Genomic DNA, 72089 nt, shown 5'->3' on the forward strand with positions numbered 1-72089 from the left:
AATGACAAAGGGTGAAGCTGAAGGGCCACCTTTCTAGTCTTCAATAGTGGGCGAAATTGTTATCCATATTCCAACACCTTTGTGACCGACAAAGACACATTCAAGGCCTTACAAAAGGCTTCTGCTATGAATTGTAAAACTTTTCTTATTCTTTCATTACATAACCTTTAGAGAATTTATACTCGTTTACAAGGTTTTTCCACTTCTCGGCTGCCTATGTGGTTGTTTCTTTATTATTTTTTATACATAATATTATAAATAGTTATTATTCTTTATCATATTTATTTTTAATAAAATATTTTGTCTAAATATTTAAAAATAAAATAATTTTTAATATATATGTATATATTAAATCAATAGAATAATTTTATTAGGTTTTAATTAAATTTATTTAAATTATTTCAATTATAGTTAAAAGTTATTTAATTAAATCTAACTTATTTGTCTACAAATAGTTAGGTGAAGAGTTTGACGTATTGTCGAGATTAGGTGTCGCCTAGGTTGTGTGATGCATTCTGATGTGTCCTTGGATTTAGGTGATGTGTTTGGTCTTGTCGCTGGGCTTAGAAGATACGATTGGACTCATCAGGTTCGGGTGATGTGTCTAGGCCCTTTGTTAGGCTTGGGCGATGCGTTCGGGCTCATCACTCGGCTTGGGTGATGCGTCCAAGCTCGCACAACGTGTCTGGACATGTTGTTTGGCCTGTCGTTAAGCTCAGGCAATGCGTCCGAACTCACACATGTTCGGACGCATCACCGGGAGCATCGTCGATCTCGGGCGACGCATCCGGACGAGTCTAAGGGTTCGTTGCTGGGCTCGGGTAACACATCAGAGATGACACGTCCGTGCTTGCGCGACGCGTTCGAATTCGTTGTCGAGCCCGGGCAATGAGTCGCAGTGGCAAAACAATGTCTGTGGTAGCAATTCTAGGCATAGCGATGGCAGATGGAGGTGGGTTATTGGCTAAAGCACTGTCTCAAGCAAAGACAGTGTAGTTGATGTCCGTCTCCCGTTTAGGCTGTCACCTCTGCCACCATTTAAAACACTGCCTAAAGATAACACATTAACAACTAGGATATTTCAACAATAAATTGAAATTATAGTGTAAAATGGTGATTTGAAAGTTTAGAGTGGTCATGCAAAATGGAGCAAAGTAAAAAGGGCTGCCCGATGCACGAAGCTCCCGTCATGCGGGGTCCCGGGGAAGGATCCATTGTACGCAATCTTACTCTACTTTTTGCAAGAGACTGTTTTCAGGATTCGAACTCGCGACCTTTTGGTCACATGACAACAACTTTATCGTTGCACCAAGGCAAAATGGAGCAAAGTACAGTGGTAAAATAAAATTTGCAAATTATCTAACTTCTTTGATAATGGTTGATTGGTCATTTATTAACTTCTTTATTAGAATAGTTGAAGAAAAAGGTGATATTGCTCACTCTAAGTGGTTTAGTATTATTGATCCAATGATAAAATCTGGGCAAGTAAATTACGGAGGACATTTTGTTTTAGCGCAATGGTCTTTATTTAAGGAAGGTAAGGTAGAATAGTGATCCTATATATAGAACTAGCATGAAGCTTCCTTCATTAGCTCCCATAAGCGTAGCTGAGTTTGCATTCGAGTGGTAGATTGTCATAAAAGAACAGAGATCGAATCTTCGGGAGAACAATTTCTTGGAAAATAAAATCCCTCCCATCTAAAGAGATATCATTCGATCACTATGATTTACTTCCCTTTCAAATGCCTTGGGCAGACTTGAAGAGGCACCTTAGTTGAGCCCATCACCACTTCATTCAGGATTGGCGAAGAGTTTCTTCTGTACATTACATGTGTTGTGCTCGAATCTTAAATGAGTTCATGGTTTTTTTTTTTTTTTGTATCTATTGAGTTAAACCTTCAGTTGGTGATTAAGCTGTTTTTAATAGTCTACATAATGGCTCAATTGATAGAGATAGGAGATTGTTTCTCATTCATATCATATGATTTACTTTTCTGCCGGATTTTCAAAATTTAGACCTAAACCTATGATTTTCTGTATTATCTAGAAAATCTCAAGCTAAATTACGACCATTGCCTTTTCCCATAACCTTGCACCATGAATCAACTGCATGTGGTTAGTTCTTGTCACTTCCTGAATGAATGTGGCCTTCTTTGATAGGTATGGGTTTTCCCAAGTATCACTTATAAGAAGAATCTACATATATTTCATCTATTTATATTGAAATGACATGCAAATGATTCTGATTTATACGAATTATGTTGACAGCATTTGTTTGTTTAGTGAATGTTGAACTTCAGTTACTTCAGATTTATTTCCTTAATGGAACGGTGTGGTTCTTCTATCTGTTAAATAGCATGTACTCTTTTTTTCCTTTATCTTTTTAGTTATTCATCATATGTTCTTCGGACTGCAAAGATGAGAATCAAAAGAAGATCCCCGAGAATTCTTCGACATTCCGATCATTTCTCTACTTAAAAAACTAAAGGAGAAATACAGACTGAACAAAGTGACTTGCCATTTTACAAGTTATGACAATGCAGTGCAAACTGTAGTGAGTAGATTTAGATTAGTGAAATATTGAAAAAACAGTTCTCACATTTCCAATAGTTGCTAAATACAAGAAAAAAACATGAGGGCATAACTTATCCTCTCAATCTACTGATCTAGAATGAACTATACCTGACAAATCTGTATCAATCTCATTCTACTGCAAAAAACAACACCCTATCCTCAAGATGGCTACAAACAGAGGATAACAAGCGAATACAACTACAAATTTGAATATAGCATCCTGTAAAGGAAACAAATGAACTCTAGGAAACTCTGCGTTATGAATCATGCTTGTGATCAAAACGTTCACCTTCTGTAACTCTTAACCTATGGGCTTCATTACCAATAGGTATATGCAACAGCCCTCAAAGAATCAAAGACAAGTTGGTCAACAGCTGGAAGAACACCATTTGAACAGGAAGCAAATTGCGGGTGCCTGCCATGGGCGTTATCTAGATTCCCGGACAAATTCGTAGATACAAATGTGCGTCATGACCTCTGTGGGCAAGAGGCTCATGCTTGTATGACTCCCACCTTTTGTCCTCATGATTTCTAGCTGCAGGAAGCCGGCCAATCCTAGGCACTTGCTCTATCAGATTGGTTGCGGTCATGACTGAGATCAAAAGCCCTTGGTCTGTCCCCAGTATCATTACAATCATGGTTCCGGCTCCGTTGATTCCTCGAACTACATTGCCAATCTCTAAAAGAAACTCTGTACAATGACAAAGAAATTCTTTTACATGTCATATAATAGAAGTACAAAATACAGTTTTATTATTTATCAAACTTCCCTTATTTTTGGAACAAAACACAAATATATTTTTCATATCATAGAAGATACCTAACTTTAAGAAAGTATTAATTGGGAAATAGCTGATAAATCAACCAATGCCCACAAAACAAAAGAAAATGCAAAGGAGGCTATGGAGTGCATCAAAAGTCCAAGTGTACATGGTTTTCTGGTGCAAAGAACAAGCATGGTTAACCAGGTATTATCTATCAAAACTTTCTCGAAAATGATAATGCATTAAAATGGCTAAAGGTACATATGGAACTGATGCATATAGAAAGAATAACTTCTATGTAAAGTAAATTAGACTAATAAGTTGCTCTATGCTTATCTTTAGATTCAAGCATCAATAGACTTTCAAACTAAAAATTTGTAGCTAACTAAAAACATCATATTGAGGAAGAGTTAACGGACAAAAATACCGTTCAGCCTAAAGTGCCCCGTTATCTATGATTAGGAAAATGAAATAAAGTGAAGAAATTTTAGAATTCATCCAAAAAGAAAGAAAAAAGTGAAAGACAATTTTACAAACTTATTCTTCATTTAAAGCAAGTTAGAAACTTCTTTTTGAATTAGAAGAGTTAACAAGTAACCAAATATAAATTAGTAGTGGACACGAAGAGTTATAAATCTCCTCCATGGGTATATTAAATTTTTCATGCTTTATAAGATGCAAAATATAAGCAAAAAAAAAAAAACAACTGTTAGCACAAAAATCGGATAAAAAAAAATACAAGATCTAAAACAACTCAAATAAAACATCTATTATAATCTCAGAAAAAATACAAAACTATAAAAGTTTGTAACATAGTTATAGATTTTCTTATAATATCAAAATATTATGAGAATCTTATAAGATTTGGCAGGTAAGTTCTAGTACCAACACGAAGTCTCGGAGCTTCATCTACATTATGCTGGAAGATAACAGAGGCCACATCAAGACCAGACTGGAGTGGCATAACATGCATCAGTTGAGAACTGTATCCCATTGCTTGTACATAGTTCAGATTAGCATAAAGAGATCTTCCCATACCATTCCATGGATAATGACTAGGATGATAAATTTCTAGCCCTACATAAGGTGAAGTGTAGAATACAGTTCCATAACAAGGATTTTGGCAGAACCATCCAAATACTAGATTTTGCTCATGGCCATTCAGATCACTGTTTAGAATGTGAAGTAGATTCCTTGGAGTCAGAACCAAAATTCATAGAAACAGTTGGCCTCACTACAGCCTCAAACTGCTCAAGGTTGTCCAATAAATCGATGTGGTTGGTGTTCAGAACTTTCTTGGAATTGATCCGTCACTTCTTCCCTATCCAATTGCCCTACATGTTCATCTATTTTTCAGAGTTGGAAGTGAAACTACCAAAGGGAAATACCAAGTATGGAACTGGTGGACCGGTAGCAACAAATGTAGGAAAGAACTTGGAATAATCCAAGGCCCTCTGCTGGGAAGTGTCAACAAGAACTGGTGCAAAAGGGATCAATGGATCTGACGAATTTTGCACAGATTCCTGGCCTGGTAGGTTCTAGCTCTTGCATCTGGTGCGACTAAAGATGATGATTCTGTGATTGTTTCATGCATATCATTTCCCACAGTTGAGGGTATCAAATATGAGACATCATTATTTACCTTGACTAAACCAATGTCAGAGGAACCCTCAAACTGCAATCTATTGCTGTCTTTTCTACGAGGAGATGGTGATACTTGATGGAGTCAAAGAAAGAGAGCAACAAGCTAACGATATGGATCATGGTTAACCCACTCTAGATGTTAATGATGATCCATTATGCATCAATGGAGGCCCAATTACAAGGGCTAAGGCTAGAAAGATGAAGGAAGCACTTAATATACTAATTGAAGATGTGAAGGCCAAAGCTACCATTGAAGAAGGTTTGACCAAGAGCAAGTCATTCGCTATAGTCAACCTAATTCAAGCCTTAGATGAGCTTAATTAGCACTTAAGTCTCATGTCTATGTAGTAGGGATATGTAGGCTTAATTTAGACTCAATTTCTACTTTTATTTGGGTTGTAATAAAGCCATAAGCTTAAAATAGCTAAGTAGTCTACATAGGCCTTTACTAAATAAGCTTTCTTTTGGCCTTTTAGGGGTTTTTGGTCACCTTATAGCTATAAATAAAGGGGGTGACGGCCACACATGTATCTTCGATATATTTTGCAATCTAAAGCACGGTGATGCTCTCATTTGTCGGTTCTTCATTGAATTAGAACTTATCAAAGCATTTTCTTATGACGTTCGAAAACTTATCAACCTCCATCCCAAGGTTGTGGCGTCTACCATCTTTTATACCAAGGTTCATGCTTTCCTAAGCATTGGGTCGAGGTTCTTTTCATCAATCTTATCGATTTAGTTCTTCTTTCCTTTATTCTTCCATTTGTTGTGGGTTCTTGAGATATCTTTCTCTTTGGATTCACATCAATACTGATGGAGAACTTGATTTTGTACCCCATTGTTCCCTGGCAAACACTGAGGTTGTTTTGGATTGAAATGAGCCATTGGCTTCTTCTCTAGTCAAACTCCCATCTTCTCTACCTACTCTATCACATTCCCATATATTTGAACCCGAATTGATGCCTCTTGCTGTAGGACTCAAGGTGAAACTGCCTTTAGTTTTTGCTGCTTGTAGTCAGGAGAAACACTGTGACTAGGATTAGACCCTCTGGAGAGTACAACCTTTTCTTCCTGCCAATTACTGTGACCAACTTCATTTGCCTTGAGCTCCACTACTGTAGAACCATCATTAGAAGAATCAACAGTGCCCGCATTTGAACTTAATGTGGCAACATTGATGTAATGAGAAAGGGAAATGGAAGCAAGACCAAGTCTTGTTCTTCCTGCTGCATCTCCAAGGCCTCTAATACAGAAGCAAGTTCAAACCCCATCTTAGAAAATCCACAATCAGCCTGATGGCTATATGAAACATTGTTTGTGTCAGAAACCATTTAAACATTTTTGTGATGGAATCAGCTGCTTTGATGCAGAATCATCAAAAGACTTGGAATTGTAACTGCCTCTCATTTCAGATCCCATGTCTTTCTTTTTGATATTAGAATTGAACTTTGCTTGGCTTTGTATTTTCACTGTTTCCATTGCTCTACCACGTCTTGCACGAGATAAATCCAAAGATGTTTCTGTTAGCTCGGGACTAGATCTAGTCTAGTCCTTGCAAAGTGAAGTTTACCCTGCTCTTTCCATGGATTGGCAGAGTACCTAGATTTCAATTTTTTATTTTTATTTTTGTCACTGTCAAGAGAGACTGCAGATAAAGTGTTAGCTTTGAACATTTCCTGATGATTGGTAACAATTTCATTAATGAAATTATGAGAACTTTGGCTAGTTTTAGTAGAATATGTTGGTGCAGTTTGTATTAACGGTCTAATCCAGATTTTGATGAATGACAAGTAAGTTAAGTTAGATTCTGTCATGATCTAACCACTTGATTGAGTGTGCAGAAAATCCAGCTAGATCGATAGGCCTACCGGATAGCTGGTACGAAGTCCAGCTAGGTCGACGGGCCGACCGGATAGCTGATACGAAATCCAGCTACGTCGACGAGCCGACCAGATAGCTGGTACAAAATCTAGCTAGGTTGATGGGCCGATCAGATAGCTGGTATGAAATCCAGCTAGGTCTACGGACCGACCAGATAGCTGGTACGAAATCCAACTAGGTCAACAGGCCGACCGAATAGTTGGCACGAAGTCCAGATAGGTTGACAGGCTGACCGGATGTTTGGCAAATTGGTAAGTTAAGGTAAGTCACTGCAGGAGAGTGACCAAGTGAGGTCGCGCCCCGGTTCGAAGGACAGTAGGCGTCAGCATAGTTTAGGTCCATTTAGGATCCCTGAGCTGAGACCTTGACTAGTTCCTGGTTCTAGGAGGACAGGAACTAATTAGTATTCTGCATTATTATTAAATTATCCTAATACTTGTTTTGCAGGGTATTTCTAGACTAACATTGTTTTGTAGGGAAGAAAATTACCTTCGGATGAACTGTGTCTGAAGGCGCCTTCAAGCAGTGAAGGCGCCTTCGTACTGTTCATTAAAGGGCCTTCCACAGGATAAAATTTTGGCATCGCAGCGGATAAGTGTCGGATTGTTCGGGATCAAATTTGCCTGATTAGAGGCGCCTTCCATGATTATGGAAGGCACCTTCCACAGCCTATATAAGGCAGATTTGACCAAGCAACCAACAACAACTACCATACAAGCTACTACACGTTCTTTTGAGGTTCCAACTGCTCCGGGCTCCTGCTACTACTTTGCTACGAATCTGCTATGTCTGACAACTTCTCCGAGGAGTTTCGATCGTGGCCGGCACACCGACATCGACATGAGCACTTCAACATCAATCTCTAGGTGTCGCTAACATTTATTTTTGTGTATTTAATTACTGTAAAAGAAAAAGTGCAGGGTCAAAATCCAAGTCTGAACCAGAAGGCGAGTCTGACCCTGACTCAGATGATGAAGAACACTTGGTGAACTTGGTAAGAAAAATGTTCACCAGGAGAATGAAGAATTTAACCAGCAAGAACTTACAAAAGATCAACTCCACCTCCAACTCCAACAACAAGAACTTGACCTGCTTCAGATGTAACAAGAAGGGGCATTACAAGATCGATTGCCCGAATTTGAAAAAGAAGAAGGTTCTCAAGGTGACGTGGGATGAATTATCCGGAGATGAATCAGACGGTAGAGAACCGAAGCACTCCAACTGCCTCGCACTGATGGCGCACGGTCCAGAATCAGAGAGTGAATTGGAAGACGGGTCTGAACCTGAATCGAGCCACGAGCCCGCACTCATTTTTGAAGGTTCCGATGAGGTATATTTTGTTGGTCCCTTTGGAGGCCGGCAAGAGGGAAGGGGTGAATTGTCCTATAAAAACAGATCAACCCTTTCTCGACTTATAGCTTGAAAAAGAACACTTGTAATTAAAAATAAAGAGACTAATTAAAATGAAATAAACACAAGAGAAATTACTTGGTTTGCAATCAGAAGATTGTTAATCCAAGGAATATGAAACACACTTTCTTGAAGATCTCCTTTGGGCGGAGTAGCCTCTTACAGCATTAACAACACACAAAGAAAAGTAGAACAAAAAGAAATGGATTACAAGTTGTTCTAACTGTTGAAATCAGTGCTATATTTATAGCACTGTTCCGGGCGCCTAGAAGGGTTCCGGGCGCATGGAGTGGGATAGAATTCTATCCCCGATAAGTCAGTCAACGACCACGTCACTCTTGATAAACTTTGGGCTCCGGGCGCCAGGACTCCGGGCGCCCGGAATGGCTCCGATCGCCCGGATCACAAAAGTCAACAGGATAGATTTTTTATGGTCTGGTTCCTCTACTCCGATTGTGCTCGTCTCGGTCCGGGTCTTCCGCTCCGGCTCCACTAGCTTGGGTGATTTGTCCATCCGGAATAGGGCTCACTCGAACCTAAGTTCCGGCCTTCTCCTCGAGCAGCCTTCCTCCCCGGTTTCTCGTCCCTCGAACGTCGCATACGTTCTTCTCATCCATCGGTGTACTCTTCCGCGGCATCTCGTCTCTCGGACGCATCGAGCCTATCGGCTCTCCTCCCGTGTCGTCCTTCTTGCTAGCCGCGTCTTCCACACGACTTTCTGTGCTCCTAAGTTCCTGTACACTTAGACACAAGGGTTAAACCAAACAGGATCTAACTTAACTTGTTTGATCACATCAAAACAACCTTGAGGTTCCAACAATCTCCCCCTTTTTGATGTGAACAACCCAAGTTAACCTAAGGTAAACTAATAAAAAAATGCAATGTAAAGATAATTAATTTTACAAATAAGTGCAAAAAGATTTTTCAGTTTAACAATTGGATATACCTCCCCCTAGACTTAATATCCTTCTTCCCCTTTGATTACATAAAAAATGGGGTTCCTTAATAAGTCTAAGGTTAATTTTTTAAAAAAATTTGCAATAAATTAGAAAGTTTTAAGTGTTAATAAAAAATTTCTAAGTGAGAAAATTTTCAAGTAGAAAAATTTCTAAGTTAAAAATCAAATTTTTGTTCAACGGAAAAAATTTAATAGAAATAATTTAAATGAAGTCTGCTATATATAAAAAAATTTGTTGAGTTAAGAAAAAAAGTTTTCTAAGTGAAGATTTTTTTTTTAAATTTTTAGAAGAAATTTTAACAAATGTTATACCATTGACAAAGATTGAAGGCAATTAATTTTTTTGTTTATCAGTTTGTTAATTAAATATTTAATTCAGAAATTGACTTCCAGACTGTGGCGAGGCACTAGGCCTTCTTGGTTATTGGATCATCAACCACTTCTAGGCAAAGTCTTTTAATGAATTCAAATATTCAATTTTCTACCTGAAAGCTCGGCCTAATTTCATTTTTAATTCAAACAAGTTTTTGGAACCCAATACAGGTTTCTTCCTACAGGGTTAATCAGGTATTTTCTAGGTATATAAGCTTTTGATATTTTTCTGATCTGACTTTTGTGAAACCTATAGTACTAGTTTAATGCTCTATAGTTTCTAAAAACAGAAATATTTGAACAAGCAGAATTTTTCAAGTTTTCTATTTCTTCTTTTAATTTATCATTTTCAAGTCTTATTTTATCAAAATCTTCTATCAGACATGATTTTACTAAAAAAAATTTTATTTCTAAATTTTTATTTTTTAATTTATTATATTTACTTTTTAATTTGTATATAGATGTTGCCATAGACTTAATACCATAATAAAGTTGATCAGGAGGTAAGAGGCATACCTCACTTACCATATCAGACTTGAAGCCTGACTCACCCCTTGCTTCGCTGCATTCATCTGAAGTCGCTCTCCCTTCATCGATGCTGGCTTTTGATGTGCTTTGCTCTTCATGGTTCACCATCAGTGCTATACTAGCATATTCTTGTATTTCAGATTCAGATGATGAGCTGTCGTCCCAAGTAGCTTTTAGAGTCTTGTACTTCTTAGGTATCTTGACTTTATCCTATTTGAATTCTGGGCAGTCCTCTTTTAAGTGTCCTTCCTTTTGACATTGGTAGCATCGAACCCTTCTTCTATTTCTTGGATTTTTCTTATTATGCATTTCTTTAAATTTATTAGATTTAAAGAATTTCTGAAATTTCTTACCATATAAGCTTCTTGATCTTCTTCTGAGTCTGACTCGGGTTCATCCTTCTTGGTTGCATTTAGCGCCATAATCTGTCTTGATTCTTTTGTTGTCCCTGCACATCTGGTTTCATATAATTCTAAAGTGGAAAAAAAGTTCCTCTAGGGTACTCACCTCCAGGTCCTTTGAGATGTAGTAGGCATTGATTATTGAGGTCCATTCTGGAGTCCTGGGAAAGGTTGAGTGTGTAGCGTATCGTGTCCCAGTTGGTTACCGTTTCACTGAGGTTTTCAAGTCCGGTGATTAGTTCTTTTACCTTTGCGTGTAGATCGGCTACCTTCTCAACTCTTTCCAGACGAATATTCATCAATTTGTCTCGAAGTATGTCTCTTCTTGCGAGCTTGGCTTCGGATGTGCCTTCATGGAGTTCCAGGAACTTTTCCCAGAGTTCTTTGGCTAATGAGTAACTCCCGATGCGGTTGACTTCTTGAGGCGGCAGTACGCTTAGCAATGATACTCCACTCGGTTATTCATTACAGAATCATTTTGCTCTTTCTTCATCCAAAGACTCTCTTCTTTTTCCTCTCCATTTTGATTCGTAGGAGCTACAAAATCATATTTTATTATTAAATGAATCTTAAAGTCTGTTTTCAGAAATACCTCCATATGACGTTTCCATTGTGCGAAGTCTCTCTCGAATTTTGGTGGAACGATGCTTGGTCCGGCCATTGGTTGCTTTGCTTCGGTTGGCGGTTAGTCCTTCTGAAGCGTCCTTGCTCTGATACCCCTTGTTGGTCCCTTTGGAGGTCGGCAAGAGGGTAGAGGTGAATTGCCCTACAAAAAGAAATCAACCCTTTCTCGACTTATAGCTCGAATAAGAACACTTGTAATTAAAAATAAAGAGTCTAATTAAAACGAAATAGACACAAGAGAAATTACTTGGTTTGCAATCAGAAGATTGCTAATCCAAGGAATATGAAGCGCACTTTCTTGAAGGTCTCCTTCGGGTGAAGTAGCCTCTTACAGCATTAACAGCACACAAAGAAAAGTAGAATAAAAAGAAATGGAATACAAGTTGTTGTTCTAACGGTTGAAATCAGTGCTATATTTACAACACTGTTCCGGGCGCCTAGAAGGGTTTTGGGCGCCTAGAGTGGGATAGAATTATATTCCTGACGTGTCGGTCAACGACCACGTCACTCTTAATAAACTTTGGATTCCGGGCGCCTGGACCACAAAAGTCAACAGGATTGACTTTTTGTGGTCCGATTCCTCTACTCCGATTGTGCTCGTCTCGGTTCGGGTCTTTCACTCCGACTTCACTAGCTTGGGTGATCTCGTCCATCCGGAATAGGGCTCACCCGAACCCAAGTTCCAGTCTTCTCCTCGAGTAACCTTCTTCCCCGATTTTTCATCCCTCGAACGTCGCGTACGTTCTTCTCGTCCACCAGTGTATTCTTCCGCGACACCTCATCTCTCTGACGCACCGAGTCCGTCGGCTCTCTTCCCGTGCCGTCCTTCTCGCTAGCCACGTGTTCCGCTCAACTTCCTATGCTCTTAAGCTCCTGCACACTTAGGCACAAGGGTTAAACCAAACATGACATAACTTAACTTGTTTGATCACATCAAAACAACCTTGGGGTTCCAACATATTTTAGATTAAATAAAAAGTTCTTTAAAATCATTACATACTTAAATAGGAAATTTACTACTTATGAAAAACAAATAAACGAACTAACAAAAGAAAATAATAAACTTAATGAACAATAAAAATTGAACTCAACAACTGAACCAATTTAAACTAAAATCCTAACTCAAGTTGCAAAACTTGAGGAGGATAATCTTAAATTGAAAAATGAAATAGTTAAATTAAAGGAATTACTTGAAAAATTCACAACTAAATTGAAGTATCTTGACATGATACTTGGATCACAAAGATCTCTGTACAACAAGTCTAGACACGGATATAAGCCCAGCTCAACAAACAAATCCTTTATATTTTTAGTTAACCAAAATAAAAATCAGAGTAAAGCTTGGGTTCCGAAAGCATGTCTAACCACGCAAGTAGGACTCAATCAATATTTCATACTTAAAGATAAAATTTATTATATAAACCATAATAAATCATCTCCCTTAAACTCTAAAGTTAAATCTTCAAAAATAAATATAAAACAAAAGTAAAACCTTATGTTATTCAAACCTAATTTAAACAAATACAATATAAACAAAAATTATAATAAAATATACTATAATTATAAAAGTAATCAACATAAACCCAAAACTTAAACTCAAAATGTTCAACAATTCAAGGGAAGCTCTAAATTAGTTGGCACCTCCAAAAATAATAACTTACCCTGCAGGGTAATTAGGACTAGCTAAAATATGGACAACAATTTAACTTGACAAAAATACTGGTGAAGTTTTGAATGATAGTAGGTTAGGAAAATTATGTGTGTGCATGTCTGAGAAGATATGACTTCGACCTGGTGCATTTGGCTTGGTGGAACTAACTGAAACTACCCCTTACAGATTCTAACTAGTTAGACCAAGGTTTTATACTAAGTTCGATGGATAGGACTATTTGGAAAACCTCAAAGTCATGATTACATTAATGATGTCCGGGTGATTCACCATAACCCAGAAGTTTATCTAAAGAATGTCTATTTGTTGAACTCAAAGCTAAACCTGAATCTAACACAAAGTTAAACCCAACCCCTGAAATTGAATCTAACTCATTTCACAAAATTATAGGATTCCCTGATTGAAAACGTAGATCGAGTGAGATGACTAAGGATTTAAATTTAAAATAAAAATAAAAATAAAAAAATAAATTTAAAATTAAACACAAAAAAATTTAAATCAAAATTAAAAATTAAATAAAAAAAATTAAAATTAAAATTAGATTTAAACTTAAATTTTTTTTAAAAAAATTAAAATTAAAATTAAATTTAAACTTAAAAATTTAAAAATTAAAATTAAAATTAAAATTAAAATTAAAATTTAAACTTAAAAATAAAAAAAATAAATCAAAATTAAAAATTAAACTTAAAACTTAAAACTATTTTTTTTAAAAAAATAACTTAAAAGTAAGCTAAAATCAAAACTAATATTAGCTCCTACCTATTATAGGAAACCAAGTGGATATTGGTGTTAGGACCCTCGGCGACCAGCTAGAGAGAGGGGGGGATGAATAACCCTTGGTTACAACCGGGGAGGTTGTTAATCCAAGGCAGATGAAGTCGCACTATTTTCTCCTTTAGGCGGAGAAGCCTCTTTACAGTAATGAAAACGTAGAAACACGAAGCTAAACAGAAAAGGAAGTGTGTACAAGTGTTGCTTGGATATTTCTTATTGTTGTTAGCTTTTGGGAGCAAGGCTACTAATATAGCCCTGCTCGGGGCGCCTGGAAAGGTTCTAGGCACCTGTAATGAGATAATATTTTATTCCCGATGTAACGGTACGTGCCACGTCGAATTTGGCTAAGTTTTGGGTTCCGGTCACCCAGAAGGGTTTTGGGCGCCCCGGACTACTCCGGGCACCCCGAAGGTGAATGCCAACCTTTTGTTGACTTTCTCTTCGAGCCTCCAGCTTCGGCTCCGCTTGCTTTGGTCCGGATCTTCTGCTCCGGCTTTGCTCGCTTGGGTGATTTCGGCCATCCGGAATAGGGCTCACCCGATCTCAACTTCCGGCCTTCTTGAGCAAGCTTCCACTCTAGCTTCTTGTCCCTCGGAAACGCCGTGCGCCTCCTTCTCGTACGCCCGCGTACTCTTCCGCAGCAACTCATCCCTCAAACGCATCGATCCCGTCAGCTCTCTCCCGTAACATCCTTCTCGCTAGCTCCGTCTTTTGCTCGATGCACTATGCTCCTAAGTTCTTGTACACTTAAACACAAGGCTAAACACAACATGACATAACTTGTTTGATCACATCAAAACTACTTTGGGATACTAACAATCTCCTCCTTCTTAATGTGAGCAACCCAAGTTAAGTTAGGGTAAACCAACGTAAAGTAAGAGCAATAAATTTGCAATTAAAGTACAAAAATTTTAAAAAGTTTAAACTACCTCCCCCTAGACTTAATCTTCCCTTCTCTCCCTTTGATCACATAAAAAATGGGGTATCAAAAAAAAATCTAAGGGTAACTTTTCAAAAAATAAGAAAGTTTTTATTTAAAAACTCTGATTTTCTAACAATTTTGAAAAACTTATCAAGTTTTTAAAAACTTTGAAAAAAATTTAAAATAACTTTTATATCACTTAAAAATTTACAACATAAATAATTTTAGAAACTTTAAGTTTTGCAAACAATTTTCTAAGTAAAGAAATATTGAGTAACTATTTAAAACATTAATTTCAATTAAATATTTTATCAGTTAGTCAATTAAATATTTTATTTTATTAATTGGCTTCCAGACTGTGGCAAAACACTATGCCTTCTTGGTTATTGGAGCAACAACCACTTTCTAGACAAAACCTCTTAAGAAAATTAAACATTTAATCTAATGTCTGAAAGCCCTAAGTCTAATTAAATTTTAATTTAGACAAGATTTTGGAATCCAATATAGGTTTCAGCCTATTGAATTAATTAAGAATTTTTTAGGAACATATTTCTTTAAAATTTTTCTAATTTGTCCCTTGTGGTAATTTAGGTACTAATTTAGACCATTGAATTTTCTAATACCTTTATTATATGAGCATGTATGATTTTTCAAGTTTTTTATTTCTTTTTGTAAATGATCATTTTCTAATTTTATTTTATCAAATTCTTCTAATGGATAAGATTTGGCTAGAATTAATTTAACTTTTTATTATCTTTTTCTAGTTTGCAACAATTCTTTGATAAATATTTTATAAACTAGAATGACTTATCAGGAGGAAGAGATCGTGCATGACTTACCTTGTCAATCCCATTATCCGTAGCTCCCCTGAAGTGCTGCTTTCTTCCGATGTCGCTCCCCATTCATCGATGCTCATTTCGGACGAGCTTGCTTCGTTTTCGTCGTCTTGATGACTTGCCATTAACGCAAATCTGGCAACATCTTCAATTTCTGATTCGGACGATGTTTCATCCCACGTCGCCGTTAACGTCTTGTACTTGTTTGATTGGACATGTTTTTTGTTCTTTCCTTTGTCCTTGATCTTTAACTTAGGGCAGTTGTCTTTAACATGTCCTTCTTTGTTGCAGTTGTAACATCTAATTGTTCTTTTCTTTCTACCCTGCAGATGATTAATTTTTCTAGATTTAAATAGTTTTTTAAATCGCCTTACCATCATTATCATTTTGTCATCGTCAAGAAAGGATTTTGAATCTTGTTTGTCCATCTTTGTCTTAAAGGCAATGTTGTGCTTTGGCTCCTTCTTCGAATCTGCACATCTCGTTTCATGGACTTCAAATATTGAAAACATTTCTTCTAAGGTGACAGATTCTAAATCTTTAGATATATAGTAAGCATCTACTAATGATGTCCACTCGATAGTCTAGGAAATGCATTAAGCGCGTACCTTAGTGAATCTCGGTTGCTTACCTTTTCTCCGAGATTCGTGAGTTTAGTGATTAGTTCCTTCATTCTTGAGTGAAGATGTGTAACGGTTTCTTTTGCTTCCAATTTTATGTTACTTAGCTGGTTCCTTAGCAGATCCCGTCTCGCGAGCTTGGCTTCGGACGTCCCTTTGTGTAGCTAAAGGAACTTCTCCCAAAGCTCCTTTGTTGAGTTATAGGCGTCGATCCGGTTGACTTCTTGTGGTGGTAGGATGCTCAGCAGATGGAACTCTGCTTTGTCGTTTGTCACGAAATCGACCTGCTCCTTCTTCGTCCATTGGTATTCTTCTTTACCTTCGGATGCTACAAAACTGAACTTCATTATTAAAAGCAATTCAAAATCGATTTTAAAGAATACCTCCATTCTCTTTTTTTAGCTTGCGAACTCCCCCTTGAACTTTGGTGGGTAGATGCTCGGTCCGACCATCATCTTGTGTACTTCGTTTGGCGGTTAGTCCTCCTAAAGCATCCTGGCTCTGATACCACTTGTTAGGATCCTTGGCGATCGGCTAGAGGGGGGGAGGGTGAATAGCCCTTGGTTATAATCGGGGAGGTTATTAATCCAAGGCAGATGAAGTCTCACTATTTTCTCCTTCAGGCGGAAAAGCCTCTTTACAGTAATGAAAGCGCAGTAAGACGAAGCTAAACTGAAAAGGAAGTGTGTACAAGTATTGCTGGGATATTTCTTATTGTTATTAGCTTCTAGGAGCAGGGCTACTTATATATCTCTGCTCAGGGCGCCTGGAAGGGTTCCAAGCGCCTGGAATGGGATAATATTTTATCCCCAATGCAACGGTACATGCCACGTCGAATTTGGTTAAGATTTGGGTTCCGGGAGCCCGGAAGGATTCTGAGTGCCTCAGACTGCTTCGGGTGCCTGGAATGGTTCCGAGCGCCCCGGACTGCTCTGGGCGCCCTGCGCCCGGACTACTCTGGGCGCCCTGCGCCCGGACTGCTCTGGGCGCCCTGCGCCCGGACTGCTCTGGGCGCCCAGCGCCCGGACTGCTCTGGGCGCCCTGCGCCCGGACTGCTCCGGGCGCTCGGAATGGTTCCGGGCTTTCGGGTGCCCCGAAGGTGAATGTCAACCTTTTGTTGACTTTCTCTCTGGGCCTGCAACTTCAGTTCCGGTTGCTTCGGTCCGGGTCTTCCACTACGGCTCTGCTCGCTTGAGTGATTTCAGCCATCTAAAATAGGGCTCACCCGAACCCAACCTCCGACCTTCTCGAGCAAGGTTCCACTCCGGCTTCTCGTCCCTCAGAAATGTCGCGCGCCTCCTTCTCGTCCGCCCGCGTACTCTTCCGCAGCACCTCATCCCTCAGATGCACCGAGCTCGTCGGCTCTCTCCCGTGCCGTTCTTCTCGCTAGATGTGTCTTTTGCTCGACGCCCTATGCTCCTAAGTTCCTGTACACTTAGACACAATGTTAAACACAACATGACCTAACTTAACTTGTTTGATCAGATCAAAACTACTTTGGGATACCAACAATTGGACAGTGGTTTCTCCAAACATACGATGGGGGATCACACCAAGTTCACTCAGTTAACATACAAAGGCTTGAATAGTTGTCTTTGGAAACAACGGCAAACTCAAGTAATTAGGGTAGGTAATATTGAACTTAAAACTGATTTTATTGTTAAGAAAGTATTACTTATTAAAAATCTCAAATACAACTTTCTTAGCATTAGTCAATTGTGAGATTCTGGATATAAGGTTAGGTTCTTATCCTCTGAATGCCTAATTAAGCACTTAGATAACTGATGTGCATAGATTATATACACTTTTATACATGTTTTGACGCACATCTACTTGTATTTCATTAGCATAATCTATGTTTATTGCACCCTATTTCATTATAATGTCATACTTCCATTATATTTTATTTGGAGATCTGCTCTTTATTTATTTTCATTGATAGGACGTGATTTGGAGCAAAAAAGGAACTTAAATGAAGTCTAGAGCTTCCAGAGCATCTGAGCAGTGTGGAACTCACACGAGCATGTGAAAACTAAGTTTTTCCATGTTCTAGTCGTGTGGAATCGACACGGCCATGTCAAGGCCATGTGGAGACCGTGTGGAGGTCGTGTGGAATCGACACGGCCATGTCAAGGTCGTGTGGAATCCACACGGTTGTGTGAAGGTCGTGTGGAATTTTCGGCACTGAAGAGTGAAACTAAAACGGCCATAACTTTGTTCTCGGTTGGATTTACGGGCTGTTCTTTATATTAAAATGTAGATAACTTCAAGATCTACAATGTTAATGAAGATTTCAACCAGAGAAAACCTCATCTTGGTGGTCTAAAAGATGTTTCAATGAAACATAGCTATGCAGAGCCATGATAAGGGTCATGCAAGGGGTGTGTGAGATCCACATGGCCGTGTAGCACTTCCAAAGAGCAAGCAGAGGTAGGCCGTGTGAGCCACACGATCGTGTAAGATTTTCAGAGACCAAGTAATGTCAGGCCGTGTGAGCCACACGGCCATGTGAATCCATCCAGAAAAAAGCAGAACACGACCGTGTGAGCCACACGGCCGTGTCACCTTGGCCGAAAGCAAGATGTATGAGGCCGTGTGGATCCACGTTTGGCAAGTGATAGACCCGTTCGATAATCAGTCAAACCATTTTTGTGCCGAGTCGGATAGAGTATCAAGGAACACTCGACACTTAATGGCATCACTGTACTGATGCAGCAGGACAACGTTCCTAAACTTATGGAGATAATCTTCTGGGTCTTGACTACTGTCATATTCTCCGATAGCGGGAGGCCGGTATCCCTTAGGTAACTTTTCGCAGAGCACCTTGTAGAGAAGGACACTTGCTCCTCAGGATCCATTATGAACTCCTCCTTGAGAACTATAGTTTTACCCTTTTTAGAATCCCGGGGGGGGGGTGAGCTTTCTACTTCAGAAGCTTGCGGTTGCTCCTTCTTATTATAGTCGCTCGGGCCCTTGTGATGGTAATTGAGGCCAGGCTCTCAATAAAAGGTCGAGGGAAACTCCTTGGGCTACTTTCTTTTAGACCCTCTATCAGAAGCATGGGTCAGCTCCTTAGAAATTGTCGGCATCTTGTAAGGTCGAGAAGTGGTGGTCTGCTTCTCGGAGGCTACCCGCCTCTTAGCTTCTTTGTACAACTCGTATTCTCCGGCCGTCATGGTTACGTTAATCCTGTTGGTGCCCTCCATCTTTTCGCTCCAGGACAGGCAAAGAAGTTCCCACAGACGATGCCAAATTGATCATGTCCAGAGTCCGAGTCAGACGAAGGTCGGATGAAGTGTTGCTAGCATTAACGGGGAGGAGACTGTGATGCGGCGGTCACACGAGCTTCCCAGAACGGACCCCCACGTGGTCTTGAAGAAATACGGGGCCTGCGTTGGTGGTACCGGACCCCTGCACATACTCAGATAAGCACACAAAGCGTTAGAGACCAAGAACCAGAGAAAAAGTCCCCGAAGCAGGCCCTCCGATGCTCAAGTCAGATACTTTTTTCCCCAAAAGAACAGTGTACGAAGGAAGAAGAAAAAGTAGACAAGTGTATGAGTGAGCGTACATGTGCGAGGGATATAACACCCCTTTTTATATGACAATATGTATCTTCTGGAGATTGACCCCTGTCAGAGGATGTCGGGTGTCAGGACTTGTCAAGTGGTGGAGGACACGTGACCTTCTCCTATAGGCTGGAGGAAGGTTCTACTTGCAGGTGATCCCAACCGCTGAAATATTCCCTGACATATAGCAGATATTCACTGACAGGTAGTTACGATTCCCTGACCTGTTGTCGTGTAGTGCCTTCTATTCTGCCCGGGTGCAATTGAAACAACCTTGGTTAGTCTGTTGGGTGTTGATGAACAGACTGGTCGGGCTCCTTCTGCCGACCTTTATAATTCTGACCTCACCGAGGGTGACAGGTTTGCTCATGTTGGATAGCTTGACAACCCTTGATCAGTAAAATCAGGTCGGGTTTGGTCCTGACCGCGCTTCCCGTCCTAGGCCTGGGTTCCCGACCGATAGACTCATCTCTGGCTTCATACACCGGCTGGCCCCAGGTGGTCCCACTCCATATATCGACTGTCACATCTTCTTGTCTTATGACTGCTACGTCCCCTTGACTTTTGACTGTCACGCCCCCTTGACTTCTGACTGTCACGTCCCATTGACTTCTGACTGCCACGCCCTCTTGACTTCTGGTTGTCACGCCCCCTTGAGCAGACCCTATTACTATGCACCCCCTTGAGCGATGGCCGTCTTCTTCCGATCGGTGGCAAGGCTTATTTTTCGGTCAACACTTTTGACCTATTTTTCGAGTTCGGCCAAAGTATAGGCCTGGTCGGTCGTCTTCTTTCGCTCCGCCTCCAACAAATCTTTGGTCTTCTTAAGCTCTTTCTGCAGCTCGACATATGAGGGGCCCTGGGAGGACGGGCCGCCTGAACTCTTCAGCTTCTTCAGCTCTTCGTCCACCATGGCCAGTCGATTGGCGACAGCGATCTCCTCCACCCATCTCTGACATAAACAGGAGTATTAATAGCCGATCGGAAAGAGGGCGTAAAGGACTTCGGAAGAAAACACACTTACCCCAGTGGTCTGTTGCATTTGGCTGTTGGCCAGGTTGCCGAGCGGAATCATCGCAACACGGGCCCGAGCATCGGCCCACATCTCGGCGAGGGGCCCCTTCATGGTGATCATATGTTCGGGCGCGGTCAGCCGATCAGACTCGGGCAAAAGCTTCTCGGTAGGAAGGTGCAGGGTGGCCCTGATGGTGCGGTTCCATCCGGGAGACGTGTGAGCAGATGCAGAGGAAGCAGAGGTCGGGGTGGAGAACTTGGACAGAATAGCCGAGCGTTGGACCCGGCGGAGGGTAGGTGGAAGAGTGCTGACCGGCACAACCTTAATAGGGTTGGCAGGCAGGTTTAGTTGAGACGGAGTCCGATCGGAGGATAATGCCTCCACCACTGGAGTTTTCCCACGAGAATCGGATCCCGCCCGCTCAAATACACGAACAGCAGAAGTGGCCGAGCGCAACGGTGTCTCTGTCCGACGCCTTTTTTGTCTGAGCGGGCGCTCGCCGTCCCGATCAGAGCCTTCCTCTTGGACTGCTGGTTCCCTGTTTGAAGTATCGCCTCCCGTCACCTCCACGGGGGAGGCCTGAGCGGTCGACTCCTCCGCGTTTGTCTCGCTCTCACCCTCGTGAGAGCCGACCGGAGTGATGCCCAGTTGCTCCATCTCCTTGGCGGCTGCCGCCTCAAGCGCCTCAGCTTTCCTCTTCAAAATCCCGAGCATCACGGACTCCATGACGATATTTGCTGCAAAGGAAAAAAGAAGAAAATCAGTTAGCACTCAAAGTACATAAGCAAGTGAAATTTTTACCGAAGCTGCTTGGGAGTGGAGTACGGATCGGACTCAGGCCGAATATGTACAGCACGCCTTCAGGCAGAAGCTTGTTGATATCGAGCTTCAGACCGGCAAGCATGTTCGCGGCCTGGAAATAGTCCGGTCGGGTCTTAAAACTTTTAAGCTCAGGAGAAGTAGATGGTCCGACCTGCCATTTGGTTTGGAAGGGAGCCCGCTCGGGGAGACGAAGATAAAAGTAGTACTCCTTCCAGTGTTTATTGGAGGAGGGGAGTTTATCAAAAAAGACTAGACCGGGCCGAGCCTGGAATAGATAGGTACCCAGCTCGGACTGCTTAGGATAATAAAAATAATAAAAAAATTTCGGGCGGAGAGGAATGCGGTTTATCTTGAACAATACCACCACTCCACACAAAAGGCGAAAAGTATTGGGAACTAATTGGGCGAGCGGAAGACCAAAGAAGTTGCAAATGTCGACGAAGAAGGGGTGAAGAGGAAACTGCAGACCGGTTGTGAATTGGTCGCGGAAAAAACAGATGGCTCCGCTCGGCGGTTTGTGAGGCCGAGCGGTTGGTGAGGGTAGAATAAGTTCAAAGTAGAACGGCATGTCAAAACCATCAAGCAAAGCCTCGGCGTCACGCCGATTGAAGCGAGACTCCATGGTAGTATACCAGGGACCTAAAGTGAGGTCTGCGGGTCGGGAAGAACTGGCCATTATCCGATCGGGCAAGAAAGCAAAAGCCAAGAGAATAGAAAATGACACACGGCAAGGAGACGATGAAAGGGACAACGACCAGAAGACGAGAACTCGACAAAAAAGACGAGGAAAACAGAGAGGAAAGGCGGAGGAACCTTACGAAGAAGCTGGGGATCGAAGGAGGACGGCGGGGAATCGTCGGAAAACAGTGAAGCGTAGTCTCCGGAACGCTGAAGGACCGAAGAAAGGCGGCGGGACACGCGAAGGCAAAAGTGTGGCAGAGGAGGAAGGTGATGGCTTTATAAGGTCGGGCCCGATCGGCCTCGACCGTCCGATGCAGGTCACAGGAACCGAGGCCCCCATCGGGCCGTTCATTTCAATCCGCCGATGTCCCATCGGACAGATCGCCGAGCCGTACGATGACACCAGCGGAGGCGCCACGTGGCACAATGCCATAGGGGCACATTTAATGAGCGTCATTACGACACGCAGCGCGTGTGCTCGGTCTTAATGGAGATGATTTGCACGAATTTCGAGAAGATCCGAAGGACATCAGCGTTGACCGTCAACACGGCAGTAGAGCCAGCGCTCGGAAGGAGCCGAGCAGCCGGGGGGAGGAACATTCCAGAGGGGTAGGGCGATGTCATTCAGGCCGACCGACAGTCCAGTTAGTCGGACTTAGCGCCTCCTTCGACTAGACATGAAGGGGAGGCATGTGATCCGGTGATAAGGACGGGGGACCCTACGGCCACGTGGAGGTCAAAGGTCAAGAGATTCAACCCTGAGACACAACCGACCGGACGAAGCAGGCCGACCGACCGGACATTGCTGGCCGACCGACAAGTTGCGCCTGATCGGCCGTGAATCCCCCGAGTCGAATAAAAGACAACACGAGTAGGGGTCGGGTTTCCGATGCTCAAGGTAAAAAGGTTTCATGGCCGAGCGGGCTGTCCGTTCGGCCGAGGCACAAGGCAACAAAGTCAGGCAGGAGCAATCTCATCCGAGCATACGACTGAGGCAGAAGTGATATGCCCGCCGAGCGGCTGAACCGCTCGGCCCTGGAACAGACAGGAAGCGCAAGAGGACAAAGGAGACAGGGGATAACATCATCCTCGAGACGTCTGCCGCTGACAGGCAGCATGGTTGGCGGCCGAGCCGTACACAGGATCATACGGTGGAAGCTTCCACCGTCACATCCGGGATATGTTTGGACGATTGCGGAATGACGCCAGAGGTACTTGTCTGACAGGGGCTCATTAAGGTATGTTTGGGGAAGCGTGCACGCATAGAGAAACGTTCCCGCGCCTCCCCGGGGTCCTATATAAGGACCCCCAAACGTCGACGAAGGTATGCGAAAATCCTTACTGTAGCCACAGTTACGCTGTTTCTCTCGTTGCCTGACTTGAGCGTCGGAGGGTCGTCGCCGGGAAACCTCTGTCGGCTCGGCTTCTTTGTAGGTTCGCCGGAGATCTACACCACCAGTCGGAGACAGCGGAGCGTGCCACGTACCCAGTGTCCGTCGACTCAGCGCTCGGACAGGATCAAATTTGACTTGAGTGTCGGAGGGCCGTCGCCGGGAAACCCCTCTCGGCTCGGCTTCTTTGCAGGTTCGCCGGAGATCTACACTACCAGTCGGAGACAGCGGAGCGTGCCACGTCCTCAGCGTCCGTCGACTCAGCACTCGGATAGGAACACTAACTTTTGTAATTGTCGTATAGCAAAGTACGATGAAATAGTTGATATCGTATAAATTTGAGAGATCTACATTTTTCTGCATTCACTTTTCCACATCATGTTATCATGTTTTTGCTACGGAAGCAGTTCTATTTGAGAGCAGGCAGTTGAATTCTGCAATGTATTGATTTTATATGCCCAAAGAAAGATTTTGAAATGTTATCTTCCTTCTCGATTTATATATTTTATTCTTCTGATACGCTATGATATTCAAATAGTAGTTTTATAATTCTTAATAATAATAATAATAATAATTTCAATTTTTTGGTTTAGTTTTATGATTTTCAGAATATTCCTAGACATAGTTGAACAATTTTGATCATGATTTTTAATTTCCAAAATTGTGACAGTGAAACTGTCATGTAAAATTGCTACGGAAGCACTTAATATCACTTTTTATTATTTATTTTTTAAAAAAAATTATAATTTTAAACTCAAAATACAAATGCAGAGTGAGTCTTCAATCACCCATCTCATACCTTGCTACCAATAATCTTTACAAGAACAGGACCCGTGTCTGAAGGAGTGAAACCTGTTTCGGTCTCGGACTACAATTTCACGGTTAGTAATCTCAGATATCAATTTCAAAGCAGCGTGGCAGTCACTACAAACTCTGAGATTCTTCATAATCCTAATGGGTGTGCCGTTGGCAGTGTTCATTAGCCCATACGCAGCTGCTAACTTCTCACTATGGTGATATAGCACACGTTCCTTGTTCTTCTCATCCATGTCAAGCAATACTGCTGATGTATCAGGAACATAACCCCGATGCCTCAACTTCTCCAACAGTTCATCCAAACTTCTGTGGATCTCCTCAATTTGTGGATGATCACTCTCACCAGCTACGAACGAATGCACCACTCCGTCCAAGGAAATTGTGCTCCACCCTGGAGTCTTCTTCAGTCCTCGATCCTTCATCATCCGTCGAATCTTAGCCACATCCTCCCATCGCTCTGCGTCGGCATATATGTTCGATAGAACAACATAATAGCCATCGTTACGAGGGTCCAATTCCATCAAATTGTGAATTGCCTCTTCTCCCATTTCGATATTCTTATGAACTTTGGCTCCGCCCAGTAGTGCTCCCCAGACCACACTGTTGGGCTCGATTGGCATCTTGTTTATGAACTCCCTGGCTTCCTCGAGGAGCCCTGCGCGACTGAGGAGGTCAACCATGCAGCCATAATGTTCGATATCAGGGACAATGCCATAGTCTTGGGTCATGCTCCTGAAGAACTGCCTCCCCTCCTGCAGCAGGCCTATATGGCTGCAGGCGTGAAGCAGCCCCACAAATGTGACTGCGTTTGGCTCAACGCTAGCTTCCTCCATCTTGGAAAAGAGCTCCAATGCTTCCTCGGCTTGCCCGTGCATCGCATGCCCACCAATCATCGCTGACCATGACACCACGGTTCGCTCAGCCATTTCATCGAAGACTTGCCGAGCCAGCTGCAGGCACCCGCACTTGATGTACATTGATCCGGATATGTGAAGAGGTCAAAGGTAATTAAGAGGAAAAAGAAGGGCATTTTGGTAAGGGGGATGTTTAGGTTTCTTTAGGGGAGGAGGGCTCGTGTTTTTTTGGGGTGGCTGCTGCCGCCAGGGAGAAAGGGGAAGACCGCCGCCAACACAAAGAAAAGGGGGGGGGGGGGGGGGGGGTTTTCTTCTTCTCCATCTGATGCTACTCACTGACGCCGGCATCGGCTATCGTCGCCTCTCACCTCCTCCTTGCGGCCCCGACCTCCAACTCCTCGGACCATCCCTCTCCTTCCTCGCCGACAAACCTCCAGGAACAGACCGCAGCCCTCGCGACGGCCAGCAGCCGAACCTCGTGCTCTCTTCGTCCTCGTCTCTCTTTTCCACACCGGCAGCGCATCGGAGCACAGCTGTCGCCTCATGTAGCCATCGTTGCTGCCTCTAGTGGCCGGAGCCGCCGCCTGCGACCACCACAGTGGCCAGCAGTCGCCTCTTCCAGCGCCAGCCGCCGTCTGCAGCGGCTGCCGCCGCCTCTTTCCGCATTTACCACTGTACAGCGGCCGTTGTCTCCTGTCACAGCCTCTACCGCCTCTTCCGGTAGTCCTACAGCCGACTCCGGCGTCCCGACAGTCGGCTTCGATGGTTGTACATTTGTTGTCTCCACTGCTTTTGTCGTAGATCCGGCCCTCAGCGGTGTTTCTGTGCATCCGTTGTGTTTTCCGGCCATCGAGCCGTGATTCTTTGCTATTTGTATTACTGCTATGATGATACATCCATCCGGCAGAGCCGCGACGACTCGATCTGTATCCGACCAGCTCACCCATCCATCCGAGGGCGCCCCCCTGGGCCAGGGTACGTTCTCGTACTCGGTATCTGTTTATTTTACTACTATTATGTTATTATCTGGATACTTATATATCTGTGGGATTCGCCTCGAGCACCGAGGTACTAGAGGCCGGGACGACCCGGTCGCTGGATGCAGGTACAGTTGACCGGAGGAGGACTTTAGACGACCTAGTCAACGCAGTGGACAGATCATCAACCGGGTCATGGGGATGCGGTCAATCTTCCAGACACGTCACACCGGCAGGTTCGTTTTCTCAGCTTCCAGACAGGATCAAAATGGCGCCGTCTGTGGGAACGCGCCTGATCTGGAACGTGAAGATGGATGATGCCGGAGAGTTCTGCCATCCTCATGACCACGGTCAGTTTTTCTGTTATTTGTTCTGTCAGTTATATGATCTGTACTAGTCCCGAAGGCCCCCGAGCCGATCGGCCGGGAGGTTTATATTCGAGCCAGGGGCTCGAACCCGAAGGCCCCCGAGCCGATCGGCCGGGAGGTTTATATTCGAGCCAGGGGCTCGAACCCGAAGGCCCCGGCCGGGAGGTTTATATTCGAGCCAGGGGCTCGAACCCGAAGGCCCCCGAGCCGATCGGCCGGGAGGTTTATATTCGAGCCAGGGGCTCGAACCCGAAGGCCCCCGAGCCGATCGGCCGGGAGGTTTATATTCGAGCCAGGGGCTCGAACCCGAAGGCCCCCGAGCCGATCGGCCGGGAGGTTTATATCCGAGCCACGGGCTCGAAGACGAAGGCCCCCGAGCCGATCGGCCGGGAGGTTTATATCCGAGCCACAGGCTCGAAGACGAAGGCCCCCGAGCCGTGTGGCCGGGAGGTTTATATCCGAGCCAGACTCGAAGGCGAAGGCCCCCGAGCCGTTCGACCGGGAGGTTTATATCCGAGCCACGGGCTCGAAGCCGAAGGCCCCCAAGCCGTGCGCCCGGGAGGTTTATATCCGAGCCACGGGCTCGAACCCGAAGACCCCGAGCCGTTTGGCCGGGCTGCGTATGGGATACGAGCGATGCTTGAAATAGAAGATCCCGAGCCGTTCGGTCGGGAAGGATATCCCGAAGACCCCAGGCCGCTCGGCCGGGCTGCGTATAGAATATAAGCAGCGTTCGAAAACGAAGACCCCGAGCTGTTCGGCCGGGCTGCATACTATTATGGCAGGATGGGAAACCAAAACTCTGCGCTGTTCAAGATGATAGAGGGAGGTTATTGCCTTGTATTCTGAAGAGTGTCTTATGTTCTCCTAACTCCACGGGTGTTCGGGAGTAGGGAGCTGTTGCAGATCTCCATTGGTCGCTAGGGAGCGAAGGCCTGAGCCGCTCGGCCAGGTACATTTTAGCTGAGTACTACCTCAGGGAGCGAAGGCCCCGGCCAGTACATTTTAGCCGAGTACTACCTCGGGAGCGAGAGCTGAGCCGGCCAGTACATTTTAGCCGAGCACCGGAGGATTATATACGAGCAGGGCTCGATGGCGAAGACCCCGAGCCGGGAGGATTATATACGAGCCCGTAGTCGCACACGCTCGATGGCGAAGACCCCCGAGCCGATCGGCCGGGAGGATTATATACGAGCCAGGGCTCGATGGTGAAGACCCCCGAGCCGTTCGGCCGGGAGGATTATATACGAGCCAGGGGCTCGATGGCGAAGACCCCCGAGCCGATCGGCCGGGAGGATTATATTCAAGCGATCATCATCGGTTTCGGACCCGTTCAGCGGACCAGCACATCATATGTCTATATCCCCCGTTCGGGGTTGAGCGGCCTTCACTGGTCATGGACAAGATTCATGATCATCTATCTCCCCCGTTCGGGGTCGAGCAGTCGTCGCGGCCAGGTATCTATTCTTCCGATTGACATCATTCCGGTCGCACGCGCGGTATCGTCCGCCCGGCATTTATCCGACCGATCGCCATCATTCCGGTCGCACGCGCGGTATCGTCCGCCCGGCATCTATCCATCCGATCGACGTCATTTCGATCGCTCGCACGACAGCGTTCGCCTAGCATCTATCCATCCGATCGACGTCATTTCGATCGCTCGCACGACAGCGTTCGCCTAGCATCTATCCATCCGATCGACAGCACTTCGATCGTCCGGTCGGTATTTTCGCGGTTGCGCACTTGGCATTGGTCCAGTTTCCGACTTAGTTTGCTCGGTATCGTGACCATCTCCTGCGACACCATTATTATCGCGACCGCTCGAGGGACATTATATTATTGGTTCAGCGTTTTGGCTTTGACATCGAGAGTGGTTCAAATCTTTGCGATAGACTGTCCAGTCAGTCGGACTCACGCCTCCTTCGACTAGACTTGAAGGGGAGGCTTGTGATCCGGATATGTGAAGAGGTCAAAGGTAATTAAGAGGAAAAAGAAGGGCATTTTGGTAAGGGGGATGTTTAGGTTTCTTTAGGGGAGGAGGGCTCGTGTTTTTTTGGGGTGGCTGCTGCCGCCAGGGAGAAAGGGGAAGACCGCCGCCAACACAAAGAAAAGGGGGGGCCGGGCGCCGACACCGGTTATCGTCGCCTCTCACCTCCTCCTCGCGGCCCCGACCTCCAGCTCCTCGGACCATCCCTCTCCTTCCTCGCCGACAAACCTCCAGGAACAGACCGCAGCCCTCGCGACGGCCAGCAGCCGAACCTCGTGCTCTCTTCGTCCTCGTCTCTCTTTTCCACACCGGCAGCGCATCGGAGCACAGCTGTCGCCTCATGTAGCCATCGTTGCTGCCTCTAGTGGCCGGAGCCGCCGCCTGCGACCACCACAGTGGCCAGCAGTCGCCTCTTCCAGCGCCAGCCGCCGTCTGCAGCGGCTGCCGCCACCTCTTTCCGCGTTTACCACTGTACAGCGGCCGTTGTCTCCTGTCACAGCCTCTACCGCCTCTTCCGGTAGTCCTACAGCCGACCCCGGCGTCCCGACAGTAGGCTCCGATGGTTGTACATTTGTTGTCTCCACTGCTTTTGTCGTAGATCCGGCCCTCAGCGGTGTTTCTGTGCATCCGTTGTGTTTTCCGGCCATCGAGCCGTGATTCTTTGCTATTTGTATTACTACTATGATGATACATCCATCCGGCAGAGCCGCGACGACTCGATCTGTATCCGACCAGCTCACCCATCCATCCGAGGGCGCCCCCCTGGGCCAGGGTACGTTCTCGTACTCGGTATCTGTTTATTTTACTACTATTCTGTTATTATCTGGATACTCATATATCTGTGGGATTCGCCTCGAGCACCGAGGTACTAGAGGCCGGGGCGACCCGGTCGCTGGATGCAGGTACAGTTGACCGGAGGAGGACTTTAGACGACCTAGTCAACGCAGTGGACAGATCATCAACCGAGTCATGGGGATGCGGTCAATCTTCCAGACACGTCACACCGGCAGGTTCGTTTTCTCAGCTTCCAGACAGGATCATACATGTCGATCAGCGTGTTGCAGACGCGCACATTGTTCTTGTGGAGTGAGCACTGCATTGCGAACGCATGGATCCGTTTCCCCAAATCCAGCTCTCCGAGGTCTGCACAGGCCGCGAGCACGGCGACCACCGTCTCCTCATTTGGCTGCATTCCGGTGGTTTCCATGTCGCGGAACAACCGGAGAGCCTCATTGGGATTCTTCCACTGGACATACCCTGCGATCATCGCCGTCCATGACCGGACGCTCCTCTCTGGCATTGAGTCGAACAGCTGTTGTGCGACCACCATTTCGCCTTTCTTCGTGTGATGTGTAATCATGATGTTCCAGGTGACCACGTCCTTCGCCGGAATGACATTGAAGAGAAGCCTCGCGGAAGCCGTGTCACCGAGGGAGGCATACATGTGGACGAGGGTGTTAAGGAGAAAAATGTCAGAGCGGAAGCCGAGCTTCTCGACGAGGGCGTGGACGGCGCGGCCAAGGAGCAGAGAAAGGGGAGAGCGGGAGCAGGCTTTTAGCACGAAGGATAAAGTAAAAGTGTCCGGAAGGACGCCGGCGAAGCAGAGGCGGGAGAAGAGTGCGAGGGCTTCGCCGGGGCATGGGGAGGAAGAGAGGGTATTGAGGTGGGTGTTCAAAAGGAGTGTCTCGGAAGGGGCGTCTCCGTATAAGAGGAAGACACGGCGGGCGTAGGAGAAGTCGGAGGGGGAGGAGAGCGCGCAGACCGCGGCGACGCGGGTGAGAGAGATGGGGAAGGAGGAGGAAAGGGGGAGGCCGGACTTGATGAGGCGGGCGTGGAGCTGCTGCAGCTGAACGGGCGTGGAGAAGCGCAAATCAGGTGCCTCTCTAGAGCTCTGCGAGGCGACGATGGCTGCGTTCACGTTGTAGCAAGGAGGCGAAGTTCGAATTTGGAACGCGGATAGAGTTAACGATGATGCCATGGTAGGAACGAGTAGCCGATTGGTTTAAATAGAAATCGAATACATTTATATTTTAACTAAATTTAATATTCAAAATTTTAACTTTAATTATTCAGTTTCATCCGTTAATTCAATTTAATCTGCTCATTATGAAATCCTAATCACTTATATTTTGGACATACTTTGCACTTAGGTTTTAATTACAAAGCATAATTTAATTCTAATAATCTAGGACTGAAATTATTAATATGGTCAATTTTCCCTGTCACTTATCAATTATTTGATATCCTTATTAAGATGTAATTTGTAAATACATGTATATGTAAGGGGATATATATCAAATCTTGACAAAGTCGAGGTAAATGTTTCCCTTATGTGCTAATCATTATTTCAAAGACTAGTAGCCGCCCGTGATTTACCTCCTCCGTGTTGGTCATGAGATGGGTTTGCGGGGACTCTGGGGGCGAGCGTATTCACCTTTTTTATCAATAAGGTCTGGGGTTCGAATCTCGGCAAAGTCGAGATAAATGTCTCCCTTATGTGCTAGTCACTATTCCAAAGACTAGTAGTCATCCGTGATTTACCTCCTTTGTGTTGAACCAATCAAATTTTATATAAGATAAATGAATAAATTGAATTGATAAAATATTAATTAATGATTGAAAATTAAAATAATTAAATTTTTGATTAAATCGGGAATCGAAGGGGAAGGAGAATCATGAAATTATGAAACTCTCAATTCTAATTTAGACAGAGTCGAATTTAATTTAATTCACATCCCTAGTCGTAAATTCTCACTTCGTATAATAAAGTGGAGTTTTGTGAGAAAGTTTATCTCTACCTATTTAAACACAAAAATTTAAGATTTATGATAACAAATCATTCTTTATGACGTTTTAAACTCTAACGACTTGAATCCCAGCACAATGAAAGTCTGATCTCTCTCCCCTTGAATAAAAACCCTTGCATTGTTTGCCCGATGGCGATCAACCATCTTTGCTGAAAAAATTTCTCTTCGCACTAAAACTCTCATCCTATAATGACTCTAATATTGCTTTCTTTTGATAGATATTTTTCAATTAAGAAGCATGGGCGGTTTTAATTTTTTCCTTGCCAATTATATATGTATATTAGTTAGATAATATGAATATTGTGTGGACATTAACCTAAAAACATAAATAACATTTAGACCTTTCATATATTTTTTTGTTGGATATTTGTACTACTTTTACTTGTGCATTATAAAAAAGATAGATCCGCTACTTTAACGGCCCCCCTAGTGCTGACCCCACGGATATAAAGAGAGGTTCATATAGATACGCAGACTATAGGTGCATGATAGGATAAACCTCAGATCATCAGTTCCTAAGAATCGATTCCTAACCATTACAAATTTTACTTGTGCATTATAGCCTTTATGCACCTTGCTAGCAAATGGATTATAGTACCAACTAGGCTGGTTCATCATTTGGTTTTATTAAATAGGTAAATTCATAGCATAATTCAGGTGTAATTTGAAATTTAATTTATTTGTGATATATTAAATTTTTTGATATGATATTATTGATATGAGATTTAATATTTTTTAATATATACAGAAAGATTAAACAAATTCTCTTTTAAATATAGATAATATTGTATCAACACCATATTAAAATTATATTAAATTATTTTTATTTAATCGGTATAAAATTTATATCATTCCGAAAATCTAATATACTAACGTTTTCGAACATTAATATATATCTTTTTTATATCGAATTTTTTATACTAAAATTTTTCTATATGATACGTGATTTCGTATGTAAAATTTAATATACTATGAATACGTAGGTACCCTCATTTTTTTTAAATGCTTTAAATTCATTTCATCTCTTTTTTTACTTTATTTTTTATTTCTTTATCTTATTGGAAATGGAACATTTAAGCTAGATAAGATGTTTACCTTTAATATTTAGTTACAGTTGTGGTGAATGTTATATTTTGAAAATAATTACATGTTATGCAATGAAATGCCCAAGTTGTTTCTTTCCTTTCACATTATTTGGTGCACGTGTTTATATTATTTTATTTATTTATATTTTTTTGTGATCTCTTAAGGGTTTCAGAGCATTTTCATTTTTTTCAATTCCAAAAGTTGTATTATTCTTTTATTCTTTTAAAATTTTCTTACAAAAATTACTATCAAATGTTCAGTGTTGTTTGAAATATTTTCTTATATTTTATTTGAGACTAAGTGTTTAATTATCATTGTAACCGTTTTTCATTTAATTTTTTATTTCTATATATAAAAAAATTGTTTCATCTTGATGAGATCTTCCAAAAATCACGGACAATAATTTTTCTCATCTAATAGAAATCTTCCAATAAAAAGTTAATTCTGAATTTTTGTTAATTAATTTATTTTTTTTCTATATTTATTTGTTCTTAAGAGGTATTGATTTGTTAATCATGTTTATAGGTTGATCCATTATCATATGCAAGTTCTAGAATGTTTGTGAATCTTAGTTCAATGATACTAAAATAGAATAAAGATTGTGAATTTTGATATATGTCGATATGGTATTATACTGTATCGAATATTTCGATATTGATATCGGTATTTAGATTTAATATTTTTTTTGATAAAATATATACTAAAATACCAACCAAAACAGTAGCTAATTGGATAATTATAATTTTTATTAGTTTTCCATGTTTTTTATCGTTTAATTATTTTTCTTATTTTATCCATCGTCGTGAAGATGATTTATTTTTTAATTAGTGGATAATTAGAAAAATATATATTTTTTTACTTTTATAATTTTGGAATAAACAGTATTACACGTATTATATCAAAATTTTAGTATATCAAAATTTTTAATAAGTATATCAAATTTATACCATATCAAAAAAGTGATATATCAAAATTTTAATATACCAAATTTTAGGTATAATATTGATATATATTTTTTATATCAATTCTTCAATAGATTTTATATAAAAAATTCAATATACCGTTTTATATAAAAAAATTTGATACACAGTACTAAACCAATTGTTCAAGTATCCATTAAACACTTTCCTTCTTTGTTTGTGAAAATGCTTCTTTCTAGTATTCAATTAAACAAATTCCTTCGTTGTTTGTGAAAATGTTTTTTTTTTTTTCCTGTTTTTCTCCTTCTTTTCTATCATTGGAAGTTGTAATGCTAACATGATTTTTGACAATATTACCTAATATACCAAAAGAAATTGCTATGAAATGTTCAGTGTTACTTAAAATATTTTCTTATATTTTATTTGACAGTGGACTAAGTGTTTAATTATCATTGTAACTGTTTTTCATTTAATTTTTTTATTTCTATAGATAAATAAATTGCTTCATCCTTGATGAGTTCCATCCAAAAATCACGGACAACAATTTTTCTCATATAATAGAGATCTTCCAATAAAAAGTTATTCTGAATTTTTGTTAATTTATTTGATTTTTTTTCTATATTTATTTGTTCTTCAGAGCTATTGATTTGTTAATTATGTTTATAGGTTGATCCATTATCATATGCAAGTTCTATAATGTTTGTGAATCTTAGTTCAGTGATACTAGAACAAAGATTGTGAATTTAGATATATGTCTGTAACGACCCGCCTTCTACTAATTAGGCTGTAAGGCTGGACCGTCATATTATGCTGTGCTAAACTATATCCATGACCATTATTAAATCTAGATGCGGAAGCTGTACTAATTAAAACTTTACTAAGCTATTATCATTTCTTAATTCTATATGTGCTAAGGGGTGTAATCTAAACTATTCATGACATGTTTTACATCCCTCATGGTCAAAGAACTGAGCTAAAGGATTTTCCAGCTGTTATCAGGCCTCCCAATCGATCCACGGATCGATTGGAATGGTCGAATCGATCCAGTGATCGATTCAGCTCATTACTGTACTCGGGTAAAATTCTGGATCGATCGGCTGATCGATCCAGGCTAATCAATCGATCCAGGAATCGATTCGGGAGCTCTCTGTTCGCGAGGCTAATTCCCTCGATCGATCCCGCGATCGATCCCAGGGCCTTCTGTTCGCGACGGACTGCATCCGGATCGATCCGCTGATCGATCCAGAAGCTTTCTGTTCGCGGTACGAACTTCTCAATCGATCGGCTGATCGATTGAGAAGCCTCCAATCGATCGACCGATCGATTGGGGTTTCTGATTTCGTACCAGAAGTCCGATTTCAGTACTATTTCGTGCCAAATTCACATATACAAGTTCTAACATGGTTATAAACATACTAATAACGATTGACTGACATTCTAAGCATGAGCACTAACAATCTAAACCGGTCTTTCATGATTCATAGCATTAAAATAACTAGAAGTGCGGAAAGTAACAACTTAATAAAATGCTAAGGTTTCAGATTTATTTCTAGTTTCTCCAAGGTCTTTATTCCAGGTTCCATCCACACACATCTTCATCATTGCATTGACCTCCAGCCTCCGCTAGTCCATTTTTCCTTTACCTTTATCTGCAGTATAAGGAAAATAGTATCTGTAAGCTTGAAAGCTTAGTAAGAAACCATCTACCTCACAAAAACATGCATACGATGCAATTTATGTTTTAAAAACATGCTCTTTGAAATACATACTGAATATGCTAGCATGGCATGGCATACAACACATAGGACTAAAAAATTGATCATGGCAATAAGAACTAATCATAAACTATTCTATTGTATCAATAGGAAAACTAAACTGATACAGAAACTGAACTGAGCTAATTCTAAACTAATGCTAAAGCTGTATTGAATCCACATAACTATTGTGAAGTTTTGGAAACTATATTCATAAATAGATTAAAATAATAATCATACTGCTGATGGGCCCGACAACTGTACGTGCTATGCGCGCATCCCTAACTAGACCCGGGTTTGTAAGTCCCGAATTTAGTAGGGTTACTAGGTTATCTGAACCTAGGGACGACTGTGGGAGCCCAACCCAATGGATATCTGATCCAGTACAGTGCCACTGCTAAAAGTAAAATACTGACATAAGCTAATAATACTTGTCTTGCTCTTACTAGGTTGTCTAAACCTAGAACTAGGTTGTCTGAACCTAGAGGCGACTGTGGGAGCCCACCCATTGGACATCTAGTCCTGTAAAAATTGAAGCAAGACTACTATACTATCTTAAATGCTTCTGTTGCATTTAACTGAGCTGTTAAACTGGTTAAAACTATACTAGTTATTTTATCGAACACTTGATGTATGTCAACTCTCCTCTCTATTAGGGAGATCACCTCTAGGCACCCGATAACGTCTAAAACCTCCAACTGAAGGGGAAAAACGTGTCCGGCCCATCTAGAGATGCTTGACTAATCCCTAAACCTGTGAGAAGGGTTAAATACACCCGGTATGTCGACAAAAATCTGCATATAGCTAATTTCAAGGCACACAATCATACGAAAGCTACTTATACTGCAGGTGAGGGGTTTCTTACTTCCCGTGCTAGTTTTCTTACGATTCTAATCGCTAGATTTTCGGTGGAGACGATCTTCTCGACGGTTCCCTCGCGTCTACGTGTTCCTCTCGCGAAGGGAAGCGTCCTCGTGTCGGAGTCGTCGCCGGAAGGTGCTCCTAGAGCCCTTAGGCTTGGTGCGCCCAGAGAGGAAGAGGAGGGAGAGGTGGGCGGCGGTGAGGGTTTGAGGAGAAGAAGAGTTGCGTTAAAACCCAACCCCACTTAATAATTTCCTATTTATATCAAGTGGTTAAATTCACCCAACTCAAATATAAATATAATTGTTTCCTTTTCCTTTCAGCACGGCCCTACTGGGTTCACCTGGTTACTAGAGTTCACCTTAAGTCGTAGGACCCAATAGGTCTCGGGTTCGATTCCCGCTTAAGCTATTTTACGTTCTTATTTATTTTTGCTACTTCCGCTACTCTAAAAAATCTGTAAAAATATCCTAAAATTCCAGAAAAATACTAGGATGTTTCTAATAATTGTTTTGAGAATTTTGGGCGTTAAAATCCCCCATACCTTATAAAAAGTTCGTCCTCGAACTTAGAATAATTCTGGGTACTTCTGTCTCATACTAGCTTCTGTCTCCCACGTTGCCTCTTCTGTGGTGTGATTTTGCCAAATAACTTTTACTATTGGTACCTCCTTGTTCCGCAATTTCTTAACCGACTGTCATAGCTGAGGTCTTCGCGGACTGGTACCGACTGGGGCTCAATCACTTGGGTGGCATCTGGGATATGCTTCTTCAGCACAGAGACATGAAATACATTATGGATAGTTGACATCTCCTGGGGTAACTCTATCTCATATGCTACCTTGCCAACTCTTCTAGTGATAAGGTATGGTCCTACGTATCTGGGACTCAATTTGCCCTTTTTCCCAAAACGCATTACTCCCTTCATGGGAGCTACTCTGAGAAACACTGAATCCCCAACTGAAAACTCTAAGGGTCTGCGCCGTGTATCAGCATAGCTTTTCTGGCGGCTCTGAGCTGTCTCTATCCTCTGGCGGATCTGCTGTATAGCTGCTGTGGTGTCTGCTACTAGATCTGTCTGGAGTTCTAGTTCTTTCTGTTCACCACTCTCATACCAGCAGATTGGAGATCTACACCTCCGCCCGTAAAGAGCTTCGTAAGGTGCCATACCGATAGTGACCTGATAGCTATTGTTGTATGCAAATTCTACTAAACTCAGATATTTACACCAACTTCTTTTGAAGTCTAGGGCACATGTGCAGAGCATATCTTCGAGTACCTGATTTACTCGCTCCATCTGACCATCTGTCTGAGGATGGAAAGCTGTGCTAAATTTCAACTTAGTGTCCAATGCTGATTGTACACACTCCCAGAAGTGTGATGTGAATCTACTGTCCCTGTCTGAAATAATGGTCCATGGGACTCCATGTAGTCTGACGATCTTCTTGAGATATAACTGAGCTAGCTGTTCCATGGAGTAGGATATCCTGATAGCTAAGAAGTGGGCTGATTTAGTCAATCTGTCGACTATTACCCAGATGGTATCAAAACCATTTGTGGTTCTGGGTAGTCCCACTATGAAGTCCATGGAAATATCTTCCCACTTCCATTCTGGAATCTGAATAGGCTGCAAAACTCCTCCTGGTCTCTGATGTTCTGCCTTGACCCTCTGACAGGTCAGACAGGTGCTAACATATCTAGCGATGTCTCTCTTCATCCCAGGCCACCAAAAACGTCTCTTTAGGTCTTGGTACATCTTGGTGGAGCCAGGATGCATCGCATAAGGAGTCCTGTGAGCCTCATCTAAGATCTTCCTGCGTAGTTCCTCCTGATCTGGAACACAAAGTCTGTCACCAAAGTACAATACCCCACTATTGGTCATTCTGAACTCTCCACTTTCTGATTCCGCTAACCCTTGCTTGATTTTCTGAATTTCAGGATCCTATTCCTGAGCTATCTGGATGTCACCAAGCAAGGTAGATGCTAAGGTCATAGTAGAGAGTTGTCCCACTATGAGTTCGAGACCGAAATCTGTGATCTCCTTCTGTAGGGGCGGTGACATGGCTGCTAGGGATAGTAAGGTAGCACTGGACTTTCTGCTAAGTGCATCTGCTACCTTGTTAGCTTTTCCTGGGTGATAGAGGATGTCTATGTCATAGTCCTTGACCAGCTCTAGCCATCTGCGCTGTCGCATATTCAGATCCTTCTGAGTGAAGAAATACTTCAGACTCTGATGATCTGTATACACTCTACACTGAGCTCCATACAGGTAATGTCTCCAAATTTTGAGAGCGAACACGACTGCTGCAAGCTCAAGATCATGAGTAGGATAGTTCCTCTCATAGTCTTTGAGTTGTCTGGAGGCATAGGCGATCACCTTACCATTTTACATCAGCACTGCTCCTAGTCCCAATTTAGAGGCATCACTATAAATGTCAAAGCTGCCTGTGTTTTCTGGTAGAGTCAGAATAGGTGCACTGGTCAATCTCCTCTTTAGCTCGCTAAAGCTGTTCTCACAGTCCTCTGTCCACTGAAACCTTCTGTTCTTTCTGGTAAGATCTGTCAGTGGGGAGGCTATCCTGGAGAAATCTTCTACGAACTTTCTGTAATAACCTACTAATCCCAGAAAGCTTCTGATCTCACTGGTGTTCTTGGATCTTTTCCAACTACTCACAGCTTCTATCTTACTGGGGTCTACCATGATACCATCCTTTGAGATGATGTGACCCAGGAAGGATACCTGATCTAACCAAAATTCACATTTCGTGAACTTGGCGTACAACCGGTTCTGCAGAAGGGTCTGCAATACTATTTTCAGGTGCTCTGCGTGTTCTTCCTGAGTTCCTGAATAGATAAGGATGTCATCGATAAACACAATAACAAATTTATCTAGGTAATCCCTGAATACTCTGTTCATGAGGTTCATGAAAGTAGCTGGAGCATTTGTTACGCCAAAGGGCATGACTACGAACTCGTAGTGTCCGTATCTAGTCCTGAATGCTGTCTTGGGTATATCCCCTTCTTTAACTTTCACCTGATGATAACCTGATCTGAGGTCTATTTTCGAGAACACTGCTGCTCCCTTTAGCTGATCGAATAGGTCATCTATTCTGGGAAGAGGATACCTGTTCTTGATTGTGACTTGATTCAGTGCCCGGTAATCTATACACAGGCGCATGCTCCCGTCCTTCTTCTTCACGAACAATACAAGTGCCCCCCATGGTGAGTGACTAGGACGTATGAAGCCTTTGTCAAGCAGCTCCTGTAGTTGTTCATGAAGTTCCTTCAGTTCTGCTGGAGCCATGCGGTAGGGTGCCTTGGAGATAGGATTTGTACCGGGAATGAGTTCTATCTCAAATTTAATCTCCCTGTCTGGTGCTAGACCTGGTAACTCCTCAGGGAAGACTGCTGGGTAGTCAAATACGACTCGGACCTCTGCTAGCTGTTGGTCCTTGTCCTGACTGGTATTGACTACATGTGCTAGGAATCCCGTACATCCTGAATCCATTAATTTCTGTGCTTTTAGAGCTGAGAGAAATTTCTTTGGTTCCCCGATGTACTCGAACTGTACCTCTGCCTCCGGTTGGAATACGACTTTCTGTTTACGGCACTCTATAGAGGCACCGTATCTGATTAGGAAGTCCATTCCAAAAATAACATCATAATCAATCATTTCTAGCACTATCAGATCACAAAAGAGTTCTCTGTCTGCTATAATGACTGGCACTGCTCTAAGCCAGTGCGTGGATGTCATAATTTCTCCTGAAGGTAGCGTCGTCAAAAATTGGCTACTGAGTATCTCTGGAGGTATCGCTAACTTCTCGGCAAATGCCCTGGATATATAAGAATGGGTTGTCCCAGTATCGAATAAGACAGTTGTACTTTGCTGTAAAATACTGATCTGACCTGAAACAACTGTCGAGGCATTTGCTACGTTCTCCCTGGTGAGTGAGTAGATCCTCGCATTGGTCGTAGCTGGAGGGGCTTCTAATCTGCCCTGGCTGATGTGTGGACCATCTAAAACGGCCTGCATCTGATGTAGCTGTGCTGGCTGGCCTCCATACTGTATCGACTGTGGTTGAGGAAGACTTGTCTTGTTCGGGCATTGCTTAGCCATATGCCCTTCTTGTCTACATTCAAAGCATCCTCGTGTGCCCTTGCGACAAACTCCTGGGTGAAATTTCCCACAAGTAGCACATTTGGGATAACTAGGCTGTTTGCTGGCTGGTCCTCCTTTCGGGTAACTCCTTGGTTTGCGCTTGCTGCTGGAGTTCCCTTTCCAGTTAGTGCTGTGGCTCTGTTGTTTCTGAGTACCTGAACTTCCTTGTCCTTTAGACTCTGAGAGGACTTGCTTCTGCTGCTTGATATTGTTCTGGTAGTGCTCGGTTGTTAGAGCACTGCTGACTAGTTCTTCGGTGGTTTGCGGCCTATGAACGCCGCCAGCCACGTTCATTGCTATTTCCGGCCTCAGCATCTTAAGCATCAACCGGACTCGTTCTTTTTCTGTGCTGACTAATTCAGGGCATAGACGAGCCAATCTATTGAATTTCTTCACGACTTCCTCAACTGAAAGGTTACCCTGGCGAAACTCAGTGAACTCGTCGTAGTGGCGGTTTGTGACCCGCATGTGAAAGAACTCCTCGAAGAATTCTTTCTCGAAGTCAGCCCATGTCATCTGATTCACTGGGCGCTTCGCTCTAATTCTCTCCCACCACATACGTGCATCTCCTGTCAAGCAGAAGGAGGCGCACTTCACTTTTTCCTGTTCTGGCCAATCCAGGAGCTCCACCGTACTCTCCAGTGTTTTGAACCAGGCTTGAGCATCCCATGGTTCACTGGTGCCTGAGAAGTTCTCGGGCTTGACTCTCTGCCACTGGATCAGGTAGGCTTCTCTCTTTGCCTCTATCGCTGGGGCTACTAGTGCTGTAGGCTGGACTGGTGGAACCTCTATAACCACTGGGATTGCTATGTTGGGTTCTGGGGTGACAGTGAGAGTATTCTGCTGGTTAGCCTTTAGGGTGACTATCTCCTATTGCTGTTCAGCTAGCTGCTGGTGTAACTGAGCTACTAATGCTGTTAGGTCTGGGGGAGGCACTGAACTGCCTGCCTCATGCTGGGGCCCAGTAGCTGGTGCCCTTCTAGCTAGGCGTCCTCGTGTCATTTCTAAAGACATAGAGGACATACATAACTAATCTAATCATGGTTACATAAATACTGCTATCTTGTTAAACATTATCACATACTAACATGCTTCAGTTAACATAAGTTATAACGAGAAAACAGGAACATAAAAAAAAATGAGAGGTATTCTTACTTGGAAGCGGCAGGTTCAATGCTAATGTGTGTGTAGGAAGTATGGAACACTGCTCTGATACCACTCTGTAACGACCCGCCTTCTACTAACTAGGCTGTAAGGCCGGACCGTCACATTATGCTATGCTAAACTATATCCATGACCATTACTAAATCTAGATGCGGAAGCTGTACTAATTAAAACTTTGCTAAGCTATTATCATTTCTTAATTCTATATGTGCTAAGGGGTGTAATCTAAACTATTCATGACATGTTTTACATCCCTCATGGTCAAGGAACTGAGCTAAAGGATTTTCCAGCTGTTATCAGGCCTCCCAATCAATCCACGGATCGATTGGAATGGTCGAATCGATCCAGTGATCGATTCAGCTCATTACTGTACTCGGGTAAAATTCTGGATCGATCGCCTGATCGATCCAGGCTAATCAATTGATCCAGGAATCGATTCGGGAGCTCTCTGTTCGTGAGGCTAATTCCCCCGATCGATCCCGCGATCGATCCCAGGGCCTTCTGTTCGCGACGGACTGCATCTGGATCGATCGGCTGATCGATCCAGAAGCTTTCTGTTCGCGGCACGAACTTCTCAATCGATCGGCTGATCGATTGAGAAGCCTCCAATCGATCGACCGATCGATTGGGGTTTCTGATTTCGTGCCAGAAGTATGATTTCAGCACTATTTCGTGCCAAATTCACATATACAAGTTCTAACATGGTTATAAACATACTAATAACGATTGACTGACATTCTAAGCATGAGCACTAACAATCTAAATCGGTCTTTCATGATTCATAGCATTAAAATAACTAGAAGTGCGGAAAGTAACAACTTAATAAAATGCTAAGGTTTCAGATTTATTTCTAGTTTCTCCAAGGTCTTTATTCCAGGTTCCATCCACACACATCTTCATCATTGCATTGACCTCCAGCCTCCGCTAGTCCATTTTTCCTTTACCTTTATCTGCAGTATAAGGAAAATAGTATCTGTAAGCTTGAAAGCTTAGTAAGAAACCATCTACCTCACAAAAACATGCATACGATGCAATTTATGTTTTAAAAACATGCTCTTTGAAATACATACTGAATATGCTAGCATGGCATGACATACAACACATAGGACTAAGAAATTGATCATGACAATAAGAACTAATCATAAACTATTCTATTGTATCAATAGGAAAACTAAACTGATACAGAAACTGAACTGAACTAATTCTAAACTAATGCTAAAGCTGTACTGAATCCACATAACTATTGTGAAGTTTTGGAAACTATATTCATAAATAGATTAAAATAATAATCATACTGCTGATGGGCCCGGCAACTGTACGTGCTATGCGCGCATCCCTAACTAGACCCGGGTTTGCAAGTCCCGAATTTAGTAGGGTTACTAGGTTATCTGAACCTAGGGACGACTGTGGGAGCCCAACCCAATGGATATCTGATCCAGTACAGTACCACTGCTAAAAGTAAAATACTGACATAAGCTAATAATATTTGTCTTGCTCTTACTAGGTTGTCTAAACCTAGAACTAGGTTGTCTGAACCTAGAGGTGACTGTGGGAGTCCACCCATTGGACATCTAGTCTTGTAAAAACTGAAGCAAGACTACTATACTATCTTAAATGCTTCTATTGCATTTAACTGAGCTGTTAAACTGGTTAAAACTATACTAGTTATTTTATCAAACACTTGGTGTACGTCAACTCTCCTCTCTATTAGGGAGATCACCTCTAGGGACCCGACAACGTCTAAAACCTCCAACTGAAGGGGAAAAACGTGTCCGACCCATCTAGAGATGCTTGACTAATCCCTAAACCTGTGAGAAGGGTTAAATACACCTGGTATGTCGACAAAAATCTGCATATAGCTAATTTCAAGGCACACAATCATACGAAAGCTACTTATACTGCAGGTGAGGGGTTTCTTACCTCCCATGCTAGTTTTCTTACGATTCTAATCGCTAGATTTCCGGTGGAGACGATCTTCTCGACGATTCCCTCGCGTCTACGTGTTCCTCTCGCGAAGGGAAGCGTCCTCGTGTCGGAGTCGTCGCCGGAAGGTGCTCCTAGAGCCCTTAGGCTTGGTGCGCCGAGAGAGGAAGAGGAGGGAGAGGTGGGCGGCGGTGAGGGTTTGAGGAGAAGAAGAGTTGCGTTAAAACCCAACCCCACTTAATAATTCCCTATTTATATCAAGTGGTTAAATTCACCCAACTCAAATATAAATATAATTGTTTCCTTTTCCTTTCAGCACGGCCTTGCTGGGTTCACCTGGTTACTAGAGTTCACCTTAAGTCGTAGGACCCAATAGGTCTCAGGTTTGATTCCCGCTTAAGCTATTTTACGTTCTTATTTATTTTTGCTACTTCCGCTACTCTAAAAATTCAGTAAAAATATCCTAAAATTTCAGAAAAATACTAGGATGTTTCTAATAATTGTTTTGAGAATTTTCAGGCGTTACAATGTCGATATGATATTATATTGTATCGAATATTTCAATATCGATATCGGTATTTAGATTTAATATTTTTTGATAAAATATATACTAAAATACCAACCAAATTAGTAGGTAATTGAATAATTATAATTTTTATTAGTTTTTTTCCATGTTTTTTATCATTTAATTATTTTTCTTGCTTTATGATTTATTTTTTAATTAGTGGATAATTGGAAATATATATATATTTTTTACTTTTATAATTTTGGTATAGATATAGTATTGTACATATTATATCAAAATTTTAGTATATAAATTTTTTTAATAAGTATATCAAATTTATACCATATCAAAAATGTGATATATCAAAATTTTAATATACCAAATTTTAGGTATAACATTGATATATATTTTTTGAGAAATGACATTTTTAAGGATAGACACATAAATGTTGAGACCCACAAAAAGTGAAATGATGGGTCCCATCATTTATGTGTCTATCCTTAAGAATTTTCCTTATGAGTATCATAGCTCATGTTTTTTATATCAATTTTTCAATACAATATATAATTTTATATAAAAAATTTAATATACCATTTTATATAAAAAATTTAATATACCATTTTATATAAAAAATTTGATACACAGTACTAAACCACTTGTTCAAGTATCGATTAAACGCTTTCCTTCTTTGTTTGTGAAAAATGCTTCTTTCTAATATTCAATTAAACAAATTCCTTCTTTGTTTGTGAAAACGATTTTTTTTTCTGTGTTTTCTCCTTCTTTTCTATCCTTGGAAGTTGTAATGCTAACATGATTTTTGACAATGTTACCTAATATACCTTCTTTTGGTTTTACGTGGGTTCTATTTTGCAGTGCACAAGAAAAGTATTGTAATTTATATTTAAATTATTTACACTATTATTCTGATTATGGATTTTTTTTAAAAAAATTGATTGGATAATAGAGAATGTTTTATAAAATATATTTTCTGGGTGGGATGTTATTAGCTATTTATATCATATATAATTATTTATAATATTGGTCTTGCTCTAACTGCTTTGATTTATTCTGACACTAATTGCCGAGATTTTGATGTTTTATACCAAACGGGCTTAAGAAAAAAAAAAATCCATGATTTCTTAAATTTTGTAGCTGAGCATTTTCACAAGTTGTCTATTGAGTTCCTTATTATGTAGTTACTTATCTCAAAATTGACAAAATGGGTTATGTTTATAATTCCATCCTAAAGCGTTGTTTGCATCAATTCCGGGATCTGTTGAGTAGACATTTTACCATCAAGAAGATCTTTCATTTATTTATTTTATACTATTTAGATTTGATTAGAAGGTTACTTATCCCAAAATTTACTTTGGGCTCGCCTCTATGTATATTCTTAAAACATTCTATTTAGCATCAAAAGATCTGAATAAGCTTCCGGTTAAATCTAAAGCTACTGTTAATTATAGAATTAATTTGGATATATATTGCTAATTTGAACTCAAAAGATCCCAAAGTTGAGATGTGGTGGACAAGAGATAAAGGAATTATGATAATAATCTGCATTAAAATAAACTGCATTAATAACCTGTTTTTATCTTGAGATTTCCATATAGTTTACAAGTTCACAACTTTGTTACTATAAGAAAAACAGGACTAGGGCTGGTTTGGTTGGCATATTGAAATTTTCATATGAAATCACATATGGTATTAAAAAGTTTAATATAAGAAAAATATATATCAATATACTATAGTAAAAATTTGGTATAAAAAAATATATTTACCGAATTATTTACTAATTAGAGAATAAAATGAAAGAAACATTAATAACAAAATAATAATGCTCTGTTTAGATGGGGTGAAGGAAAGTTAATTAACAAAAGGAGAAGAAAGGGATGGAAAGTAAAGTATTTATATTTTACTAGTCTGGAAGGGAGGGAAGATTCATTAACATAACAGTTACTTGTTTGGGAGAAGAGGAAATGCAGTTAAGTATATAAATTTACAAAATACTTTCATTTTTTAAAATAAACTTAAATGTGAAAAAATAGGTATAGCCCATTAATTGAGATATGCAGTGAGGGTTGGTGCTAATGTCGGAGTGTGAGCGGTTGGATGTTGGGCGGTGATGACGCGCTGTGTGAGAAGTGACAACACAAAGACGGGATACTTAAACAAATGAGTTAATTTCAAAATTAATATTTTAAAATAGGGATAAAATTAGAATAAAATATTTTCGAGTTCCCCTTAACCTTCCTTATGTCTCAAATCTGAGTGTTAGAAATTGTGTTGATTCATGAGATGCAATGGTAAAGCTTACCCTTTTCTCCCCTTCTCCTTATCTCACTCCATCCCAAACAAGGGTTAAAATTCATTTTCCTCTTATTTATTCTTCCCTCCCCTTCCCGTATCTGCTTTCAAACAGAGCAGAAATGAAAAATATGCCAATAAAATAAGAATTAAATAATAAAGTTATTTGACAAATAATCTTATTGGAATTTTTAGAAATTTTTCTGGAATTAATCAGAGCCCGCAAGACGTATTTAATAGAGATGCATTACTGGGCTTGAGAAAAGCCTGTTTGGAATACCTATTTATTAGGGAGTTGATTATTTCAATTAACCTAAGGTTTATATTAATTACCCTAAGTTTTATTACCCGTGCCCTAAGCCCTCCCTCGTTGCCGAACTCCATCTTCCCCGAGCCTTTACCCGCGACACCGCCGAATCCCCCTTTCTCTCTCGGTTCCGGCCGATCCACCGCACCCTAGCCGGCAATTTCCTTTCCCCTCTCGAGTTTCCGGACACCGCCAGTCTCCCTCACGCGAGCACCATAGACGCCGCTGCCCACCTCTACTCGACGCCGACCCCAGCGAGCCTTAGCTCCACCAGCATCCTTCGACCACAAGTTACGGGTAGCAGACCTCTCCTCTCTTCCTCGCACGTGAGCACCACAGCAATCACCGGTCTCCTCTCTCCGCGCTGTGCCCCAACGGTTCCGGCAAGTATTTCTACTTGTGATAGCTTGAGATATGTGAGGTAAAGGGGTGAGGAAAAACCTAGAGAAGGTGGTGTGCTTGGTATGGTTTTCGATTTGGTTCTTCCCGGTGAAATGTGTGATTCGGTGTAAGGTTCTGATTTATGGTACTGATGATTTACGTGCGCTGTCGGGTTTTATTAACATGATCAGTTTTGGATGGAGCTTGAAGTCTCAAGATGCTCTCTTCGTGTTTTCTAATGGTTGATGTGTTGTGAACGAGTTTGGTAACTGATTCTTGAGGTGTGGTAGCTAGTTAAATCTGAATTTAGAATTTCGTTGCTAATTTGTATGCTTAATTGATGACCGAATTGGATAGAGTGGTTGTGGTTTTTGGTGAATCAATTTAATAGGTTTTCATTCCTTTTGATGGCTTCAAATTCGTTTGGACAAACTTAAGGGTTGTGAATTGATCTTGACGATAACTTTGGATTTCTGAGCAGGTTTGTATATTCCGAAACAATCTCAATATTGTTTTGGTTTCGGCAAATAGCCTTGAATTCTGGATGGATTTGGATGAATCGAGATTCATAGTTAGATTAGGATTTTTTCGCTAATTGGGTTGGGTTTCGGTTTATCTAGTGTCGTTATGAAATTAGCTAAATTGTACATCACGTGATTTGCAGGACGTTGATTGAAGACGGTTGACACGATCTGCATATAAAGGTGGTACTTCTTGCTTTGTTTCTTTTAGTTCTTTGAATTTAGTGCATGAGCTAATTTGGATAAGGACTGCTTTACCTTGACTCCACTCGTAATTTTTCCTGTGCTTGATACTTCCACTCAAAACCTTCGAGACATTCATTTTTGTATTCATACAGTCTCTTGTTGCTATCAATGATATTTAGCAGATATTAGATACCAATCTTGTATGTTTTGTTTGTTGTTTACTTATGTACCGTATTGAGCATGTTGGCTTTATGTAGTATACTTTATATATGATTTTTGCTTATGTTTATATGATGACTACTGCATTGTACGCATCATATCATTGCATGCATGTAGGCGACCACTTCTTTCTTGTGGGGGAGTGAGCCGTCGGGCCGCGCCGTACACTCGGCCACTCATGGGTAGTGGTAGTTGGAGGAGATGTCGCTTGTCTTGTCGTGCCACACTCGGCCACTCATGGGTAGTGGTAGCTGGAGTTGCGAGCAACAGGGACCCTTTCGCTTGGTAGCTAGATAGCTACTTAGCACCTGTTCATCCGGTCACTCGAGAGGAGTGACGACCTTTGGGTGGTACAGTTGTCATCGATCCGGCCTCTCGACCATACAGGGGTCGTGGTGCAGAGAGGTGGGCAGGGTGACCATCCGTGCATACGCTGTTATCATTATATCTGCTGATGCTGTTGTTGCTACTTTTGCTGCTATTACTAGCTTATGCTGCTGTTACTTGGTTCTGCTGCTGGTACTAGTTTATGTGGTTGTTGTTTACTTATGTTGAGATATACACTCGTTGTAGGGGTTTAGACTCTGGTTTATTTATCGGCAAAATGGATACATCTCACTTATTACCTCTGTAGTTATGAGTAATACTGTAGCAGATTAGTACTACCTCTGAACTTCTATATCTAGCCTAGGATATGGTTTCAGGTATGAGCATATATTATGGTTCTATTTAAGTATCTGCTATTTCCTTTTATGAGACTATATACTCTTGGCTCATTCTCTATTTGTTTATTATGTTCATGCACTATCTTATCTTTACTCGCTGAGTTCCAATACTCACCACCTCGCAAATTGGTTTTCTTTCGCCAGGTAACAGATAGATGAGTCATGGATGCTTGGAGAGTCTCGGCTGCTAGTCCCATGTCACACTCAAGGATGGTTTTTTTTTTGTCTTGTTATCGTTTGGGTGGTAGGTTGATTTTGTGTATTTTGCTTTTCAATAAGTCGATGTGAATTTTGGAGTCAAGTCTGTGATTGCATGTATTTTAGTTAGTGACTTTGTTGGCGTTACATTCATATTACTTTATAGTTTTTCGCTGCGTTTGATACAGCCGTGTGGGCTGTTATTATACTGTGTGGTTGTATATTTTGTTCCAGCCGAGTGGGCTGATGATATAAACTGCGTGGTTGTTTATATATCCCAGCCGTATGTGGCTGATGTATATTTTGTATATAGTAATGCTTCATATTGTCACCGGTACAGGGGAGATGCTGCCGGATTTTTGTCTGACAGAGACTCTTCTGGGGCGTGACAAGAAATATGGATAGAAACAATAAAAATTATAATTGCTCAATTACCGACTAATTTTTTGATTCAATATATACTTAAATATCAAAAAATATTAAATCTCATATAAGTATTGATACTGAAAAGTTTAGTAGGGTATAACACCATACCAAATTTTTGATATACCGTTAATATCAGTATGTTAAATATAAGCTGGTATGGATATGCAGTATATCAAAAAAAATTTAAATTTTCTCCGCCCCTAATCAAGACAGAAAGGTGACAAACAAGAAAAGGAAAAAAAAAACGGAGCGAGGGAGACGAGAAAATAAATTTATTATCTTGGGTTAAGAGGAAGATGGAAAGTAGATGGGAAAATAGAGAAATTATGAGATAACATTCCTCGCTTATCTCACATCATTCATGTGCATTCTTGCATCACACTTTCATTTTGCTTCTTTGTTTGATTCCATTGAAATTGCTACCGCTCGAACTTCCTCAGCACTCTCTAGTTCAAATACTATGGCTATAGGAGAACATGTTCTTGCTCAGGTCCGTGTTGCTACTTGCCCGTTACTACAACTTTGACCTTAGTGATGCCGTTTTCACCACTACCCTTTCTTCCTAATGATCCTTTTTTGTTTGAGTTCAACAAAGGAGGCTCCCTTGCCCTTCTCCTATGGTGGCACAATCACCACTATACTATCTACTTTGAGTAAGTAATCCTTTTAGCAGGAGGGATGGTGGACAAAGCTGTACAGAAGGAGTGGGTCAAATGTTGGATATGGAATGAAATGCCAACACAAGGAAGCCATTGGGATGAATGTTGGATGCATCATACTAGATGTGGGACAGAACGTTAATGAATAATGTGAAGGAAGAGCTAGAAAGTCTTTTCACAATGAGTCTTTATCACAAATTCTTCTTCTTTGATCGTTTGTTTCTGGCTGAATTTGGACTAAACCAAAATCCTCCAAAATGACTTTGTGAAAAGGCACCATTATGTTCTTACCTCATTTGAGATAAATAATGGAATGGATGGGGGTGCTTCTTCTTTGTGGAATGAGATTGTGATGGTGGTGTGAAGATATCTTAAATTCTATTTATATAGACATGGAGAGGAGAAGATTGCAGAAGAGAGCACTGAGATTGATGAGCTTTTCGTTGTATATCTATATAATTTTTATGGGGAGAATAAGAAACTTTTGTGTATCAATTTTAACTTCAAATTATGTCAACCCAAAATTATAACATTATTTTTGCCGAATAAAATGAAAAGTTTGAGAGCATTTGATTTTTATTTTTATTTCTTTAAAAACGTATGTTTTTTTTTTTACTAGAAAATTACTTTTAACCTACTCTATTTATTCATAAAATGAGATATCCTCTTCTAAAAATAAATATGAAAATGGTCAACTAAATAATATTTTTCATTTTTTCAAAAATTAAAAATTAAAAATTAAAAATTTACAAAACTAAGTTTTTGTGATTGGTGTGTGCGAACGTAAGGGTTGTGAACGCATTCGGAGCTTTTACCTAAGTCCGGACTTTGCTGCAGGTGACCAAGGCGTTGATTTCATTTCATGACTTTTTGGTTTCGGTTTAGTTCATGGCATGGAATTGCATGGTTGTGTGATTGGTGTAGAGATTGTACATATTATGGAGTCTATGTGATATGCATGGGCATTGAGAATGTAAGTTTTTGTGATTGGTGTGTGCGAAGTCCATGTGATGTGCATGGACTTGGGTGTGCATGCATGTGCGTTTTGCCCATGTGATGTTTGGTGGAGGTTTATCTCACACGTAGAGGTAAACAACTCCATGCTAAGATTGTCTTTTGTTCTCGCTGCTGGAGGCCACAACCTCCTGACGCTTTAATATATTTATCTATTTCGGTTTGAGCCTATTGGGAATGAAGAGGATATCTGAATTAGAAAGGAATTATAATATAATATAGATGTACATGAATTTTTAATTGATGATATATAGATTGAATAATATAAAATTTTCCGAGAACAGTACAGTGATTAAGAGTAGTTCCTAATAGTTGATGATTCATATATTCTAAATTCTTGATTGCTCTAAAAACTAATTGAAAAGGCAACAGATGGCCATACCTGACTAACTTCGAACTAGCCTTCTAGCCTCCTCCATCAGCCTTGCATCCCTCGGATATCTCCCCATCCTTCACGCCTTGTCTTCTGGAGCTTCCTTCGGCCCATCCTTGTTGTCAGATTATACCACCACACTCGACTAATCTCGAACTAGCCTTCTAGCCTCCTCCATCAGCCTTGCGTCCCTCGGATATCTCCCCATCCTTCACGCCTTGCCTTCAAGAGCTTCCTTCGACCTCATCCTAATTATCGAGTTCTCTTTGCCAAGTCACACTAGGACTTACCTTGCCAAGACCACATGCTTAGACTTACAACCTTTGCCAAGATCACACTTGGACTTTCCAATTGCCTGACTCCTCACCAGGACTTTCCCTTTGCCAAGATCACACTTGGACTTTCCAATTGCCTGACTCCTCACCAGGACTTTCCCTTTGCCAAGATCACACTTGGACTTTCCAATTGCCTGGCTCCTTGTCAGGACTTTCCTTTTGCCAAGATCACACTTGGATTTTCCAGTTGCCTGGCTCCTCACCAGGACTTTCCCTTTGCCTAGCTATACTAGAATTTTCCAATTACCTGATCTCACTTATCATGACTTTCACCACCAAGTCTGGTCAACACTGACCTACTTGGATTTTCACTCTTGTCAACCTTCCTGTTGGACTTGCCTTTGCCTAATATCTAATTAGGGTTTTCCCAGTCAAGTCTCCTGTCAACCTTGACCTACTTGACTTCTTTCTTGCCTAACCTCCAGTTAGGACTTTCCTAGATGCCTAAACTCCAGTTAGGACTTACCCAGTCAAGTCTCCGGTCTACACTGACCCACTTGACTTGTCTTCTCATCAACCTGGTCAATCCCTTGACCATCTCCACAATCAGATGATTGCTCTAGCAATCTCCATATATTGTCAAACGGACGATTGCCCTAGCAATCTCCATATATTGTCAAACATCAAAACTCAAATCCTGACTCAAGCTTGACCCAACTCAAGCTTAGTCAAACTGGTCAAACTTGACCTAGGGAAATTGCCCCAACAATCTCACCCTTTTTGATGTTTGACAATTCCTCTAAGTTAGGCTAAATCCCATAGCCTTAACCTTTTCTTTATCACAAGGCTAAATCCAGCCTTAACCTCTTCTTTATCACAAGGCTAAATCCCATAACCTTAACTTCTTCATGATAAGACATGAATGAAGGTTTCCTTCATTCTTTCCCTTTCCTAGAGGGCAAACTCCCCCTACTTGGTATAAAGGCCTAACTTAACATTCCATTCTCCCCCTTTGTCACACATCAAAAATTGAAAACAAAATCTTCTCCATAAGAGTTAACTCTACGTTGTTTACAACCTCATATGTTGTTAACAACCCCATAATGAAGATCTCATAGTCTTCATTGCCGCCAAAGCTCCCCCTTGAGATCTACTTCACTTCACAATGCTCATCCTAGAACATGCATCAACTTCCCAATGAAACTCTCATTCATTGTATTTAATGCTCCCCCTTGAGCAGTAATCTTCTTCTCAATGCTCATCCAAGAGCATTTTTCACTTTACCAATGAAGGTCCGATCCCCTTCATTAACCCAATGCTCCCCCTTGAGCAGTAATCTACTTGACAATGCTCATCCGAGAGCATTTATCATCCTAGCAATGAAGATAACCAATCTTCCATTGCTCCCCAATACTCAACCCCGAGTATTAATTCATCACGAATGTTTAACCCCCTTCCAAGGTCTTTGAAAAGATTTTTATGTTTTCAAAGAGTAACTCCCCCTAAAAATATGGTCACACTTCTATCATTGCACCAACAATGACTTGGGGTTCCTAAATAATTAGGAAAACTAAAACTCAAAGTTTTGAGGTTCAAAATTCAATAATGAAACTAAACCCCCAACCTAAACTTCACCTAAGTCTACCTTAACCAATCCATACTTGTTTTCATCATGAAGGCTCCCCCTAAATGTATACAAGTATATTCCAAAGGGTTAGGAATGGTTAATGACCCTTGAAAACCAAAACTTGAAGTTTTGAGGTTCCAAAATTCAAAATTGAAACTAAACCGTATCCTAAACTTCACTTTGGTTTTTCTTAACCAATCCATACTTGTTTTCATCATGAAAACTCCCCCTAAATATATACAAATTTATTCTAAGGGGTTTGGAATGGTTATTGGGACTCAAAATGACTTGAAGTGCTAAAATCAAGCTTTTCAGGCCAAAATCAGACTTCCCAATCGATTGAAGTTGGGATTCAATCGATTGAAATCACTTCAATCAATCCATTGATCGATTCCGCAAGCTACTGCTCGCAGAAATGCCCTCTGAATCGATCCACTGATCGATCTAGATAGGGTTAATCGATCGGCTGATCGATTCAATACCCTTCTGTTCATGGGACATGGCTTCTCAATCGATTGGCTGATCGATCGAACCCATCCTAATCGATCGGCTGATCGATTGAGTTTCTGATTTCCTGAAATTCAATTTTAGCGAAATTCAGAAACTCTCCAAAAATTCTATAAAATTCTAAAAATCATGAAAATTCATGTAGATATTATTTAGGGTATACTTAATCAAGGAAAAATAATTTTCTATGAAAATACTTCTTATTTTTAAAGATTGACACAAATTTGAAACCTTGTAAAACTTTAGTGTTTTCTTCAAGTTTGTGTTTAACTATGCAATGATGATCACTATCAAAAGATAGTCTTCACCAAGGTTTTCTAAAAGCATTTTAAAATCATTTTCAAAACTAATATCCAACCATGTTCTTTGGGCTCAATGAACATGGCTTGTACATTAACTTTCCCAATGATTGGAAGACATATAACTATGTGTTTTGATGAACCTAAAACTCAACAAGATGTACTAAATCAACATCTTGAGTTTTGTTCACCATCCTAACATCTCACTTATATCTAATGTGTACTAAAAAACATACAAGTCACCTTATGGTTCTTTATGAGATGTATATTTGGTTTTGCCCTAAACTAAGGGATCATGCATAACTATCTAGGTATTAGAAAACTTGTGATCATCCACTTAGGATGCCACTTGGTGTCATCCCACTTGTTGGGATATTTACCATTTATAATAGATGTCATTTGTCCTTAATTACAAGAAAATTAACATAATGCATAATATGTTATGACATACATCAAAAAGAAAGAATTTTCAAAGGAAAATTTCCTATAGCTACATGATGTATGTATGACATGACATGATATTTTTACATTTTTCATAATAATCATGAATGCAAAAATAAATTTGATGTCATGACATATGATAGGAAAACAATCATGGCATTTTAGCATGAACAAAATATATCTAGATAATGTATCTAAATATCTTTAATTCTTAGCTACACCTTAAAATTAAATCCTAGATTGCCCAATTTCATCAAGAAAGTGCCAAACCCAATTTTGACATTTCTTTTCCCTTTCTAAATTTGTTCCATTTTAAATTAAACAAATTTCTCAAAGTATGACACGTTTTACTCTTTCAAAGAGTAAATGAAATCAAATTAAGGCTTAGATTCGCCTTTAACCTTCTAAGAAAATGTCAAAACCCCAACTTAGCATTTTTTTGTCCTTTTCTAAATGTGTCAATTTAAATTAAGTTCAAAACCTCAAGTTTGACACATTTTACTCTTCCAAAGAGTAAGTATCTCACATTAGGACCTAGATTTTCCTTTAATTACCCTAAGTAAATACCAAAACCCCAATTTGATATTTCTTATGTTTTCCCAATTGTGCCAACTTAAATTAAATCCAATTTTCTTAGGTTTTAGCACATGTTACTCTTTCCAAGAGTGACAATTTGGATTAAAGTTTACATTTCCCTTAATTTCATAAGAAAATGCTGAATTCCAAATTTGGCATTACTTTTGCTTCTCTCTAGTGTGTCAATTTAAATTAGATTTCACTCCTCAAATTTTTGACACATTTTTGTTCTTCAAGGCTTTAATCACATTTGATTAAAGCATGAGTTTTCTCTTAATTCCTTAAGAAAGTATCAAAATTCTAACTTGATTTTTCTTATACTTTTCTTAAGTGTGCCAAGTTAGATTAAGTTCAACTCTTCAAATTTTGGCACATATATTTTTATTTAAAAAAAAAATAACCCTACAATCCTTTTCATTTTCAAAGGTTAATAATAACCTTGAAAATGTTCTCAAGTGTCAACTTTAACAAGGTTGAGTTAACTACGCTTCCAATTGGAGTTGACACTCTCTAAACCCATCTAGTGTGTAGAGAATATGCTCCTAGGAACCCAAAACCTATTGGTGCTCCTTGGATGCTCTAGGTACTCACTAGGGACAACTTCCCTAGTCACCTTCCTAAGGACCTTTCTAGGCTTCTTAGAAGTCTTGGTAACTTCTACTAGGTCACTCCTAGGGATAACTTCCTTTGTAACCTTCTGTGTGACTTTATTTGGCTTTTTTGGAGCTTTAGTCACCTTTACTAGATCAACTTTAGGGATGACCTCCCGTGTGACCTTCTTTGTGACTTTGTTAAACTTCTTAGAAGTCTTAGTCACATTGGTCTTGGCAAAAGAACCTTTAGGGATTCCTTCCCTAGTATCTTTGAATTGACCTCTAAATCTAGGGTTGGTCACATAGCTATATGGAACTCTATGAAAGGAAGTCACATACTTCTTGGCTTTAGGTTTGTATCCCAAATCTCCATAGCCATTGGATGACTCTTGTCTAGCTCTCCCTAGGTGATGCTCATTTTGAACCCTAAGCATGTTTTCCATTCTTGCTAAGGTCATTTCTAAACTATCAAGTCTTGTCCTCAAGACTTGGTTTTCACTCCATAAATTCTTAGATTTTGGTTTTCCATTGAATCCTTGAACATTTTTATTTTTAGGCATATATCTAAAGTCTTTAGAATTATTGCCTAAATTATTTTCTACTTTCCTAACCTTATGTATGGTAGTTCTAGCATGAGGAGGAATATATTTGTCCTTAGGTTTATCATGCATTCTATTTTCATGATAAATAGCATTATAACAATTTAAATTTGAACTAGCATGCTTTTTATCATTTCTAAGAGAATTTGCATTAATAAAATTTACCTTGGGTTTGCTCTTACAAGCTCCCCCTAGATTTGTGCTTCCTCTAATCACCTTAGTTGACTTTTTCCCTTTAGGACATTGACTTCGGTAATATCCTCTCTGATTGCAAGAGAAGCACACAATGTGCTCCTTGCTTCTCTTTATTGTGGGGTTGGTCTCCTTGAGCTTTTCTTTGCCCTTTGTTGCTACTTAGTCCTTCTTCTTAGCCAATTTGGGGCATTTGCTCTTGTAGTGCTCATGCTCCCTGCACTCAAAGCAAATGATATGATTTTTATCTTTAATAATTGAAATCTTTATACCTTTGCTTGTATGGTTGATGCTTGATCCTCCATTTGATTTTTCTTGCAATGTAGAGATGACATCATCTTCTATTTCTTCCTCTTCACTTGAGGATGTGGACTCTTCCACTTCTTCATCTATTGAGGATGTGGAAGATCTCTCCTCTTCCACCTCTTCTCTTCCTCTTCCTCCTTTTCCTTTTCCTCCTCGAATGTTGACCTCTCGTCAACATTATATTGCATCTTTTCTTCCTCCTCTTCTTCGGATGTTGACCTTGTGTCAACATCAGATTGATCCTTCTCTTCTTGGACCAATGAGTCCTTCTCCTCGGGGTCTTCCACTCCTTGGACTTGTGTAAGGTCTTCATGATAGGCAATGATCTTTTTCCAAAGATCGCTTGCATTTGTGGTTTCACCTACACTCAACAAAATATTAGAAGGTAGTAAATAATGCAAAATTCTCGTTACCTCCTTCTCCGCCTCCGATTGTTCTCGTTGCTCTTCGGTCCAATGCCGAGGTCGGAGGCGTTTACCCTTCTTGTCCGTAGGAGCTTCAAATGGGTCACTCAAGACAACCCATTGGTTCCAATCCATTTGAAACCATGTCTCCAGCCGATTCCTCCAAAAGGCAAAGTCTTCCTTGTCATATGGCGGAGGAATCTGGATGTCTCATCCAAGTGGACCTCCCAAGTCCATCTTCTTCCTCTACCAGTTGCTCTCTTGGCGGTTAGTCCTCAGAAGAGTGGCCTCGCTCTGATACCAATTGTTAAGACTGTGATGCCCGCTAGAGGGGGGGTGAATAGTGTTTCGTCGCACTTGTCGGTTGCTTCGTCTTGATAATGTGCAGCGGAAATAAACACAAGACACACACAACGCTAACACTACAGATTTACTTGGTATCCACCTCAAGAAGATGTGACTAATCCAAGGATCCACACGACACGCTCACTCCACTAATGAAAACCTCCTTCTCAGTTGCAGCCGGAGGTGGAGAAGCCTCGTACAGTACTCACACACAAACACAAACACGAACACAAGAAGAAGAAACAAAAATACAATGTAATACACCCTTCTTCTTGCTTACTTGTGTTTGTCGTCGCCTCTTGAACCTTGGAAAAACTCCCCAAGTGCCTTCAAGAACTAGCGTGAGCAGATCGAAGAAAGCTCGTGAAGAATCGCTGAAGAACGGCGCAAAAGATTGCAAGAGATCTACTGAGAAAAAGTTCCGCCTGAGCTTTATACAGTGGCTCCAATCGATTGAATTCATCCCCAATCGATTGCCACGTCACATCCAGACAATCCCAGCCGTCCACCACCTACATCCTGCGTAACGGTCGAATCCCAATCGATCGGATGATCGATTGGGAACATCTGGATCGATCGGTAGATCGATCCAGAAGCATTCGGTGCTTCTCGCGATCGCGCGAGAACACCCCTGCCCAATCGATCGACCGATCGATTGGCAGCTCCCAATCAATCACCCGATCGATTGGGAAGGGCTCTGTGCTCACGAAATATGGTCCCAATCGATCGACCAATTGATTGGGACATTCCTTCCTTTGCATCACACTCCAATCGATCCACTAATCGATTGGACCCTGGTTCAATCGATTGTCCGATCGATTAACCAGCTTGGACTTGACTCAAACTCAAGTCTATACTCCCAAACCCAACTCCCGGTCAACCGTGACCTGTTGGGTCTTCATTCCTAGCATTTGGCCATACCCGACTAACCTCGAACTAGCCTTCTAGCCTCCTCCATCAGCCTTGCATCCCTCGGATATCTCCCCATCCTTCATGCCTTGCCTTCTGGAGCTTCCTTCGGCCTCATCCTTGTTGTCGGATTATACCACCACACTCGACTAACCTCGAACTAGTCTTCTAGCCTCCTCCATCAGCCTTACGTCCCTCGGATATCTCCCCATCCTTCACGCCTTACCTTCAAGAGGTTCCTTCGGCCTCATCCTAATTATCAAGTTCTCTTTGCCAAGTCACACTAGGACTTACCTTGCCAAGACCACATGCTTGGACTTACAACCTTTGCCAAGATCACACTTGGACTTTCCAATTGTCTGACTCCTCACCAGGACTTTCCCTTTGTCAAGATCACACTTGGACTTTCCAATTGCCTGGCTCCTTGCCAGGACTTTCCTTTTGCCAAGATCACACTTGGACTTTCCAGTTGCTTGGCTCCTCACTAGGAGTTTCCCTTTGCCTAGCTATACTAGAACTTTCCAATTGCCTGATCTCACTTATCAGGACTTTCACCACCAAGTCTGGTCAACACTGACCTACTTTGATTTTCACTCTTGTCAACCTTCCTGTTGGACTTGCCTTTGCCTAATCTCCAATTAGGGCTTTCCCAATCAAGTCTTCTGTCAACCTTGACCTACTTAACTTCTTTCTTGCCTAACATCTAGTTAGGACTTTCCCAGATGCTTAAACTCCAGTTAGGACTTACCCGGTCAAGTCTCCGGTCAACATTGACCCACTTGACTTGTCTTCTCATCAAACTAGTCAATCCCTTGACCATCTCCACAATCAGACGATTGCACCAGCAATCTTCATATATTGTCAAACGGACGATTGCCCTAGCAATCTCCATATATTGTCAAACATCAAAACTCAAATCCCGACTTAAGCTTGATTTAACTCAAGCTTAGTCAAACTGGTCAAACTTGACATAGGAAAATTGCCCCAACAGGTCCAACACAACACACCCTGTTAAATTTAAATTTACACAAACATACCAATCCGTATTGGTCTCAAGTTTTAGATATCAGGATCAAAAACTTAGTAGTGATCGGTTGAACAAAGCGACCAAGGTCTGAACCTATCAGCCCCACTTTGGGCCTGATATGGGATACTATTAGGCCCAACAATGGCCTGATATGATACCATACCAGGTCCACGTTGGGCCTGATAGTATTCCATATCAGGCCCACAATTAGACAGAAAATTTTGGTGACATTCGATCACCTCTAGAGAGCTTTAAATAAGTAATGGATATTACCGTTGGAGTTCTTGCAAGACTAAAAACTCACAAGACTTGAAATGGGTGTGGATCCTGTCTGACATCTACGAGACGGCGAATTGGCTCTAACGAATGATGGATCTGAAGAAGATGTTCCTCTAAAGATTGGGATATGCTTGAACATATCCTGCGCACCACCAGACGAGTCGACACAACGTCAGTGATCTAAGATCTGGGTGAAAATCCCTGGCTAAACCTTCCAATGCTCAAGTTAATTTTTCGGTGGAAGAAGAAGAGGAACAGTAATGAAGTAGTGGAACTGGAGTTGTGTTTCAGATGAATCACCTACCTTTCTAGTGGAGAGGATTGTTGGTTAAACCTAGGAAAACGTACCGGTTCCACTGTACAAAAATTTTTGTACAAGTGTCGAACCTTTCCTTAAATAACCTATTGTACTCTTTAGAAGTTAAATAATGAATCGCAGACGGAACTTAACATCATTGATTCCAAATTTAACTTATCTGTTCTTAATGGTTTATATTTGAATCGCAAGCGGAACTTAACACTATTGATTCAAATCTACCTAGGTTATTAATTCCATAAATATTAATTTCCAAAATTGGCTTCCAGGACTGCATGGCGAGGCACATGACCTTCTTGGATATGGGAGCAACCACCACCACCTAGGCAAAGCCTTTTAAGGAAAGCTAATATTTATTTCCTTAAATAGCTCTAGGTTAACCAAAAGGAACAATCGAATCACAAATTAGAAAAAGAAGAAAACACAAAATCGAAAAATAAATTCGATAAACTAGATCTAATTGCCTCTTGTATTTAGAATTCATACAAAGAAAAATAACTAGTATGATGCGGAAGAAAAATACTAGTTATACCTCCTCTTTGTAAGCTAATGACCTCGAGATCTTCTGTCGTATTCCTCGCCTCGCCTTGGACGTCGTGTGGGCGACGATCCTCCAAGATGAACACCGCCCAAAAGCTTCCTCCTTCTTCTTCTAAAATCCGGCCACCACCACCACCAAGGAGAAGAGAGCAAAGGGAGAGGAAGAAGGGAGAGGGCCGGCCACACCAAGAGATCACCCAAGCACAAGAATAAGAGTTGTGTCTCATGAAGCCCCCTCACCCCTTCTTTTATATTACTTGCCCAAGGCAATTAAGGAAAAACCTTTTACAAAAAATAAAATCATCCAAGAGTTTTCCCTTTTTCCTTTTTATTTTTCCTTTTCTTTCCTCTTGATTGAATCAATCATCAATCAATGGTTGAGATCAATCCTATTTGGTTTAGGATTGAATTTGGTTTAATCCTATTGGCCGGCCCTTGCTTGGGCACCAAGCAAGGTGGCCGACCACAATTAAAAAGAAAGGAAAAATAATTTTTTAAAAATTTTATAAGAAGAAATCCTCTTATAAAATTTGCAAGCTCTCTTTCCTAAAGTATGAGTTAAAAAAGGAAAGTTTCTAAAAATTAAAACCATGTTTTAAAATTTAAAAACTCTCTTATAAAATTTCCTTTTTTAACATGGTGATAGAAAAATTAAATTTTAAAACTTCTTTTTTTTTTCTTAAACCATAAGGATGGTTAAAAAAGGAAAGTTTTAAAATATTTTAAACTCTCTATTTAAACATGTGGCCTAATTCAAATAAGAAAAGTTTTAAAAATTAAAATCTCTCTTTTAAAACTTATAGTTTTCTACAAAGAGAAGATTTTAAAAATTCAAAACAACCCTCCCTTTTTGAATTATTATGGCCGGCCCCTACAAGCTTGGTCACCAAGCTATAGGACCGGCCCCTTCAAGAGGATGTGGTCGGCCATTGCTTGGTCACCAAGCAATGGTCCGGCCCCCTTCTTGGACACCAAGAAGAGCCTTACATTTGGATGGACTTGAGGCTATAATGAGGCTACGACAGGGACCTAGAGGAGAAATTGGTTTTGGCCTTCTGATGAGCTTGAGTATCCCGTGTTCGTCCTGAACATACAACTCAAGTTCATTGATAATAACTCATTCCACTAGAGAGTTATTACCGCACTACCGCACCAATCCCAAATTACATTATGGGCTCCTTCTTATCATGAGTGTGTTAGTCTCCCTGTGTTTAAGATTATGAATGTCCACTAATTAAGTAAGTTACTGACAACTCACTTAATTAATATCTAGCTCCAAGAGTAGTACCACTCAACTTTATTGTCATGTTGGACTAGGTCCACCTGCAGGGTTTAACATGGTAATCCTTATGAGCTCCTCTTGGGGACATTCTCAACCTAGATAACTAGGACACAGATTCCTTCTATAATCAACAACATACACTATAAGTAATATCATTTCCCAACTTATCGGGCATATTGATTTATTGAGCTAAACCTCACCCTTTGATAAATCAAAGAAATAAATATTAAATATATGTGTTTGTTATTATATTAGGATTAAGAGCACACACTTCCATAATAACTAAGGTTTAGTTCTTTTACTAAGTCAGTACAAAAAGAACATACCTAAATGATCCTACTCAATACACTTAAAGTGTATTAGTGTAATTTATTAGTTAAGATAAACTAATACTTAATTACACTACGACTATACTGATAGTTTGTTCCTTTCTATCTTAGTCGCGAGCAACTGTTTATAATTTATAGAGAACCGACAACATGATCTTCTGAGTGTGACACCACACTCCATGTTGTCTACTATATAAATTAATTGAACAATTACATTTAATAAATAAATGCAGATATTGACCAATGTGATTCTTTTATTTTAACAAATAAATGTTTACAAAAGCTAGGCTTTTAGTATACACTCCAACAAGGATTCCCCCTTTTATACCACCTCATGTAACCTCCATGATCATGAGATGGTCCCCAATTTGTTAGAGTTCGTTAGGAGATGGAGAAAGTGCAGTTTATGTATTACGTCATAATTCTCTGAAGAATCTTTTCTTTACCCCAGATATACCTCTTTTATCGTTTGTGGCCTACATTTTCAATGCCATATGCAAAGGAATATATTTAGGAAGCTTCGAGAGAATATTTCCCGCCAATCTTGCCAAGTTGTCATAAAGTTGTATATCAATCATATGCTATATGTTTTCTCGACTGGTAATTCAAGCCAATCCTATGTGTTCTTTAGTAGGTATGTCTCGTCCGATCATTTACTAAGAGTTATTATAAGGCTAAGTGCCTTTGTGCTTGGTCGGCCTTTGTCACCTGAACATATACGAGCACCCTTGTGCTCGGTCAGTCTTTGCTCGGCCGGTCTTATACTAGAAGGAATAATAAGGCTAAGTGCCTTTATGCTCGATCGACCTTTCCCGCCCAAGCGTATACGAGCACCTTTATGCTCGGCCGGCCTTTGCTAGGCCGGTCTTATACTAGAAGGAATAATAAAGCTAAGTGCCTTTGTGCTCGGTCGGTCTTTTCTGCCCGAGCGTATATGAGCACCCTTGAGCTCATCCGGCCTTTGCTCGACCGGTCATATACTAAAAGGAATAATAAGGCAAAATGCCTTTACGCTCAATTGACCTTTGTCGTCCGAGCGTATACACACTCTTCTTCCTAACTTTCCCTTATCCCTAAAATCTGATAATCATGACCCGTATCACTAGCCTCCCTTTTAAGTCTAGTCGAAGGAGGTGTAACTCCGACTGACTAGACTCGAGTTTTAGTTTTATTTATCGGTTCCTTCTTTATGCTTCCTTTCCTTTTAAATACTCCTCGAAAATTGAACCATTTTAAAATTCTCATGTCTGTGATTAACTCTTCAACAGAAAGAGAATATTGGCAACATATGCAAGCATGGCTCATCAGCCTAGGTGTGATTAGGTCTATCGTTTCCATCATAAATGCCTATTTATGGGTGAATGCCACGTAGCATCCTTTTCCGTTTCTTGAAGCTGTCAGTCATATGCTTGTACGACACCCTGATGACCTTTATTTTGCGAGTCATTTTAATCCAATGGTGACTTTTACTCAACCATGCTACAATAAAACCCTAAACTCCTTTGATTCACCTTTACCTCTTTTCTTTCGTTCTTGTTCTTTGGCAGTTCAATTTTTACCCCTTTTCGTACATACTGTAATTTTCGACCTCCTTTACTTCCCCTTACTTCCTCCTTCCTTAAGCTCTCAGTATGTAGACTATTCTTTGCCTATTTCTGTACTTCTTTATGGCCGAAGAATTACTTGCTCCTTGGTACACTTGTTCCTCATCATCTTTCAGCAGTGCTGATAGATCTGCCATTTGCATGCAATACGAGATTCCTAAGGAGTACCACATTCAAGTTCCTGCTTCTGATGCTCGTCCTCACCTTCCTCTTGATAACTATGTCGCTTATTTTAAAGAACAATTAGTGGTCGGCCTTTATTTTCTCATCCATCTTTTCTTCTCTGAAATAAGCCAATACTTCCATATCCCATTACAACAGTTCGCTCCTAATGCATTTCGATACCTATGCGGAATGTATATGCTTTTTCACCTTTTTGACATTCCCCCAATGCCTCAGAATCTTTTCTTGTTTGCTTATTCCAAAAGATCAGAGCCAGGCGTATTTCTCTTCCAATCCCATCCTAAGCTGATTTTCTTTGAGGACATGCCTTCATCTATCAAGGGGTGGAAGTCCCGTTTCTTCTTCCTTAAATTTCCAACCCCCATTTCTTGGCCTACAGTTTGGCAAACACCCTCTCTTCTTCTTCCTGATATAAAGGAATTTCAGCAACAACCTACTTCTATTGATTTTGTTAACAAATTATATAGCCATCGCTTCCACATCCACAAATGGATACGCAATGATCTTCTGTATCTTTTTGACTTAAACCCCATCCAAAAGACATTACACTGCTCCCTTGGTAAATTATGATTCTCTTCTCCTTACCTTTCTTACTAACTAATTTTTTTTTTTATTTTATGCAGTGGATGCGATGTTCGAAGCTCTGGTTGACAAGGGATTGATTTTGTAGAGGAGGCCATTTTGGCCAAACCACGAGAACTCCATGCTGAACAAAATTTACTTTCCCCTACTGCTGTGAATAAAGTTCTTGCAAATCTAAAAACTACCTCCAGTTCCGAGGCGGTTCTTGAGGGAATGCTTGCACTTGCCTCTCCTTCACCCGTCCCCATATCTTCCCCCACTCCAGAGGAGATATCAGAGATTACTTCCAAGAGGAAACACCGAGAGCGCATATTAACTTTGGCTCCTTCTCCTAAGAGACAAGCGCTCTCACCTCCCGCAGATGCTCCTCCAGAAGACATATGAGCCTCTTCTCCCGAACCTACATTGGCGATGTTATAACCTTCTCTGTCTTCACAACCTATCTCGCCTTAAGAAAGCATTTTACCTCCTGATCCTGCCTCCTCCTCCGCTCAACCTCAACAAGAAGCCTTCCTTCCTAACACTAGTTTAGAAGCTGCATTTGTCATCATCTTTTCTGAATAATTCCTTTTACCTCTATGGGAATCTTCAAGTTCTCCTCTTCTTATTTTTTTCCTCCTCCATTTCAAACCCTCCTATCCTCCTTATCCACCTCTGCCCCTTCTTTACCTATATTATTAGGAGGAAAGTCACCAACAAATTGAAAATTTATCTTCTGAAGGCTTGGCGGATCATTTCTTTGTTGAGGAAACAAAGGTAGAATAGTCTCTTATTCTAATAACAATTTGAATATATTATTGATAACCACTTTTATGCAGCGATGGATTGCTAATATGAGTATGATTCGTTAGTTGTTCGACTTATCTCGAGAAAATGAACAATTGAGGCAGCAACCTTCCCAAATTCTTGTTGACCTGGTTGCTACACAAATAGCTAAGTTGTCTGCGCAACTCCAGGAAGCCCGCGAGGTAATTCGAGCTAAATCCGAAGACTTAAATCAGTGTATGGTGACTGTGGACAACCTTGAAGCTCAACTTAAATCAGCAGTTACTATACACGATGAGCTAAAAGATAAGCTGAACGAACAAACCGCAGAGAATACTCAATTATCCTCTCAACTACAAACTCTAAAAGATATTCAAGCTTCAGACCCGACTGCCAAGTTATCTGAACTAAATCTCAAAGAAGCCAAGATAAGTTCTTTACGCTCCTGCCTAACTGAAGTTCAAGCAGATGCCTCCACCAAAGAAATTGAATTGAAAGGTTCACAATATGCTTTGGTGGTTTATCAGGTAGGTGAAGACGACTGCTTCAATGAAAGAAAGAAAAAACTTCTCGAATCTCCTGAATTCAATGCTCCCATAGCGGCGTCCATCGTCAAAGCTTTTACTTATGGAGCAGAGGGAGCTATAGAACAATTGAAAGAAAAAGGATTTTTAACATCAGATCCTCCCGTTGATTTCCTTGATCACCGAAGATCAGTGTTGTCAAAATCGTACCGTTCCGGCCGGCACAGCCGAAACGGTGCGAAATGATCCTTTGAACGAAACAACATGATTAAGATATCGCACCGGGATTTGTATCGCTCGGTTTCGGCTGATTCCGGCCGAAATATCCGAAACACCGATTTCAGATGAAATTTCAAAATCAAACCGGCACATGCACTCAACAAGCAGGGAGAGAGAGAAAACTGGAAAGCAAACCAAATTTTCAATGGCTTGCTGAGCAAGACATCCTTCGAATTATGTTTTCCATATTTGCATATCTGCCTCGATCTTAGAAACTGTATTGCACCTATACAAGATGATAATGAAGGAGATGATTATATTGCACCTATACAAGATTTTAATCCTTCTATTTATGTATTTAATGATGATTAGTAGCTTATTTGTCTACATATTGAACTTTTAACAATTAGTAGCTTTTATAAATGCTTAGATAATATTACTACTATGTGCATGCATGAACAATATAAATATTATTGTGTGAAATGTATGAACAATATAAGTAGTGTTGTTAAATATTATTATCAATGGAATGTATGAAAAATATGTGTATTTTGTGTGTATGAATCATAATTATGGATATTTTAGTTATAACGGTGCACTCCGAAATGGTGCACCGAAATAAGCCGATGCCGAAATATACCGTTTCAGTAAGAAAAATGAAACGGTGCACGAAACGGTTTTGACAACATTGCCGAAGATTAGTCAAGAATAGACCTTCCGACCTATTTCTCAAATTACTGTAATTCTTCCCTGTTTCAAGCTGTTTGCAGGGCAATATTTTAGAGTCAAAGGTTTCCCCAAACTTTTAATGAAAACTTATTTGGCGAAGCGTGTTTTTATTAAGATTATTTTTAATTTTAACGGTTTAATTCATTTATGTTTTTCCTATGGATGAATGAAGAGAAATTACAACTTTAAAAAATATTGAACATTTGTAGATATTTTGAGTACCTCTAACTCATTATACACAAAATATTGATAATCGTGATCATATTTTGAGTGAACATATTTTTACCTCGATTATCTCAATGAGTTTACTACAAGCAAACTGTTAACTTATCATTGGAGAAATAATTATCATTTATTATTCTATAGGTACCCGTATCACTGTACCCACCGCCTCTTCTGCCTATTCGACGACTTAGATCCACTCCTGCCTTTTCCATTATCTCAACCCAATGCCCTTCCTTGGATTACCCTTCCAATGACTTCATATAATCTTTCATTGAGTTACCAAAAGGAAAAAGCCCTATTATTTCATCTTCTTCCTCTCCTTTGAATATACTCTGTCCTTGGTTTTTCACCCTTTTCCTCTTCCTTTTGTCGAATCTCCCTTCTTAATCATGTCAAATTCTGGCGCGTGGTACACCCAATGTTCTTCCACCCTTTTTGACATGGAAGTTTGTGAGTTAGAGGTGAACTACGGTGTTCCCTCCTACATGGTTCTTCCTTCTCCAGCAGACCGTCTACATCTTCCTCCCCTAGAAAGCATTGCAGTTTTCTAGGAACAAGTTCTCCATGGTTTTCGATTTCCCATTCACCCTTACTTTATTGCCATCAGTCAATATTTTAAGCTCCTACAGCCTAGCTACAAAAACTTCCCCCTATTCCTCGCCTGGATAATTCTTCTATCGACGTTGTTTTCACTCCTCTATAGGGAAGTTTAAAGGGGCTAAGTTTAATCTCCCTACATTGACCGTGGAAGAATTGTTGTCTGCCTTTGGACTCAGCCCAATTGACCCAGAGCCCAGTGTTTCCTTTGGTAAGTTTGTTTTCCCACAGAGTATTTGTTTCTATGTTATTATGTGAATTCTTATTACTGGTTGGTTTCTCTAGTTAATGCTATCTTCCCAGCGTTCGTGTACAAGAATAGTCAATTAACAAAGGTTGTTTTGATTGAGTTGGGAAAGGTTTTAATGGAGGAATGCCACTCAAATCAAGCTTCCTCTTCCCTTGGTTTGTTCCCTCTGTAGAAAATATGTTCTAAATGCATGATAGACGAATTAATTAAATGCGATAAAAACTTACAGCGATCTCCCGCAGATCTGCAGTCGACAGTGGCGAAAACTCGCTGTCGGAAGAGCGATCACAAGATCGGAAAGCCCTCCGCAATTCCACAAACCAAATCCCGCCGCCTTGGATGTACTCCTCTTACTCTCGTCGCACGCTCACGATTTCACGGCCCCTGAGCCTTGGACGGACCCCCTTTATATAGGGAAATACACTAGGGGCATAATGGACGTTTCCATTATGTGTAGTGGGGAACATGGGCCACGTTCCCCACTATCCCCATTTCCAACATCTCCCACTCGTCCAAGATAAGTCACTAAGACTAGATCATTCAGGTAAGTCACAAAGACTTAATAAGTCACATAGACTATTAGAGAGTTTGGTCACACAGACCATATGAGAACATCCAATCCATACTTAGAGAAAATGGTTCGTGCGACAGCAATCACACTGAGCGATAGTTGCTAAGAAGATTGTTACACCTTGACTTAGCCGCTCTTTGAGTAATCAATGCTAATAAAGTTGTTACACTTTACTTAGCTACTCAAATAAATTAGAGACACACTCTTTATGGCACTTAGCCACTTTCCTGGTGGCACATAGCCTTTATCCAGGATCCATCCAATCTTCAAGTGACACATAGCCATTATCTTGAAGATATTCATGTCTTGCTATTTACCCAGATTAAATAATTTTCATTTACATCGATATGAACATCTCTAATCCCTTATAATGACCATTATGTCATGAGCATGTTCCATATCCAATATTCACATTCATTTCCGTACATAACAGAAATGGGTCGACCAGTGAATAACAACAAAAGATGTAAATATATTTAATCTTCCTTTTTACCTAGAATCAATTAATTTTAATCAGTCACTTTCCTAGTTATGCTCCATAGACCGAATCATCCATAGCCATAGGATACACGCTAAAGTAGCAGACACTGATTAAAACTTCAAGTAGACAGCTAAATAGTCACTAAGGCAAAAATTGAGATTAACATATAATCTCAAAGGTCTCACATAGTAGAGAAATAGGGATTCATTCTCCTACTACCTTTATTGTCGCAATAGCACATGTGGTATGAATCACATGCTACGATGTTATTCTCTTTACTAAAAAGAGTGCATGTTGTCTTTAAATTTAACATCGTACAGATTTCGATCTAGACATACTTAACGTCTAATCCTGAATTCAACATATGAATTCTAATCTGGCTTTCAACAGGTTTAGTAAATGGTGGGTTCATTTACTTCGATCATTATTTACACATAAATGATCTCATCTTGACACAATTATCAAGGTGACCTCAACTTATGAATCTGTCTCTAATTTCATAATTTCAGCTACGTAAGCTGTTTCATAAGTAACGGTCTTACCCCTATTTGTACTTAACAAACAGAGATGATTGTCCATGTGAGTGGACCAATCTCCACCTGCCAACATGCTCACCGAGATCTTACATGAATGTAACAAATACAACATATACACTGAATAAATTATGACAAATGACACAATCACAACACAAAGTCTGATTGTTATTTCAATATTGTTACATTCTACGAAGTCCCAAAGACTTTACATGTTCTTTAAATGACTCTTTAGTCATTGGCTTAGTAAAAGGATCTGCAAGCATAACACGTGTAGGGACATACTCAAGAATGACTTTTCTTTTAGCCACAATATCCCTTACAAAATTATATTTAATTTCTATATGCTTGCCTTTGCTATGATATTTGGGATTCTTGGAAAAAGTCATTGTAGCTTGACTGTCACAGTAGACAGTTATTGGACTCCCACTATCCTCAGCAATTTTCAGATGCTTCAGAAACCTTCTCAACCAGACTGCTTCTTGCACAGCTGCTGAACATGCCACATATTCAGCTTCCATAGTCGACAAAGCTACACAAGCTTGTTTCTTGCTATTCCAGGAGATGGCGCCACCATTCAGCAAGAATGCATAGCCTGATGTGGATTTTCTATCATCCAGGTCTCCAGCCCAATCTGCATCTGAATAACCTTTCAGACTCATATCTGATCCTTGAAAACAGAGACAATAATATGTTGTCGCCTTCAGATATCTGAATATCCTTTTTACTGCCTTCCAGTGTCTCGGTCCTGGGTTTGACTGGAAGCGACTGACCAAGCCCACAACATAGCTGATATCGGGACGTGTACACAACATAGTGTACATCAAACTACCAATAGCACTGGCATATGGTTTTTTATTCATCTCAGCTATTTCCTCTGGAGTTTTAGGACACATACTCTTGCTCAACACAGTACCTTTCACAATAGGTGTATGTTCTATGTTGCAATTAGACATGCTGAAATGATGTAACATCTTATTTATATAAGACTCTTGTGACAGACCCAAAAGTCTTTTAGGACGATCTCTTATGATCTTCACCCCTAAGATGTATTCAGCTTCTCCCATATCTATTGTATCAACTTGTGATGACAACCACTTCTTGACTTCATTCACATATCCTATGTCATTTCCAGCTATCAGCATATCATCAACATATAATGATAAAATGACATAATTTCCTTTTTCCTGTTTCAGGAAAACACAATGATCCTCATTGATCATTTCAAAATCATAAGATAAAACGACTTCATTAAATCTTATGTTCCATTGTCTTGACGCTTGCTTTAGCCCATATATAGACTTTCTTAGTCTACATACTTTTTGCTTTTGGCCTTCAGCAATGAAACCTTCTGGTTGAACCATATAGATTTCTTCGTCAAGATCACCGTTAAGGAAAGCGATTTTTACATCCATTTGATGTAATTCTAAGTCATAATGTGCCACAAAGGCCAAAATAACTCTTATTGATACAAATTTCACTACGAGAGAAAATGTCTCTTCAAAGTTAATACCCTCCATTTGGGTATATCCTTTTGCAACTAAACGAGCTTTGTATCTGTTAATCGATCCATCTGCTTTCCTCTTTATTTTGAGAATCCATTTATTCCCAATAGCCCTTCGGCCCGGAGGAAGATCGACTAAATCCCAAACATGATTTTGAATCATGGACTCCATCTCTTCAATCATTGCAGCTTTCCATTTTTCTCTAACTATATCCCAATGCTTCCTCAATGGATTGAGGCTTGTCGTCGTCAATTGGAAGTGTAACCAATGCCTCATTCTCAATATCAAACCTCTTCTTAGGTTTGATCTTACGAACACTTCTCCGTAAGTTGGGCTGTTGAGAAGTCAACTCATGACTCGACATATCACTCCCACTCGGTTGACTAGACTCAGGTATCCCTTTTGACACCTCTCTTGTTGATAATATCTTATCCTCCTCAAATAGAGGAACATTTTTATCAACATCACCTCTGATTGGGAACTCTGTTTCGAGAAAAGTCGCATCTCTCGAGTCTATTTCGGAGATGGTTCCATCTAGTTACTCACCTATGAAAACATAACCTTTGGAGGTCTCATGATATCTTATAAAGATACATTTCTTACCTCTAGGCCCTAGTTTTCCATACTTGTGAGAACTATCATGAACATAAGCAGCTGACCCCTCGGTTACTCAAATACGGTTTTCTGCCTGTCCAACGTTCATATGGGGTAGATGGAACTGACTTTGAAGGCACTTTGTTAAGTATATAGGCTGCAGTTAATAGTGCATCTCCCCAATAGGAGATTGGCAAATTAGCTTGCGCCATCATAGACCTAACCATTTCAAGAAGAGTCCTATTTCTTCTTTCAGCTACCCCATTTTGTTGTGGAGTTCCAGGGATTGTCAACTGTCTAATAATCCCTCTATCATTACATATTGTCTTGAACATATCAGACAAATACTCCCCACCACGGTCAGTGCGTAAAGCTTTAACTTTACGTTCCGTTTGATTTTCAACTTCGTTCATATAACGAATGAAGCAATCTAATGCTTCGGATTTGTGAGAAATCAAATACACATGACCGAACCTAGAGAAATCATCAATAAATGTAATGAAATAGGAAGCTCCATGTCTAGCTTTCACATTCATTGGACCACAAATGTCCGAATGAATTAACTGCAATGTTGATTCAGATCTAATAGCCTTACCAAATGGTTTCCTAGTTGCTTTTCCAGCAAGACAATGCTCACATATAGACAATTGAATCTTAGCTCGAGTGCCCAATAGACCCTCTCTAGCTAACCGATTCATACGTTCTTGTCCTATGTGTCCTAATCTAGCATGCCAAACCTCATCAGTTATATCTGCATCACTAGTTAAAGCAATGTTTGAAAAACAACCATCAATAGCATAATTGACATCTGGTTCTACATCAAGAACCATAAAACCATTTGTTAAAAAACCATATCCGATTGACACTGAGTCAATCTTAAGTTCAACAGACCGACTGTAAAAATTAATACAATACCCTAAATCAAGAAGA

General features: G+C 40.8%; 1 protein-coding gene and 2 long non-coding RNA genes across 5 annotated transcripts in view; 2 read left to right on the forward strand and 1 right to left on the reverse strand.

Moving 5' to 3' along the window:
- LOC122019795 overlaps positions 1-202 on the forward strand; it is an 8996-nt gene extending 8794 nt beyond the window's left edge. For all 3 annotated transcript variants that reach the window (XR_006122034.1, XR_006122033.1, XR_006122035.1), the window contains one exon: positions 1-202. This exon is cut by the window's left edge and continues 170 nt beyond it. This is a non-coding gene — a long non-coding RNA (uncharacterized LOC122019795).
- Positions 203-24258: 24056 nt separating this feature from the next.
- Positions 24259-30641, reverse strand: LOC122021850 (pentatricopeptide repeat-containing protein At5g66520-like). Its single transcript, XM_042580016.1, has 2 exons — positions 29491-30641; positions 24259-25236 (listed from the first exon to the last, which is right to left on the reverse strand). The coding sequence occupies exons 1-2, from the start codon at positions 30433-30435 to the stop codon at positions 24259-24261; spliced, it is 1923 nt and encodes a 640-aa protein (XP_042435950.1). The 5' UTR covers positions 30436-30641.
- Positions 28984-48687, forward strand: LOC122021851. The gene is made up of 2 exons (XR_006122658.1): positions 28984-29229; positions 48426-48687. It is a non-coding gene; the product is annotated as an uncharacterized LOC122021851 (long non-coding RNA).
- The last annotated feature ends 23402 nt before the right edge of the window (positions 48688-72089 follow it).

This window comes from Zingiber officinale, chromosome 9A (genome assembly GCF_018446385.1).
Source record: "Zingiber officinale cultivar Zhangliang chromosome 9A, Zo_v1.1, whole genome shotgun sequence".
NCBI lineage: Eukaryota > Viridiplantae > Streptophyta > Magnoliopsida > Zingiberales > Zingiberaceae > Zingiber > Zingiber officinale.

Excerpts from the sequence above, each read along its gene's own strand:
- LOC122021850 (XM_042580016.1), bottom strand. The coding sequence starts at position 30,435 with ATGGCATCATCGTTAACTCTATCCGCGTTCCAAATTCGAACTTCGCCT. Across the intron at positions 25,237-29,490 it reads TGATCGACATGTATGATCCT|TGCGGGTGCCTGCAGCTGGC; the intron begins GTCTGGAAGCTG and ends ATGTACATCAAG.